The 65,175-nt window shown below is 30.9% G+C and overlaps 4 protein-coding genes across 4 annotated transcripts; 2 read left to right on the forward strand and 2 right to left on the reverse strand.

Moving 5' to 3' along the window:
* Nucleotides 1-5,314: 5,314 nt before the first annotated feature.
* LOC132735469 (protein phosphatase 1 regulatory subunit 12A-like) lies at nt 5,315-6,200 on the forward strand (the record flags this gene model as incomplete). Its single annotated transcript, XM_060722423.1, is given in 1 exon segment — nt 5,315-6,200. A coding segment is annotated over 1 exon segment (765 nt). The 3' UTR covers nt 6,080-6,200.
* Nucleotides 6,201-36,968: 30,768 nt separating this feature from the next.
* LOC132735472 (uncharacterized) lies at nt 36,969-42,854 on the reverse strand. Its single transcript, XM_060722426.1, has 2 exons — nt 42,685-42,854; nt 36,969-38,256 (listed from the first exon to the last, which is right to left on the reverse strand). Exons 1-2 carry the CDS (start codon nt 42,756-42,758, stop codon nt 36,969-36,971), a joined length of 1,362 nt encoding a protein of 453 aa, XP_060578409.1. The 5' UTR covers nt 42,759-42,854.
* Nucleotides 42,855-48,756: 5,902 nt separating this feature from the next.
* Nucleotides 48,757-51,279, forward strand: LOC132735470 (uncharacterized transmembrane protein DDB_G0289901-like). The gene is made up of 3 exons (XM_060722424.1): nt 48,757-48,834; nt 49,195-49,383; nt 49,880-51,279. The coding sequence occupies exons 1-3, from the start codon at nt 48,783-48,785 to the stop codon at nt 51,232-51,234; spliced, it is 1,596 nt and encodes a 531-aa protein (XP_060578407.1). The 5' UTR covers nt 48,757-48,782; the 3' UTR covers nt 51,235-51,279.
* A 19-nt stretch (nt 51,280-51,298) lies between these two features.
* LOC132735471 (uncharacterized) lies at nt 51,299-53,634 on the reverse strand. Its single transcript, XM_060722425.1, has 3 exons — nt 53,529-53,634; nt 52,976-53,262; nt 51,299-52,304 (listed from the first exon to the last, which is right to left on the reverse strand). Exons 1-3 carry the CDS (start codon nt 53,542-53,544, stop codon nt 52,179-52,181), a joined length of 429 nt encoding a protein of 142 aa, XP_060578408.1. The 5' UTR covers nt 53,545-53,634; the 3' UTR covers nt 51,299-52,178.
* Between the last annotated feature and the right edge of the window lie 11,541 nt (nt 53,635-65,175).

Genomic DNA, 65,175 nt, shown 5'->3' on the forward strand with positions numbered 1-65,175 from the left:
ACAATACATTATATATCATTTAAGCATGTCCGTTTAAACGCTTAACTCCAAAAGAAAGAACAAATAAATATCAAATTGAATGGTCTGCATCTTATGAAATGTAACAAATACATTAAAAACAATATTATAAGATGTTTTTTTTTTCATAATCTTTTGGTCGATTCATAAAAAAAGAAAATATTAAACATTAAATGTCTGTTTAACTGAACACATACGAGCACCGAACGTAAACAGAACAAAATAGTTTGCCGCTATTTTATATAGGACTTTATTGGTTGAGCTTTGATTGCGTTTATGCGTTAATCGTTCTTAAAAATAAACAAAAAGATCTCTTCCATAAATGCAAATTGGAAGTACTCTTTTTAAGAAATTCAAATAACACTTTTTTTCAGCATGTAACTAACTTTATGATTTTTATCCTTTAAAATAAGAAGAAGAAAAAATATTGAAACTGTTATAGACAAAAACTAATAAATAATTTACAACGAACAACAACGAACAAATTTATTTCACATAAACTTTACAGTTTCTAGTGGCTAGCCACTACATTTTACAAATTAACATATAGGTGTACATAGAACATACAATTGTGACAAATATCAATTATGTATACTAAAAGGATTAGGATATAATAATATAGAACAGAACAGAACAGATTTTATTACACATAAACTGTACAGTTTCTAGTGTTTAACAATGAATAATACATATTATATAATATTGAACGATACATATAGGATGAAAAGTGAATGAAATTATTATATATAACACAATAATGGATGAACTAATATTTTCTTAAGAAACAACATGCATACATTATATAATGAAAATCAAAAAAGCAACATGTAATTGCATATTTAAGAACAAAGAAAAAACACATGTACTTGCATTATATGATAATGTGTGAATTCAACAGATACTTAAAATGGAAAGTAGGAACTATAATATAATACCTAAACCGTTCAAAAAGGGAATCATTAAAATGTGCATATAATATTATTGTAAATGAATTACCATACTTCAAGAAGTTAAATTGGCACATTTGAAAGAATTTGATTTCTAATTTTAAAAGCCTCGAAAATATATTTGCTAAACGTAAGTAATTCTGAAAAATCTTGACTATTTAAAAGGTTTACAAATTTAAACATACTTGGTTTTTGTCTGTAAAATTTCTTTATATATTTTTGACGAATAACATTGTATTGTGGACAAACAAAAACAAAATGGTATTCATCTTCGATTACGATTAAGTTACAGATTTGACAATAACGTTGATCTCTATCTATTTGATTATTTGCGAACCTTCCAGTTTGGATACGGAGACTATGGGCTGAAATACGTATTTTTGTAAAAGCTGTCCTAAGGTTTCTTGAAGTAATCTTATCTAAATATGGTTCAAAAGCAAAGGAATCTTTAATATTTTTATAAACTAATAGAGAACTACTTCTCTCCATAACTCCTTTACAATCATGCACAAATTCATCAATCAGTCTCTGCTTAAATGTTGAAATGAAATTAGCAATATTGATATTACGAAAATTGTACCATGTCTCTAAAAATCCATATCTGGCTAACATACATTTAACATTATAAAACCAATTTGGCTTATTCATTTCAGCATCAGCAATAGAACTGTCAACGATAGTTTTTATTATCAAATTTTCGCTGTTACATATTTTATAGTAATATTTAACAATACGTATATATCTATTAATATATAGAGGGTACCTTCCTAATTCACCATAAATAGCTACATTGCAAGAAGAGCGGCGCACACCAAGTAATGTTTTACAAAATTTCAAATGTAATGTTTCTAGTTGCTTTGATTTAGTGAAGCCCCATATTTCACAACCGTATGTAATAATAGATGAAACAAAAGCATCAAATAATTGTAAGGCTAATTTTGTTTTAGTATTGTATCTTTTTAAATTTGAAACAAGAGCATTCATTGCCTTTAATCCCTTTCCATACAATGTTTGTGTATTTAAGGTAAAATTCCCAGTGTAATTTAATGTAATACCTAAATAGTTGAAATCGTTTACAACTTCTACTTCTTCATTTGCATAAAACCAAAGATAAAACCATATAAGAAATTAAATTGATCTAATATTTATGGTGATCGACAATACATGTAACCATGTTTGTTTTATATCATGTCATATATCATCATAAGTAATAAGAAACATCATGGTATCAATTCGTTTCGCTAAAATTTATAATAACATGTTTTGCGTTATAAATTATTTAATTTTAAATCAGCATAATATTAATAATACATTTTTTTCGCTTGCTTTATGCTTTTCATGCCATTTAATATTCTACCAACAATTCGATTGATGTAAAAAGATACCATATGTTTCTATTTGTTTCATATGCAAAATACAATGCCATATAAAAGTATAAGTTATAATTAAAACACTGAGCACTCGTTGGATTACTATCATATAATATGCATTTTTCGTAGTAACATTAACTTTACTTTTTTCTTCAATGAATGTAGCATTTTTGAAAATTCGCTCGATATGAGATTGCTTCACTTTCTGTTGATGTTTTTTTTTATTTTAAAATACTCATTCTAATCCATCGTTTGCTCACTTTCTTATACACATAGTTTTGATATATACAATCTTCTTTGTTTTAAATTATATATTTCTGAAAAATGCATTTAGCATGTGCTTTATACAATCTATAAATGTTTACATCTTTGTCATTAACAAGCATCATATTTACAAATGATATATTACAAACAATTAAATGTAAATCAGTTGTTGGATCGTAATAATCTACTCGTACGTATTTCTAGTGATTCATGTATAAATTTTGCTACATGACAATATTGACTTGTTTTTTAGATGACAACAATTGTGTAAATTTAAACATACTTGGCTTTGTTCTAAAAAAATTCTTGATATACTTTAGTCTAATAGAATGATATGCCGGGCAATTAAAAACAAAATGGAACTCGTCTTCTATTTCATTACCATTACATATTTGACATACTCTAAGATTTCTCTCTAATCTATCTCTCCCATATCTGCCGGTCTGGATTCTTAGACTATGTGCGGATATACGCAACTTTGTCAATCCGATCCGTAAGTTACGAGATGCGATATTGTTTAAATATGGTTCCATTTCTAATGTATCTTTTACATATTTATACAAATTTAAAACCTCCATATTGTTGATACTAGTTCGCCATTCTTGTGTAAAATCGTCTATCAAACGTTGCTTAAACATACTAAGAAACGCATAATCGATAGGAAGGTTTACATTTCTAGTGCTTATAACTTCATTTCATTTATATAAAAATCCATATTTAGACAATAGAGTTTTTACATTTGTAAACCAATTGGATTTACCATTTAAACAATCAATTAAGTCCGACTCAACTATAGCCTTTATAATAACATTTTCACTATGCATAATTTGAGCCAGTATTTAACTATACTAACATATCTATTTATGTACAAGGGATATCTCCCTAACTCTCCGTAAACAGCAGTATTACATGACGACTGTCTCACTCCCAATAATATCTTACAAAATTTAATATGTAAAGTTTCTAATTGTTTTGATTTCACAAAACCCCATATTTCACATCCATAGTTTATTGTAGACTTAACAAACGAATCAAATAGTTGTAAGGCTACTTTCGGCAACGTATCGTGTTTCTTTAAATTTGCTATGAGTGAACTCATTGCTTTAAGACCTTTACCATACAAATTTTGGGTATTTAATGAAAATTTCCTGTATAGTTAAAAGTAACACCTAAATAGTTAAAATCATTAACATTTTCAAGAATACATGCATTTTCACCGTAGAACCACTTTTCCCTATTTTTCAAGCCTCCCCGCTTTCTAAATACCATACATTTTGATTTATCTACATTTACCTGTAGTCCCCAAGTATTACAATACTCATATAATTTATTTAGTGACGATTGCAAATCAGACGGATTTGTTGCTAGAATAACCATGTCGTCAGCGAATAGTAATAATATGATACATAACTCATTTAAAGTAAGCCCACAGTTTACTCTATCTTGCAAGTATAGCTCAAGATCTTCAATAAACAAGGAGAACATAATCGGGGAAATTATCTCCCCTTGACGTAATCCGATTGCGATGTCGAAAAAATCAGAATAATTCATATTATCACATGAACGTATACACGACTTCACAGATTGATACATATTTCTAATAATGCGTAGAATTTTGCCGTTTAAACCCATATTAAAAAGCTTATACCAAAGAGAATTTCTACAAATAGAGTCAAAACAACGTTTCATATCAATAAAACAGCAATACAAACGTTTACATGTATTAACTATCAAATATTTATATTTCATATTTAAAACTTCCATTCATGTAGGTAAAACATTGTAAACAATGACAAATACAATTGAAAATGAGGCCAGTGTCCTCAGCTAGAGTAAAGTTTCTCACGGTTGATGTCACGCAGTTTAAATAAATAACGTTTTATATGTATCATAAAATGTGTACTTTATTGCGTTGTGTCTTCGTCCACGAATCTAATAATTTATTACTTATTGTTAAAAGTAAGTGTTTCAAACTTATCATTAGACTATAAGATAACATTTGTTTCATTTATTTTATTTCATCGGAATAGTGGTATTATGAAGACATTGTTTTGTCTGTATTTTTGCCAAGGTTTCAAGTTGTGTATAGTAAACAGGGATTTTATGGATTTGTTTGTATACTTAATGTAATGGATATTGTTAACGTTTTTTATCTTAACAATAATGACAGACAAGTGTGAGAACGAGGCACGTGTCCTCAACTGACTCGTTATGTTTCTATTGTATTTTTTAAAGAACGGACATTTTGTTTTGTTGACTAATGATGCAATACAATTTTTAATAATTTTCAAGATATATTGTAAAAATATAATAGATCATGTATTTTATGTGTGAGTTCTAATCGAATAAAGAAAATGTTTATATTATTTTATACGCATGAGACAAAACGACGTTCTTGTACATGTATTTTCATTATTGGTTGTTTAATTATATTTTATATTATAAAATGTGCATTTTTCTAAATGACAATCTTCAAATGGGAGAATCACGCCGTGATTCTCCCCCTGTGTCTTGTGTTAGCTGTGAGTTATTAAATAATTTAAATTTTACAGATTTTTTTAAGTTTGTTGCTAAAGTTGATAATTTAAATTACATCTTCTACTGTCAGTGTTGGTCTTTTGGATTATATTTTGATATGATTTCATTTTAAATGCTAAATACATTTTCAGATTGCTTACTAGAATATATATAATACCATTTTCAACTTTGTTGCAGATGGCTGTAAAGATGCAAACAATAACTGTGTTAAAGGCAGAAGAGCCAGTTGAAGCAGGCAATAGTGATGACGATGAGGTTATTCCAAAAATGACGTCATCACATAGCGCTAAGAGAATTTCGTTTCCAGTCGACTCAATTTTAAATGCTGTTATTCAGGACGGGGATGTGATGGAATTGTTACACATATTGCGATATCAGCGGTCAGAGTTTGATCTGAATCAAAGAAATCACACGGGTTTGACTGCATTACACTACGCTGTATTGACAAATAATCTTGATTCTGTAAAATTGCTGTTAAATCACGGCGCAAATGTGAGTTCTCAGGATGAATACGGGTTCTCGCCTTTGCACACAGCGGCAGCACTTGGATTTTTACAGGTTACTACAATGCTCATCGTTCACGGTGCTGACGTGTTTTCATTGACAAAACATTCGGAGTTACCTATAGACTTAGCTAAAGACATATCAGTTATCAGAGTTCTTTCGAATGAAATGTGTTTAAAGCTGCAAACCGAGCAATATGTAAAATCGTTGATATTTCTGGCAATCAGAACTACGTGTGCAATCATGTGTAAATACTTTATGTATATTCTCAAAGGAATTATTTTTGTTATGATGTATTTATTTCAAAAGTGTTGTGAATTAAAAACTAAAGGAAAAACTAAACCTGTCACACGGACAAAAAGAAATTCAATACAAAATGTAGGAAACAATGATATCCAAAGTAATGACAAAGAGACGATAAATAAGAAGCATAATTGATTAAACAAAAGTTTATGTAAAAAAACACAGTACATATCAAGCGTTTGTTATTTGATTTAACCAAATATTGTTTTATATTATTTTGACGTTTTAAGTTTTCAATAAATTATTTTAGTCTGTTGATTTGAGTACCATTTTAAAAAAAAATTGTAATAAATATGGTAGTCTTGGTGCATATAAAACCGTGTTTGTGCCTCCAATGCCGAGCAGTTTATTTTTTCTGACTTCGGGTCACAAGTACATTGATGCTGTGGCCTGCATGTTATCATAGGTGTTTGATTGTTTGATACAGTTCATCAAAAGTGTAATGGCTATCCAATGAGTCCTTTACTAGCAAGCTAATCATGATCACAATATTTTAACAATGTTCATCAAAATGACAACTGAAAGATGTTCTTTGCTCATCCTTAAATAAAAACTATTTTTATAACAGATATTTACTGTGATCTATGAACTTATTACTGAATATGTCTTATTGGAATTAAAATAGAATACACGATGTATGCGAAGCTGCGTTCCCTATTAGGTGACAAGTAAAGTTTGTCTTTTCTTTAAAAAAATACTGCTTTTTATGACACTGTTTTTATGACATTATGTATTCAAATACATTAGTATAACATATCTACTTCGCGTGAAGTCAAAGCATGCTTATCTCATATTTACAAAGAGACTGTGAAGCAATTATTTATTTTTTTAATATCAAACTTGAGCATTGTACATCTTTTACAAAAGTTACATTAACGTGTCTCGTAAAAACAAAAATATACATTATCAACATTTTTTATGAAAACATCTGTCTGATATCATTTAACATCTACACAATCATATAGTCAGCTAACTTACTTAATCCTCTCACCTAGTAACATGTTTCAAATAGGATACAAAATACGTATATTGACAATTAAGAAGAAAAAATAATATGCAGTATTTATAGATCTTCTTACTTCAATCACCGTTGTTCCGTAACTAAAATACATGTTGGTGGTTTATCAACATTTTTTAGAAAATAAAAAAATGAACATATTTTTATATGTCAGATTGAACAGGCAACAAAAGTTGTGTTTAAAACCCAGGATAATAAAAAGTACAACCAAAATTAAACAAACAAAAGAAAACAAAATCCTCAAACATATAATAGTCGGATTTACCAAGATCTGTGCTCCAAGTATTCTTTAATACAATTCATAGGAAAGCAGTATTTGTTTTTACTACATTATGCAGGTCTTGCATGCTTTAATATTAAGCAAATCGTGCAAAGTTGAATCACGAATAAAGATAAGAGAATCAAACGAACAGCAGACAACAAGAATACAAAATGAAACTACAAAATGTTCTGAATTCAAAGCTTATAGCAGCGTTTGTAGTGATGCAACGCAGAGAAATAATTTGAAATTTCTTTGATTGTGATTTTCCTAGATAAATATTATCTATGCACGGACATAAGCAATGAAAAGTGTATTTAATTATGTGTACACTATTGCAATTCCCGACGATATGTTTTAGTGGTAATAAATATGTCAAATAAGATATGCTTATAAAACATTTTAAAACAGAAGAATGCTTGTAAATGTATAATATATTTATTTACTGAAATTTTACATAAATAAGTCAATATATCTCGGCGATAGTCACCGTATTGGAGTACGGTGTAATACGTAAATAAAAAGAAGGTTTCAAAATGAAAAAGAATAAAATTGTTTATCTCACTCTTACGTTTATATTTACGCAAATAAAAAATGGAGCGTAATTGCGGATAATGCTTTCTGTAGAAAATTAAAACGTTATTCGATATTTTAAAGGGAAAAATGCAAGACTTTAGAACATATACATGCATTTCTAAATAAGTTTCCAAGGAAGTACACCGAAACATAAACTGTTTCAACATACCAATTCAACTTATTCAAGCAATACTTTTTGAAACATTCGAACGTTTAAAATAATTGGCGTACATTTGCAGATGACACATATATTATTGAGAAGTTAAAACAGTTTATTGTATATCATAGAACATTCTTACAAGAATACTGCTTACGATAACATCATTTGTCCCTTTTACATGATTTTAAATTTTTTTATCCAGTTATCAACATATGAGCCGCGCCATGACAAAACGAACATAATGGGTTTGCGACCAGCATGGATCCAGACCAGCCTGCGCATTCACGCAGTCTGATCAGGATCCATTCTGTTTGCTATCGGTTTCTCTATTTGTTATAGAGTTTGTAAGCGAACAGCATTGATCCTGATCAGACTGCGCGGATGCGCAGGCTGGTCTGGATCCATGCTGGTCGCAAACCCATTATGTTCGTTTTGTCATGGCGCGGCTCATATTATGACATGATGTAACTAGAATAATCGAAACACATACGCACAAAACTATAATCATAAAACATAATTTCATGGCATTTTTGTTAATATCCCGGAAAAGTTTTAAATTAATTTCCTACAAAATGTTTTTTTTTAGAACTCGTTACATTTACAAAAAAAGGAATTATTCAATCTTTACAAAGCGCTGATTAAGATCTCAAAATAAGAGAAGATATCAGAAAAAACCTAACATTATTCCGGGAGATAATTTAAATGTTGTGTAATATATAATTTAATGTCTCAAGAAAGCATTCGAAAAACTAACGTTTAACTGCATTAGATTCTATTTTAAAGCGTTTAATTTACAGCAAGTGTAGATGCAGTTAGTGATAAAAAGCTTTCAACCACTCTATTTCAGATCGGTAATCTTCGCCTAAATTTCTATTTATTGCGATGGATTTACATTGCACTATTTACGTTATTTTCTCTTGTAAGCAGCTTAACAGACAACGATTACATTTTGGTTTTATAGACAGGAAACTCACACTTAAACAACTTTTAGTGTTGAGCTTTTCAACTTTGAAAGGTTGGATTAGATCATCTGATGGTGCAGGTTTTTGGAGAATTTCATATTTATAGTATCAATACAAGCTGACGGAAGACCCTTTGGGACAATGTCATCATTCATACAAACGAAGCGGAATAAAGATGTTGTTTAAGATACCCAAAATGCATTTATGATTGTATATTATTTGTCGACGAGTATTTTTTATGCATATACTTTACATGGTGTGCATAAGATTTTTTTATATTTGCATTTATTAAAGCACTATCGTCTAGTACATGTATTTTTGCCATAATTCACTTTGCCTTATCAAGTTGATATTGTTTGTTTGACACTGTTTTAAAATAAACAAATTCAATCGCTCATTTAAACGATGTTTGCAAACTAAAATATTCATTATAAAATCCGAGTCCTGTGAATTATTTCATATAAATTGTTATCCTCGGTTTATTACTTGATACCATTACAAAAAATTTATCTTTCTGATATATGTCGTTAGTTTATGGTCGACTGAGATCATATTAGATCCAAGAACCCATAGAAATCAAAAACGAAAGGCTTGTTAACGACGCAATTAGTTTAAAGGCGAGCGACTTCAACATAACTAGTAACACATTTTATTTTCATAATGCTCTTTTTCCAATTTCACCAAAGGATAGAAAAAACATCGTCACAACATACATGTATAGCTCGTACAATTAGATTATTTGACATAAGTGTGTCAATGATCTAAGAATATGGTATATCAAATCCCGCTAAGGACCTATGATTATTGATGGCAGAATCATAAAATAGTGCACGAAGATGCATCTTTGGTATTCCTCCGCCAGGAAATTTTGAACGGTACCATGTGATCTTCAAATGACATGGCGATGCGCCTTAAAATCAAAGAACACAAATAATGGCCACAGTCCACAATATTCAATTACGGAATTTATATGATAACTTCGGATTGTCTAAGAAGGTTTCTTTCAATCTTTAACTTTAAAAGCATGATTTATACAAAAGCATGAAATTCAGATTCTCTTTTTTATCCTAAATTCTAGACAGTATGTATGATCCAGTGTAAAATGTTAAGACCGTCACAGTTACTGTATAGCTTAAGATTATCAAATAAATGAATACAGGTGTATCTTGATTATAGCAGCAAAATAGAATTTTATAAAAAAGGATGTTTTTGCACAAATGTTGATGTAAGTCTCTTTTCATGCTTTAAATTCAACACGTTTCAATTGCAAACTCAACATTAAACCAAAGATTCTGAAAAATAATTACAAACATTGGGTTTGTAAGATAACCTTTGTTGAATAGTCGAGATACGTTGAAACATCTGTTAATTCAAAACATGTATATATAAATCAGATAAGAATGATAAGAGGAATATAAATCATTGTGTATATTGTAATTCAAGTAATGGTCTATCACATGTGTTTTCAAAAATAAAACTATGAGACTAAAAAAGAAAAACACGACCAATAGGTCCGGGTGATAAACAGTTTAGTGCAACAGAATGGTAACCATCCTTTTACATCTATAAGTAAAGACGGAAATTTGTTTCAAAGAAACTGCATTATTATAAATGCTATGCTGATGTTTATTGCATAATTTAAGTCAAACATGTTGACACATTTTTTAAAGGGTGATCGTAGGTAAAATCTAAAATAAACATATATTTAGTAGTCATTAATCATGCATTGTTTACTCTAGATTTCTCATATTCGTGAGCAATCCAATATAACGAAATCTCATAACATTGTTGTCGGCAAATTGACACAGTTTTTGGTCAACAGTAAAACGGAAGCGACAGGTTAATTTATGTCCTTTAAGCTATAAGGAAAATGTGAGTAAAGTCATGGTTTACCAATCAAGTGACAGTTGGACCACCTGCTTTTAAAGTAATAATTTCTTTTTATATGCAAGAACACTGCAAACACGGATGAATGTCCGAGAGGCAAGTGAAATTTAATAATCATGTTTTTTTACCAATGGTATGTGAAAATGAACATATAAGATAAATGTAGTTATGTTCTATGTTAAGTTTAACTTAAAGATAAGTCCGATTGTAGATACACAGTAACAATTCATCTTTAATCTGTATATTACAAACTACTTTCACCTACCATTGTTATTACATTTGACCGGATAATATAATAATATAATGATATACAGTATTTTGTTGTTTTAATTACAAAATGTATATTCTTCCTCAGAAGTTAAAGTAAATGTTGAAATACAAAATCATGTCTAAATTGAAATGTATATGAGTTCCTAATGGAATTAAATGTAATTTGAATGTGAAATGTGTCTTTTTTCTAGACAAAAAAAATTTCAATGTCTGTAAATAATACAAAATGCCTGTGGGTTAATGCGATTCCATCTATTTTGTCATTATAAAGAAAACCTTTCAGAAGTTACAAGTGTTCGCTTTAAGTATTAGACAAATGTGGCTGGATTTATTTCTCAGATGCATTCAAATAATTGCCAATGGCGATTAGGTAATATCAAACTTCTTGTAAAAATGTTAGTATCATGTTTTTGTGTAATCAAAATTACTCTTTGCTAAAATCCTATTATACAGCTATACTATTATTAACAACAAAACAACAATTAATAAATGGCTGAAACGTACCTTTTAAACACGGTCCCTCTTATATTTACATTTTAGCTCAATTTGTTAAAGTTAATATAACATTGACTTTAATGGCTAGTCATTTGAATAAAAATGCGAAAAAGCAAGACAACAGCCCTCAACTAGATTAATGTTTTTTGTTGTTGTATTTTACGATTGATATCATGCATTTAAGATTAAACAAAACACGTTTTTATGTGTAACATTAAGCGTGTACTTTGGCAATAATGCCTCCTCCATGAACCTGTTACAGTAATTTAATTGATGTTTAAACATAATATGAGACAAAATTTTAATAAATTTAATAACTATTATTTTATGCATTTTAGTTTGCTCTTTGCTTTAAATTTATGCTTTGAAGATATTTTTTCTTTAGCTTAGTCCGCCGCGAAGCTGAATTGAGGGGCTGCATTGGGTTTGTAATATAAGAGTTGGTGGTTCGATTCTCGAGTGGCTAGTTACACTGAAAAGTCGGTTAGATTGACCGAGCAACGAGATATGACCTAGATTGGTAAAAGTCGTCGTAAAAATGTTATAAACGATATAATGATATAATCAAATGGTGTAGATTATGAAATGGGAGGTTTATTTAATGTAAAAACCATTATCACGGTGACATTTTGAATTAATGGTGATGTCAAACAAGGGTGAAGTTGAGGACAATGTTAAAAGACTTAAATGTATGGTTATAACGGCTATTCGTGTTTTTCACTGGTGATGCCATATATCAAAATAACGTTAATTTGTGTAATAAACTATGTGCCTTATGCGTGATTTATTCCCCTCTACAAATCCTAAAGGAATAGTTAGTAAAAAAATAATTATACAAACGTTACATAAATACAAGAGACAAGTAATATTCCATTTGTTTCATTTTGTGTATATTTAGATTACTTCATATCGCAAGAGAATTTGTTCACTGGAACAACTAATTTCCATGACAGTTTAGTTGGACAAAGATATAGCAAATTTCCCGTGGGTCAAATTTTCTTTATGTAACTATCTTACAGTTAATGAATATAGTGAATTTATAATTATCATGAATATGTATTTTTAATTTACTAGTAAATGATTTATTTTAAGAAAATGTAAAATATATCCCCGACCAATAATGCGTTATCATTTCAGTGTCGTGCATACAACTTAATTATCAACACTTTTGCAGCGGCTATGAAGAAGCAAACAATACCTTTCACAAAAATTACTTTAGCTAAAGGGCCTATTCCTCTTAAATAGCAGAACATGATCTTCGATAAAAACGTTTACAAATTACAATCAGAAAAATCATTGTATTGAACAGCAACATTTCATACCCTCAGTCCATTTGTTGTATGCCTAAATATTTAATATGCAATTGTGCGAATTTCATTGAAAAAGGAGGAAAGCAGATTTTAGAAATTCAGAAAGAAATTACATATTATTGTTTCGTGAAAAGATCTTTCGATTGCAAGCGCAGCTTACATGAACATCATTTCTAGTGATACTGTCAAAACAGTCCGTTCCTTAGATGTCGTTTATTATTGTGATTTTGTTAGGTAATATAATCATGGACAATGGCAGTGATACATTTGTAAAATGGCGTATACACTGTTACGACTGTTCATGTTTTTTATGATAATGTATCAATGCTTGCCTTTTATTAATGATGAAATTAACTTTTCAGTAGAACTTCTTGTGAAATATCTATTTTTGTTTCTTTTCTTTCTTTTTTATCTATTTAATCATTTTTTTCTAATTTTTTTTTCATGTTTTATGTCATGTTTTCCCAATACGCTATTCACATAGTGATTTTTTTATTGCGTTGTACTGGAAAGTGTAACGATATGAAATGGTTTAACGCCTTTATATTCAAGTATACACGCAGGTGATAGTGGAGGAGGAGAATAATTAATTTAAAAGCTTTCATCTGGCAATAATCCTGAGTACAGTGCCCTATCATTAAAACTAGGAATACAGCAAAACCAATAGAAAAATGTAAATGACGTCTAAAATAGCCGTACGATATTGAACAGTTCGAACAGTTTATGATTTATCGAACAAATAACTACTTCAATGTGCAGCAATTCAAAGAAGATTGCTTGTAATAGTAATTGCGTTAAGAAACATCCTAAATGTTTCAAAAAAGTATACATATGTTTTTGCTTTTAACCCAATATCAAAACACATAATTTGTGAACTGAACATCATTTATCTAGACTCATTAAAATGACGGTGGTTCTTTGGTAAATTCGCGGAAATCACGTCCTTAATTTACATTTCATTAAAGAAAATAATGAAATTTCATATAAATTACTTTTGATGTCTTCCTCTGCATAATTAGAATGAATATTACAAAAATCGTTGTCCAGTTTTCCGTCTCTATATCAACCTTATATAGGCACAAATACATAACAAAGCTCAAATCATGTCGCCTTTTATCTTACTGTCATCATATGTTTGCATGTGATATATACGCACAACGAGAATAAATCAATCTTCAACGAATCGAACAACCTTCTTTTAAGTAAAATAAATGAAAACATAGGACAACTATAAACATGTATTATATATTCAGGTTATCCCTGAGAATATTTTTTGTGAAATATAACAACACTTGTCAAGTTTAAGCATTTTCAAAAAGATATATTGCTTTACTTTCAATGTAATATAGCATTTAAATTACAACTGGAGATAATGCAGGTGCGTTTAATGTTGTAATAATTCAGACACTATTTTTTATGCTGTTCTTGGGAGTTTCTGGTTTGTTTGGTTGATTCGTAGTTACTTTACTTAAACACGAAATTCTCAGCAAAGCTTCCAACAAGACAACATAACCCACTTTATTTTATTTTGTAGAGAATGACACACTTTTAAGCCATTTTCTTCCTATATACATGTACTGGGATGTACTTTTGAGGCAATACTATGGAATTATATCACTCAATATACCTGAAATGCATTTTTGAATGTTCACTTTATGATGAATTTCGTAAAAATTAATGCAAAACATGATTTCCAATGTCAGAGCAAAGCGATATATCTTAAAGAATGATAAAAGCAGCACTTAAAGAATAATATCTACATATTATAAAACACTAAACTGTTTAAATAAAACATTCAAACCTTGTAAACAAGCCAAATAGTAACGTTTTGGAAAGTTTAACGGGCCACCAAAATTAAGAAAAGCTTTTTAGAAATAAGAATAATGGCATCCTTACCCATTACTTCATAAGCATTTTGTGAAAAATGGCTGTTTTCATTGAAAGTCTCCCGTTTCAAGTTCAAATTGCTATAAAACTATAAAAACTTCTTCAATACTAATCAAACTTTGCACAAATGTTGACTGAACCATTGCCTTTGTAACAACATGCTCAGACTTAAATTTCCTGTTACCATGGTTACCATGGCAACGAGGGGACATCTCAAAATCGCCAAAAATCACTGTTTTGCGTTGATTTTTTCCAATAAAATTGATTTCAAAGTGCTACAACTTTGAGTCAAATGCTTTTCAGCGTTGGTTACACGTTACCTTATTATGGGGTCATTTTTAGCTTCTCAAAAGTCCAAAATTTTCCTGGCGATGAGGGGGACTACCGCCCCCCTTCAAACTCCCCAAACAGAAGGGGGCACATCCATCTTCTGGCAACCCCCTGATGTATCTTTTGGTTGGGGATCCGCGTCGAAAAAGTGGTCACTTTTTTAACAACATTTCTCAAATGAAAACATGTGGTTAGGGCCCAAACAGGACATTTTTTCACTATTTGAGGCCTTAAAGAGGGGGGGGGGTCGAAAGGGTGTTGTTTCGCGTATATATGAGGTAAAGGGTTAAGGGGCATACTGGGTCTTTTATATCTTTGTTTGCAACAAAATTACTTTGCGCTTTATACATTTATATTGTTCGATCAACAATGTTTCAAAATTAAACAAATTCAACCGCTCCTTTACATTACTTGTATACAAAAATATTATGATAATAATCATTTTTCCTTTAAGGTTAGGTTTCCTGGTCTGGTGAACAATTTTTCCTCTATCACTTTTTCCCGGACTGATGAACAACTTCCATCAGCCATGATTTCACTTAGAAAATTGGTCTGGACTATATCAGGTCATAAATGTTTACAATTTAGATTGTAAAATAATTATAAAGTTTATGACAACATAAAATATATTAATGCTGCTTACTGCAAATAAAGCGTCATTAAAAAATCGTAAAAATGTTAACATGGTATCATAAGGCTTAATGATTCCATTTCAACAATGATTATAATTACAATTATGAATAATAAAGCATATTATTTTCCATTTGATATATTTTAGTGTGTGTGTATATATTCTTTAAATGGCAACTATCAAAATTAATTGCCAGAGAACAGTTATGATTGTGGCAAATTGAAATGTTTAAGGTGACTATTAATCGGTATATGGATATCATGAACTAAAAGAAATTGTTTCTTATATTCATAGTAGAATTGTAATTGATTTGAAAACAAAGTCTAATTTGAAAATTATTTCCATGTATAAAACTTGAAATAAAATCGTTTTTTTACTTGAAATATTGTTTATGTGGGCTTGTTCACATTTTCGCTCATTTCAGACCTCCCGACTACTGACTTATACTTGAAGATGCATTTAAACTGCAGGGGAAAATTTGCCATACATCTTATCTTCGGTATTTAAATTATTGAACTTTCCTTGATGCAGATGAATCATTTCTTGCTATGACTAAATACAAAATAAATAACAGTGATTAGAATCAGTCAAAATGTTGTGATTTTGTCAGAATCAAAAGGGACTGTATAAATCTTTTTAAGGTAAACAAACCAAAATGGTAAGAATTGTTGTTTAAAGATACAAAGATACAGTGGAATGTGCAAAAGATATTACAAAATGGTACTATATGTATTTAGATGGTATCAGTCAAAAGTTATGAATTGATCAAGATCTGTAAGATATCATACCATTTATTAAATCATTATTTTTTGTTATTTTGACAATAAAAAACAACAACTTTTGAAGGTTTTTTCCGCTGTCATCATCACGCCATAAAACATCAACTGAGCCCATCACTGCAATATAACCATTCCTGTATATGCACAGTTATTCGATGTTTTGTTTCTACAAACTTTAAGGCCCTTCTATCTTTTTATAAGACAATGTCTTTAAATTCTGCAAAATTACTATTTATGTGACTGCGATTATGTTTCATTATCAAATACGATTTGAATTGAATACAATACATCAGCATTGATATTGAAAGGGCTACGTAAAACACTATGAAATTTGTCATTTGAATTTATTTTCTTGTTTCAGATCGCAAATTATATCATTTTTGTTCTGTTCTTACTTGCTGTAAATGATGAAATTAAAAGTATGAGGCATTAAGAAATTAAACATTTGAAAGGTGCTTTTAATTCAACTGAATAGGTAGAAAATAAGATATTTCATCACATTAAGGTCACAAAAACAGAAGGGGAAATGAACAACATATGATTTGGAATAAATGTTAGAAATAAGTAATCGATACAAAATAGCTAGAGGTAAAATAACCTTTCTGGGATGGGCATCTTGTACATTTCCTTCTTTCAGAAATCAGATTGTTATCAAACTTTAAAGGTTTGAGCATCAACAGTAACAAATCTATGACATGTACACAGTCATAATAAGAGTTGACACGTGTCATTGTGTTCCCAGTAAGTCTTCTTTCAAGGTTAGATGTTATATATATTTATAAACTTACAAAATGTTGATTATGATAGGATTTTAATGCACTTTCTACATTCAAGGACAAAAGATAAATTTACATGAGAGTTGCCACCACACAATTTTATTCCGTGACTTTTACTTATGCATTATCTTAAAAAGATTTCAAAGGACGTAAAATTCAAAGAGTGAAAAAGCTGCCTTGTAATGTTTTAATGTGTGTATACCAAGATAAATGTTTTCTTTAAAATTAATGATGTTATTATAATAGTGTAATTAAGTAGGTTACTTTACGACATGTTAGATTTTGCGATATACAAAGAGTTTGACTTTCATTCTGTATCCCCCGAGTGCATCAACCCGATTTCAGCTTTACATGTAGGGGTGTCGGTTCTACTCAGCTACCCGTCCGTACCTAAAATCATGCCTGGAAGGGCACCTGAGGTCTTCTTCAACCAGTAAACTTAGAAAATCCCCATATGACTAATACTGTATTGTGTTGATTTTAGCCCCCCCCCCCCCTAAAAAAAATAATAACAATAACAATAAAATATAAACGCTTCACATTTCCGTGTCAGTTGTAACAACAAAAGCAAATACCACTTTGAGGTTTTGTAGACAAGTAATAGACAAATAAATTTAGTTTGTCAGCTAAACATTTGTTAAAAGTTGATCAGGTTTTCAGCTACCAAGCTCAATTAAAATATCTATTTTGATCTTTTAATTTCTTCTTCACAAAATGGACTTTTACCTGTGGCACTATCGTGAAGATATCTAAACCTAAATGTCTGTATAAAAGTATCAAATCAGTTTTCAACTCGAATATTAATGCAAAAACTTAGATCGTGTAGAATCCATACAAGTAGTGCCATTTCCGACAAGTGATAGATTTGTATCAATGAAGAGAATAACTTTATGGTGTTACAAGTGTTTGCCTGACAGATACAGCAATATTAGTGCGTTCTTATTTTCAGAGACATTTCACGTTCTCAAAGGTAATTTACTATGCGTTCGAATGGCGGATCTCCACATTGTGTGGATATATATCATTGTCTTATATACCATCAGCATGTTTGCAATCAATTCGATCATTTTAATATTATAATAATACTTTTCCAACTGCAAATGTCTGAGTGTCTATTTTTGTTTGTTTATTTGTTTGTTGTTGTTGTTTTTTTTTTTTTTTTTTTTTTTGCTTTTTTTTTTGGGGGGGGGGGGTTAGGGGGTGTTTGTTTGTTTGTTTTGTTGTTGATGTTTTTTTGGAGGGTTGTTTTTTGTGTTATTTTCTTTTGGTATTCTGCCTTGGCCTTGTAAATGTTTTATATGATAATATAAAAAATTATGTTTTAACAATGCAGTGTTACATGTTGCCGATATATCTGTTGAATAAGACTAGACCCTGAATTTTTCCTTATAAAAACCGTTCTATATGTCACTACCATTAAACCTCCAGAATATTGACAAAATACATGTATGTTTTATTTTATATTTAGAGAGATCTTAGATGATAAGCTTACAATATCTGTCTGATGTATCAATTAATATTTGCTTTGCCAATTTTTGCTATAAACAAAAGTATGTAAATATAATTATTTAAGGATAAAATGCCAGAAGAGTGTAAAAAATAAAATAAACAACAACAAATGGAGCGTGAAGATGCAGCATACAAGTGATATTTTAATGCAAAATGAAGTTATGTAGAATCCGTAGAACGTTTCCGACAAGGAAAAAATTGTTCCAATGACGAGAAAATGTTTGTGATGTAACAAGTGTTCACCTGAAATATACCACAATTATTGTCTGGTCTTATTTTCAGATACATTTCACATTTACCTTTAGATGTATTATTTGCCTGATAGTGGCTTTTCCCCTAATTTTGCTTAAACTGTATATCATCAGTAATTTACAACATTTTTTAAAAGAATAATTCTTTTCGTATTGCATTCATTCTGATGTTGTTATTCTTTTTTTTTATATCCAAGTTTTCAACTAAAAGAATATTCATTATATACTTAGTAATTATAAATAAAATATTGATGAAATAAAATGCGTATTTTCATTTCCAATATTTTCACTGTAAAATTATTATTTTTCACTGAAGTTAAACATTTGTCTCCTATTGTCTCCTATTAGTGTCTTGCCGGACTACTTTCTTATAAATAAACAATACACAAAATTAGAGTAGATGTGTTATGGTCAAAAAAAGAAAAGTAGATCTATATAATATCCAGATAATTCAAGCTTTTTTTATAATAATTATTTATATTTATCTTGTGATGTGTAAATTATCATGTTTCAGTCGTGGCTCTTGCCATTTGTACCACTCCATGAAAATAAATTCTGTATTAATTTATAGGAGAAAAAACTTGAATATCCTCTATTTATACTTTCAAGGTAGCTCGCTTTCTATTTCTGTATGCATAATAACATTATGTTTTACCAGCTGGCACACTTGCTAAAACATTTGCAGCCACTTAAACGATAAAATAATAATTATGACGAATAAAAATTAAAAGAAATGGGTTAATTTTTGTACAGCTGAGTTCTAACATTTGTCATAAGACCTAGTATTTTTCATTTAGATTTATGAAGTCACCAATGATGTCTTATGAGTTGCTCTTTTTACTTTGGTAGAAATACATGATTTTTTTCATATACTTGAGCGTCTACAGGGTCTGATTCTTACGTTTTGTCTTGTCTGGACCTCCTATGTTTAACTAAATGTTTTGTATTACATCTGACCGGAAAATATAATAATATTATTAGTTTGTTTTAATTTCAAGATATCTATTGAAATAGTTGTTGAAATGCAAAATCATGTCCGAATATAAAATTTATATAAGTTCTAAATGTAACCAAATGTCATTTAGTTGTTAGTTGTGTTTTTCTTTCTAGACAAAGCAATTTCAATGTCTGTAAATAATGCAAAATGCCTGTGGGTAAATGCAATTCCGACTATTTTGTCATTATTAAGGAAACCTTTCAGAAGTATCAAGTGTTCGATTTAAGGATTAGACAAATGAGGTCTGATTTATTTCTCAGATGCATTCAAATAATGCCAATGGCGATTAGGTTTACTTTGCAAATATCATACTTCTTGTAACAATTTTAGCATCATGTTTTGTGTAATCAAAATTATTCTTTGCTAAAACAATATTATATAGCGATACTATTATTAACAACAAAAAACCCATTAATAAATGGCTGAAACGTACCTTTTTAACACATTCACGCACATATTTATATTTTAGCTCAATTTTTATAGTTAATATAACATTGACTAGAAGGGATAGTCATTTGAATAAAAACGCGAAAAGGCGTCAACATCCATCAACTATGTTAATGTTCTTTGGGTTTTTACGGTTTATGTCATGTATTTTAGATTAAATAAAACACGTGTTTTATCATTAAGTATGTGCTTTGGCAATAATGCCTCGTCCATGTACGTAGATGTTACAGTAATTAAATTGAAATTTAAAACATAATGTGAGATAAAATCTTTAATGAATTTAATAACTTTCTGCTCCTTAGATTGTTCTTTGCTTGTTTGCTTTGAAGATATTTCTTCTTTAGCTTAGTCCGACCTCGAAGCTGAATAGCGGTGCATTTGGTTAGTAATCTAGGAGATGATGGTTCGATCCTCGATCCTCGTAATGGCTAGTTACACTGAAAAGTCGGTAAGCTTGACCGATAAACGAGATATGACCTAAATGGGCTAAAATCGGCGTTAATGACATTTATTGTACATGTTGAATACAATATAATGATATAATCAAATGGTGTAGATTATGAAATGTGAGGTTTACTTAATGTAATCATTTTCTTTTTTTTCTGTAAAAATCATTTTCAAGGTGAGATTTGTTTAGGCAACATTATATATTAATAATGATGTCAAACTAGGCTGAAGTTGAGGACAGCGTATACAACTTAATTGTATGGTTATAACGACTTTTCGTGTTTTTCACCATATATTTTCGCCATATATTAAAATAACGTTTGTTTGTGTAAGAAACTATGTGCCTTATGCTTGATTTAATCCCCTCTACAAATCCTAAAGGAATAGTTAATAAGAAAATATACAAACGTTACATAAATAGAGACAAGAGACAAGACAAGTAATATTCCATTTGTTTCATGTGTGTTTATTGCCTATTTGGATTACTTCATATCGCAAGAGTCTTGTTTTGTTCACTGTAACAACTGATTTTCGTGACAGTTTAGTTGGATAGAGATATAGCAAACTTGCCGTGGGTCTAGTATTCTTTATGTAACTATCTTACAGTTAATGCATATAGTGAAATATAATTATCATGAATATGCATTTATAATTAAATGATTATTTAATAATCTGTTTAGGATAAACAAAACAAAATGATACAAACTGTTGTTTATTCATGGTATTTGTAAATAAGATATTACAACGCCATGGAACATCAAATTGAGCTCACAATTGCAAAATAACAATTCCTGAATTAGATATTTTCATATGCACAATTATTCAATGTTTTGTTTTTACTGATATATTTGCTTTTCTTTCATTTTATAAAATAATGTCTGCAAAATTTTATTTATTTATTTTTTTTGGTGGGGGGGGGGTGTTTTTGTTTTTTGTTTTTTTTTGTAGTTGTTGTTTTTGTTTTGTTTTTCCTTTTTTCTTTTTTTTTCTTTTTTGTAATCTGACTTATCTTTTTCTTTTAAATTTTATTTCATGTTTTCCCAAAACGCCATTCAAACAGTGATTTTTTTGTTTTGCGTTGTACTGGAAAGTGTAACGATATAAAATGGTTTATCATCTTTATATTTAAGTATACACGCAAGAGATAGTGGAGGAGGAGAATAATTGCAGCTTTCATCTGGCATTAATCATAAGTATAGTATCATTAAAACTTGAATTTAAGCAACACCTTTAGGAAGATCCGCACATGTAAATGAAACGTCAAAACAAAGCCGTACGATATTGAACAGTTTGAACAGATAATAATTTATGGAACAAATAACTTCTTCAATGCGCAGCAATACAGAAAAGATTGCTTTTTATAATAGTAATTGTGGTAAGAAATATCCTAGATTTTCAAAAAGTACATTGAATTTCACTTGCTTTCATTTATTACCCAACATCAATAAACCATAATGTATTGACTGGACACCATATATCAAGATTCATCAAAAATACCATGATTATTTCGATAAAATTTTACATTTCATTACAGAAAATAATAAAATTACATATCAGTATATAAATTTTAAAACCGATGTCCAGTTTTCCGTCTCCATATCAACCATATATAGGTACTAAACCAGAAAAAAAACATAACAAAAGTCTATCTAACCATCAATTATCTTACTGTTCCCCAATCAAGTTCCTTATGACACGATATATGCATAGCGTATAAACGAATGCTTACACATTATTTGACGTCAATTATGACGTCAATAAACCAAATAACGTCAGAAAAATTATTTCTCCGCTCATTGCAGTTAAAAAAATTTCCATCATTTTTTTATTAGCATGTTAGAATGGAAATAGATAAATTTGCATTAAAGTAGAAGAATGCACGGTATATCGTTCAAATGCTTTATAATTCATCACCCAGGCCTATTGGCCATCGTATTTGAACTCGAACTGTGCATTATTCCACAAAAAAGCACTCACATTTCATATCTAACTCCTATTGTTTTAACGAACAAGCTGCTTTTTTAATAAAATAAATGAAACCATATAAAATATATTTCTTATATCTATTCACACCATCCTTGAACAAATTTGTGATACATAGCAAAACCTGTCTACTTAAAGCATTAAAAATATTTATTGCTTTACTTGACAGGAAATATTGCATTTAAATTACAACTGGAGAAAATGCAGGTGCATTTAATGTTGTAATAATTCAGACACTCTTTTTTATACTCTTCTTCAGAGTTTCTGGTTTGTTTATTTGTTTGAAAAGTTTTAAGTTACTTTACAAAAATAACTAACATAGACAACATACCCACTTTAATTTATTTTGTAGAGATCGACACACTTTTAGGCAACTTTTTTCCCTGTATAGATGTACTCATGATAATAGGCTATAGAACTACTAGTGTATCAATCAATATACGTGAAATGCATTTGTAAATGTTGAATTTATGATGAAATGCGTAAAATGCAAAACATGATATCCAGTGTCAGTGCAAAGCGGTATATCATGAAGAATGACAAGGCAAAGATATCTAAAAATTATGTAAATCTTATACAAACAAAAAATTAACTATTTAAACAAAACATACACACCTTGTAAACAGACTTATGGGTAGCGTTTTGAAAAGTGTAGCCGGATACCAAAAATAAAAAGCTTTTCGGAAATATGAATAAGGTGTCTCATGGCATACAACGGGCCTTTTATATCATTGTTTAACAAACTTTTATAAACTTTATTGCCGAACATTGATCCAAATTAACGGAATTCAACCGCTCCTTTACACGATACTTGTATACAACAAAATAATCATTATGATAATGAGCTTTCCTTTTCGGTCTGGTACACACTTTTTCCATTATCACTATTTCACAGACTGATGAATGATATTTGTGTTCCATGATCTCACTTAGAAAATTGGTCTGTACCAATATAACAACCATATAAAGGTACTAAACCAGAACAAAAATACATAACAAAAGTCTATCCATACAATCAGTTATCTTATTGTTTCCCAATCAAGTTCCTTATGACACGATATATGCATAGCATATAAACGAATGCTTACACAGTATTTGACGCCAGTTATGACGTCAATAAGCCAAATGACAGGAAAAAATATTTCTCCGGTCATTGCAGTTAAAAAGAGCTTTCCATCAATCTTTTTATTAGCATGTTAGAATAGAAATAGATTCTTTTTTGAATTATAGTAGAAAAATGCACGGTATATCGTTCAATGCTTTATAATTAATCACCCAGGCCTATTGGCCATCGTATTTGAACTCGAACCGTGCATTATTCTACAACAAAGCACTCACATTTGATATCTAATTCCTAAATTTTTAACGAACAAGCTGCTTTTTAGTAAAAGAAATGAAACCATAGTAAAAATATTTCTTATATCTATTCACACCATCCTTGAACAAATTTTTGTGATATATAGCAAAACCTGTCTACTTAAAACATTAAAACATATTTATTGCTTTACTTTCCAGGAAATATTGCATTTAAATTACAACTGGAGAAAATGCAGGTGCATTTAATGTTGTAATAATTCAGACACTCTTTTTATACTCTTCTTCAGAGTTTCTGGTTTGTTTGATGGTTTTTAGTTACTTAACAAAAATAACGAAATCCTCGACAAAGCTGCCAACAACACAACATACCCACTTTAATTTATTTTGTAGAGAGTGACCCACTTTTAAGCCACTTTTTTTCCTGTGTAGATGTAATCATGGTAATAGTCTATGGAACTACTAGTATATCAATCAATAAACCTAAAATGTATTTGTGAATGTTAATTTGTGATGAATTGGGCCTTTTATATTATTGTTTAGCAAAATTACGGTGCGTTTAATATACTTTATTGCTCAACATTGATCCAAGTTAACAGAATTCAACCGCTTCTTAACTGGATCCTTATATACAACAAAATAATCATTATGATAATGATCTTTCCTTTTCGGTCTGGTACACAATTTTTCCTTTATCACTATTGCACAGACTGATGAACGATCTTTGTGTTCCATGATCTCACTTAGAAAATTAGTCTGGACATACATGTATGCAACATAGATTGTAAAATAGTTACAACACAGTTACAACATAAAATAGATAATGACTTGATATGAAAGCTGCTTCTTTCAAATATTGCCTCATTAAAATAGTCATATAAATGTTTACATGACATCCTAAGGCTTGTGGATTATAATTATTCCATTTCCACAACCACTATAAGTACAATACATGTATAAGAATAATACAGCATTTTACTTTATATGATATATTTTAAATAAATGATCGCTTTGCAAAAGCAACTATTCTCATATTATGTATATGTATATAAAATGACAACTATCAAGACTGATTTGTCGGAGAAATATTATGATTATGGCAATTGCAATGTTAATGTTATAGATGAGTTTTAATTAGTATATATGGATATCATGAACTAGAAATTTTCTTACATTCATAGTAAAATTATTGTATTTAAAGCGAAATTTGAAAACAAATTCCAATTTGACAATTATTCACAGGTATAAAACTTACAAAATAAAAACTATCGCATTTTTACTTGAAATATTTTTTGTTCACATTTCGCTCATCAGACCACCAGACTAATGACTTATTCTGGAAGATGCATTTAAACAGCAAGGGAATATTTGCCATAAATCTTAAGTATTTTAATTAGAAAACCTTTCCCTGATGCAGACAAATCAGCTGTGGCTATGTCTTAGAACATTTTTTTTCTAGTGATCGGAATCTGTCAAAATTGTAGTAAATTTATCAGCATCAAAGTTCAATGCAAAAATTTGTTAAGGTAAATAAAACAAAATGATAAAAACTGTTGTGTAATCATGGCATGTGCAAATAAGATATTACAATTAGTATTATTTAGGCGATATGAATTGATTAATTGCTATATAAGATACTCATTTTGAAAAGATCTACTGATTAAACTGCGTGTGCCTTATAACTCTGTTTTCGGATTTTTACTAGTGCCTAATTTGAAACATATTCAACCATTTGACTAATAATTATATTTTACTTTCAAATTGACAAAAAATAAAGTTTAAAAGTTTTTTCCCGCTATCATAATCACGCCATGGATCATCACAAGAGCCCGCCATTGCAACATATCCATTTCTGTATTAGATCTTGCACATGCAATGTTATTCAATGTTTAGTTTCTACAGATAATAAGGCTTTTCTTTCTTTCTTTTTATAAGACAATGTCTGCAAATTCCTGCAATAAATACTGGAAAATTACTTTTACTTTTACTCATGTTTTTAGTCAATTACGATTTGATCTTTATAAAATACATCAGCATTGATATTGAAAAGGCTCCCTAAAATACAATACGGATCTCTTTTTATGTTTTTATGTTTCTAATCGCGAATAACATCATTTTTTGTTCCATTCTTACTTAAAATCAATGATATAAATTTAAACTAAGAGACATAAATAAATAAAACATTTGATTGGTGCTTTAAATTCAATTGAAAAGGTAGAAAATAATATATTTCGCCACATAAAGGTCACAAAACTTATCATTTGGAATAAACGTTAGAAATAAGTAATCATTTCAAAATAGCTGGAAGTAAAATAACATTTCAGGGATGAATGCCTTGTATAATCCGTTCTTTCAGAAATAAGAATAAAAACGCAAGCTTTTTAATCACACTTTTAAGGTTTAAACATCGACAGTATCAAGTCTATGGCACGTTCACAGTCATAACAAGAGATGACACGTGTCCTTGTGTTCCCAGTAAGTCTTCTTTCAAGGTTAAATGTGTTATATTTGTATATACAAAATGTTTATGATGATATTTTGATGCACTTTATACATTCAAGGACAAATGATCAATTTTACATTAGAGGTATCCCCATTAACATGTCAAAGGATATAAAATTCAAAGAATAAAACAGCTGTCGTGTGATTATCTGAGAAATGTTTTGATGTTTGTATGCCAAGATCGGAATTTTCCTTAAAAGATAGTGATATAACAACATAACTTACTTTAAAAACATGTTACATTTTGCGACATGCAAAGAGTTTGACTGTCCTTGGGTATCTTCCTAATTTATGGGTGAGTCAAATCGTGTTAAGCTTCACATAAGAGACATCCGTGGTCGAGTGGTTAAGGCAACCAAACTCAATTAAATCAAGTACGGGGTTTTAAATTTTTTTATTTTTTTATTTTGCATTGTTATTCTCTTTTTTTCTTCACAAAATGTTCTTTTACCTATGGCTTTATGGTGAAAATATCTTAACCTAAATGTCTAAATGTCATTACATCAAATCAAGTTCCAGCTTGGACGTTAATTCGAAAATTAGATCGTGTAGAAGCCATACATGTAGTGACATTTCCGACAAGTTAATAGATTTGTGCCAATGACTAGAATGTTATTGTAGAGTTACAAGTGTTTGCCTGGCATATACAGCACTATTATTCGTTCTTATTTTCACATTTCTCAAAGGGTTTCAATGGCGGATCTCCATATTTTGTGGATAGCATCAACATTTTTGCAATCAATTCAATAATTATAATATAATACTTTTCCAACTGTCAATGTGTCTTAGTGTCTATTTTTGTTTGTTTGTTTGTTTTCCTGTCGTTGTTGCTTTTTGTTGTTTTGTTGTTTTTTTGGGGGGGGGGGGGTTGGGGGGTTGGGGGGGGGGGGGCGGTTTTTTTTTTTTTTTTTTTTTTGTAGTTGATGTTTGTTTTTTGTGGGGTTTTTTATTTTTATAATCTGACTTAGCCTTGTATATGTTTTATATGGTATTTGTGAACAATGCAGTGTTATTATTTTGCCGATATACCGTATCTGTTGAATATGACCAGACCATGAATTATTGCTAATAAAATAATTGTTCTATCTTGCCAACCTTTAACCCTAGAATATTGGTAAATACATGTAGGCTTTATTTTATATTGAAAGTGATCTTAATTGATAAGCTTACAATTTCTGTATGTATGTATTAATACTCGCTTTGCCGGCATACTTGAAATAAACAAAAGTCTGTAAACATAATTATTTTAGGATAAAAGGCAAGAAAACTGTTAAAAGAAAATAAACAACATCGATACGACATACAATTTATATTTTAATGGAAAATGAAATTGTGTAGCATCCGTATAACACGAGACGTCTCCGACAAGGAAAATATTTGTGCCACAATGACGAGAAAACATTTGTGATGTTACAAGTCTTCGCCTGAAATATACCACAATTATTGTCTGGTCTTATTTAGAAACATTTCACTTTTACCTTATGATGTATTCTATGCTTATTTTTTTTTTTTTTTTTTTTTTTTTTTTTCATTTTGATTTACCATAAGTTATACCAACTTGTTTAGAAAAATCCAAATCCTTTCGTATTGTATTCATTCTGGTGTTTGATTATTTGATTTTTTTTTTGTTTTGTAGAAGTCTTAAGAATTTTAATGTCAAAAAAGAGAAAAAGTATAATAATAATAAAAAGAAAATGCAAGTTTTTCTATAAAAAATTGGATTTATTTTCCATTTGTGATAAGGCTCCCAAGTTTACAATTTTCTGTAAACGTTTACACGATTGCTAAGAACCGAAACGATACCGTTTAAACGGTGGTACTTCTATGTACTATACTACACCATGTATTCGAGTCGGCAAATGATGACATACTTTCTATTTTTAATACATATACAAATAAATAATGTCCAGGGCTCATCACGATTGTGTCGGCACACATTTTCTGCATTGCGTCCCAATTTCGCTCTTTTCAAAGATCAAAGGAAAATCAACTTTACCAAAAATGTATTATGCCACAAGCGATTATTGCACGGTGATGCTATTCGGAGGGTTGTAAACACCCATTTCCCATTTTTACTTTGGAATAAACCAATTGGAATTGATAAAAGCCGTGATTACAGGCAATGATTAAGATATTCCGTAAGACAATATGGTCATTTCGATTAAACGGTAAAAGATATCGTAAACGTTTAGGAATGAAAATCGAAACGTATCCGTTTAAACGTTTAACCGTGGGAGCCTTAATTTGTGATATGAAATATTATCATAATACACTCATGGCTACCGCCTCTCGTACCACTGCATGAAAAAAAATCCTGCATTTACAGAACAAATCTTGAATAGGCTGTTAGTTAATTTTTATGTAGCTCGCTTTCTATTTCTGTAAGCAATTTCTGTAATTTCTGTAATTATTATTAACATAATGTGTTGCCATTTGGCATAAACAATGGTGTATGTAAACATAATTATTTTAAAATAAAATGCCAGAAAACTGTAAAATGAAATATACAACATCAAATGGAACGTAATGCAGCATACAATTTATACTTAAATGCAAAATAAAGTTGTGTAGAATTCGAACAACAATAGACATTCCCGAAAGGACAAGATTTGTGCTAATGACGAGAAAATATATTTGTGATGTTACAAGGATTCGCCTGAATTATTATTATATTGTTTTATAAGATGCTGTAGTATTAGTTGGAATACAATGCAACAGAAAACAAACTTTTTATTCCAAGTCTTCAACTATTTAATGAATATACTTATTATATACTGTACTTATTATTGAATATGAAATATTGAGAAATTTTGATGAAATAAAATGCGTATTTTCATTTCCGTATTTTCACTGTAAAAATATTATTTTTCACTGCAGTAAAACATTTGTCTCCTATTTTCTGCGGTGTCTTGCCGGACTACTTTCGTCTTAATTAATCCAATACTCAGCAATAAAGTAGAAGCGTTAGAATCAAAAAAGAGAAAAGTATATAATAAACAGAAAATTCAAGTTTTTTTCCTATAAATACAGAATAAATATTCATCTTGTGATGTGCAAATTATCATATTTCACTCGTGATCCGCGTCACTCATAACACTCCATGAAAATAAATCCTGTATTTTAAAGTAATAACTTGTATATCCACAATTTATACTTGTTAGTTAATTTCAAGGTAGTTCGCGTTCTATTTCTGAATGCATATATCACTTATTAATAACATAATGTGTTGCCAGCTGGCATACTTGCTATAAACAATAGTATGTTAATTATTTTAAGATAAAATGCCAGGAAACTGTAAAATATAAAAACACTTGTAGCCACTTTAACGTGAAAATATTCATTATGAAGGATTAAAGCATTGTATTGGTTGATTTTTATTGAATTTTTTATTTTTATTTTTGAAGTCATCCAAGATTTATGTTCAGCTGCGATAGAGATCCATTATTTTATTATATATATGAGCATGTGCATGATAATATTCTTGCGTTCTGTCTTGTCTGTAAATAAGCATTTTAAATAACGTCCTATGTGTAAATTGGATATTAATATTCATATAAATGAGACTGAACAAAAGCCTGAGGAATTATATAAGAATCTAGAAAAGGATCAAGTTGTATTTGTTGTCACTAAACATTATACAATACAATATAGTTTTATTTGCTTTAAACATTATATAACGTTTCTTAACCATGCATTGCAATTTGACATTGTCTCGACAACGGCTCGCGATCGAACACAATAAATCTTAATCTTTATTAAAAGAAAAAAAACGAGAAAAAAACAAGGATTCTAACAAAAAACAACGGAGATAAAATTCTCATTATTTCAATTTAATTTCTGTTTCATGGTTTAATGTATCGTATTGTTTGTTTTGGCGATAGTTTCACGCGACAGCTTTTAGATTTGTTGTGTTTTATAAATTACAGATGTTTACACTTTTATGATTTATTGAATCTTTCGAATATTAAGAATGTCAAATGTAAAAGTTTGTGCACGCAGATTTATTTTAATTGTTTAAGTAACCAGACTTAATTATAAGTGTACGAGAATTTGTGTATGAAATGAACATTGATAGTATAAGGTCTAATACAGAGATTTACTTCTCTTACAATTAACAAAGATGATGAAAAGAAATATAATAAATGCACAAGTCAATTAAAACCTTAGTTTAATGTTGTTTTGATTTGGTTCTTTACCACAGACATAAATGATTATGAGTGATTCAAATCAAATTTGAATCACTACAAATGTATATGTAACCACTAAAAATAGTTTTTTTATATCCATGAGTATAGTCAATATGTCGTAGTCTTTGATTGTTGCTGAAGGACTACCTGATAAAGCAAATATTATCGTAGTCTCATTAAATTACGGTAATATTCGCTGAACAGATCCACGATCTCTTATCAGGGGAGATAAATCGTGAAGGAATATTGGTTCATACTGATAAGTGTTCAGTGATGGGCATTTCTTGAAAAGAGAATAACAGCTTTAACACAGATGATTTAGTTTGTCGTTAATTCTAAACCTTAGATCAGCAATTCGTTTTGAGAACATTCATCAATAACGTCCATTGTTGCGTAGGACATTCACAAGAATTCAAGTAAAGCAGTAATTTTGACTTTTTAGTTAGACCTTATATGAAATATATGACGGAAATGAATGAGGTACATATGAACAAATCTAGCAATTCTCGAAAACTAGTTATGCTCGAAAACTGGCAATGAACAAAAACTGGCAATAAACAAATACTGGCACTGAATAAAACTGTCAAAGAACAAATTAAAACTGGATATGAACGAAATCAAGTAAGAAGTCACCACCTTGTTTTTACATATAAAAATGGCATGTCTGTCTTTTACTATCTGTTTCTTAAACAAGTAAAATGTTGATTCCTAAAAGTTAAGTATTATCTAAAAGAGAGGCATTCTTTATAAAACTGTTATAATGATAAAAAGATATGAGAAACGATTTGTTCTGTGGACATTTGGTAATATAGATGTGTCATATTCTTTCTTTTCTATAATCATTGTTACAAAAATCAAGAAAAAGTAATTTCTACCATAAACATAAAATTTCAGGGAAGATTTATCAAAAGTATGCCCATGTTTTAAAAGTAATGTACGCATTAATTTTGTGAAATACAAAGCAGTTGTTTACCCAAGTTACATAATATCAATATGCGTCTGTTTGAAGTTAAAATAAATAAAACGATTTTTTTTCTTTTTTATAATAAAACTGTTATTCAGGACCCGTCCTGCAAACGTGCAACGTTCAAGCGCCGTCTGAAATGATACTGATATCCATTGTATAGAAGTATAATTAAAATGAAGTATTATCTCCCCTAAGGTGGACTGGATAGAAAAGCACATGCAAGGGTAACCTATAACTTTCGAAAGATTAAATCAAAGGTGGGATTTATTCGCCTTTGTGTAGAATGCGACCTCATGTTATCTATATCTTGTTTACATTTTCCTTTTATCTTAAAAGTCCAGCTTTTATGTTGGATAGAAACACATAGATAGAAACACATAAGTGCCATTAAAGTTCAGTGTTTATTTTCACTAGGAGAGCGAGATCATAGCATACGCCCTATTTGATAAAATGTTTTTACCGTAATCAAATTACTTTGTTGTTTTTTGTTTGTTCTGTCTGTTTGTTTTTGTTTGTTTTTGTTTTTTTTTGTTGGTATTTTTGTTGTTGTTGTCTTTTTTTCTTTCTTTTTTTAAATTACATTTGTGTTTTGTAACAGGACACTAGACGTTGGATGAGAAGTTGTTCAGTAATGGTATGAATTGTTCCATTCAATGTTCCAGTAGAGATTCGACAGTATTATACATAATGATTATGTTTCACTGTTTAAAAATGATTTTGATATTCACTTAAAGATTTATACAACTAATTTTGAAGTGTCCTCTGTTGGCAAGCGCTTAAAGAAACTGTAACACTGCTGCGGTTTTAAATCCAGACTTGGACATTGACCTATTCAAATGAGGAAGCTATCCATATATCCATAGTGGTGTCAGACCTCCGCCAATGAAGCTGGAATGTCGCAATAATTATGGTCTTTTAAGGTGATTCTATGTGGCCGTGGTGTCTAATTAAATAACAAAATGAATGTACGATGGCCATAATACTCCACCATACAATGGGTTTCAAACTGTCGATAGGGCATCTGACCTATTTCTACAGTTTTACTGTTGTATAGTATCTGACACACATTCACAATCATCTGAAGGAGTCAAACAAGTTCCTATCGATGTTCAAATAAAAAACGTGTAGCATATAATCGGCGAATAGGAAACTCCAGCTTTAACCGCAAAAAAGCATTTTTAAAATGACATTCTGCCGTTATCGCAACAGGAAAGAACATATTAAAATTTAAGTATTTTTTAATGTTAACTTTTAGCATGTTTGTAAAAAGTAGTTTACTAATGTCCGCTAATGGGCAGTTATTATGTTGTTTTCTTTGATTCAAGTCAAGGACGACAACATCAATAATTACAGTATATACCATTTTTATATAAGTGTACCTTCACAACAGTATATCTATATATAAGTGGAGATTTCATAGTATATCTATATATTAGTGAACATTTTATAGTATATCTATATATTAGTGTACATTTTAAAGTATATATATATATTAGTGTACATTTCATATTATATCTATATAATAGTGTTCATTTTAAAGTTACTGTATATCTACACAGAAGTATACATTTACTGTATATCTATATATTAGTGTACATTTTACAGTATATCTAAAAAAGTGTATACTAGTGTACATTTTATAGTATATCTAAAAAAGTGTATATTAGTGTACATTTTATAGTATATCTATATAAAAGTGTACATTTTATAGTAAATCTATATAATAGTGTACTTTTATAGTAGATCTATAGTGTACTTTTATAGTAAATCTATATAATAGTGTATATATTTACAGTGTATCTATATAATAGTGTTGTTCTAAACATAGCAAGTATATATTTAACAAGTAAACAAGCAACCTGACATGCCTGAATTGATTGTTTACTTTAAAATATATATTTGCAAAACATATGTTTATTTGTGTTAACATGTCATAAGTCTCCCATATACATAAATAATTTTAATGTTTTTCAGTCTCCCTTTTCTGAAACAGATTAAATACTTGTTAATTTGATATTCCGCCATTATCCACTATATTTATTATAAAATGATGCTTATTTTGTTTACTCGATGTAAACCTCAAATGTTAAAATTGAGGACAAGAAAGAGATTCAATTTGTGGTGGAGTCTTTCTTAGGGAGGAATTGAAACTTTTGTTTTAACTTTTGTTTTAAAGAGGCGATGCTCTAAAAAGGGTAAATTTACATGAGAAAAACAATGCAGTACATTAGAAAACATACAGTCATTTAAAATGACATAATGTCGTTATTGCAACTGGAAATAACGCAATAAACATTAGACAGTCATGCATTATAGAACAGAACAGAACAGAACATATATTTTATTTTGAATTAAGCATACAGCTCATCTTCATATACAACAAATCTATACATGCATGAATATGAAAAATGGTAAACGCATATCAATAAATGAAAACAATGCATTATATAAGGAAACAATGTTTTGCATTAGAAAACAAAATATTAACACATTTAATAAATCTATTTTAAATTGCCCTCCTAAAACTGAGATGAATGTTTAATCAAGTGACAGTTGTTTTCATATTTTGACATCCCCGAACAGCGCATGCCCAACAGGATCTTCCTGTTTGAAATACCATGTTTCTTATAGCAACAATATTAATATGCTTATCAAAGATACTCACTGAAAATAAATTTGTGTTCTTCTTAAGACTGCCATGTTACAAGCAAACCGTTTGTTTTTCTTTGGGCACTCAAATATTTTTCATATTCTGCAAACTATCATACCAATCTTAACAATCTTATCTGAATATATAAATATTTTCTTTTATTCCAAATCAATATGTTGATAATATAATCAATTGTGTGGTGGTTTTCAGGGTTTTTATGACAAACAAGATGAAGTTTAATCAATTTTGTGAAACTTTTTGTTTGTACGTAAGACAAATACATGTATTTCCTGTTCAGTACAGATTTGAGTGGTTTCATGATACATATATAAACTCTTTCACCAGATGAAATTGTTGACACACATACATGCAACAACGAAACAATAATTTGTTTGTACCTTCCCTATTACAAAAACATATACCACTCATACATATACAACAAATTTTGTTTTCGTTTTTTTTTTCAAAAGGAACATTTACAACTGATTCTTTCAAATGGTTTCATCATTCAATTGATTCCTTTTGTTCTTGATTTTGACATTTTTCATTTATTTTAACACTTAATCACATAAACCATCTTAACAGATTTTAAATTATAAAACAAAAAATAATCTTAACTGTTGTTTATTACTGATTGCTAAATCCCGCAAATGACCTTGGATTCTTTGTGTGAGAAAGCTAGAGATGTCACGGTCAGCAAAAATGATAAAACTTGTAAACGTGTTAAATGTAATCCGACTGTAGAAATAAAGATTTTCAACATTAACTTTGTTTCTTCAAGACAAGATATGACATCGTATTCTTATTTGTTGTATTTAACAATGATTACAATAGAAGTCCGATTTTAAAGTAACTATTGTCCGTTAGGACAGTACCGTACACGATCAGATAGCATGCAATCGGAGAAAACAGGAAATACAATTAGAATGTTATAATTATATTGTTATTAAAAACTAAGATAATGTTTAAATTTAATAACTTTAAAATAACGGCACTTTGTCTAATACTAAACTCGGTTACCGGTTATTGAGTTTTCAACCAGTTTTAGCTAAAGAAACAAACAAAAAAAAACAGCTGTACCTGTTTAAATGGATAAACGTGACATCCCTATCGGTGGTTCTGCTCAAGTACCCCCACTCAAGCTTGAAATAATGAACGGAAGGAAACCTGAGTTTTTCCCTTACCCTTTAACTGCATATCAGTTAAATTTATTTTTACCACTCATCACTTGAAAAGATTACACTAAAATACCACTTCACCAATTTTGTTCTTCCAAAATAAAATATCTCAGAAGCATGATCAAATCGCCATTTTATTAAATATGTACGCGCGTGATATAATACTTACAATTAAACATGTTAAAAAATGCCGAATCATAATTATATACTATTAGATTATAAGACAAGTTTTGTTTCGCTTGACAATATGGCACTCACTAAATGTCATGTAATATCACATATAACTTCGGTTAGTTTCGGAAATTTCCGTATCTTTCAATTGTCAGAATTTTACTTGACAATATAGTATTAAGAACCAATATTACATGTTCACAATATTTCTTTTGTTCTTAGTCAAGCCGACGCTTATCAGATCATCGTAATGGACTACTAGTTTATCTATCTTTCAGGAGTTGGTAAAAAGTTATATTTAAATTTTATTTCTATAGCTTTAGTTTTTAAGTTAACGTGTAAAAATGTTCATATTTGATGTATTTTAATCCTGTTCATATAGAGACTCATCCGGACCTTACTCTCACTATACACGGAAAGAGCCGGAGTATGCCGAACCTGCACGCACCAATTCAATGAAGCGACTGATTTTTAAGCCGACAGTTCATGAGACTTAGTGTGGATTTTTATCTTTTTTTCAAAAGAAATATCATTTTCCTTTTATGAAATGTATCAATATATGTATAATATCATTTTGAACAAAAAATAAATAAACAAATAAACAAAATACGTACACTTGTTTGTTAATCCAACGGATTTGAATGTCACATGTTTATTTATTTTCTTTTAAAAGTGGTATATACATGTACTTCCACACTTCAAATCACTAAATTTCAAAACAAATGAGGTTTCCAAACGGAACTCGTATACAATAATAAAAAAACTCAGATGTAATGTTACTTTTATGCAAACTGTGTTTCATATGGCACTTATTTGAAAGTAAAAAACAAGACAGACAAATATCTATTATTTCAATAGAAACTTGCTACAAATAAATAAGAACTAATATGAGCATTAAATCTTAAATTGGACGGTAATTAATTCCCATAATAGTGTTTTACCGATGATATACGAACAGTAATCGTCCTTATTTCGTTTCTTGAAGACCCAGGATATATCCAAATGAAATGAATAAATATGACGTTAATACTCACAAAAATAATCCATTTGTCAGTTTGAACAAAATTTATCTTTGAGTTAACTAATGAATACTGCATATAAAGTGTGTTCTTGCCCGAACAGCAAACTTTTCTATTACACTTAAAGGCACATATGTGTAATGATTTGCATATTCATTTCTTTTGTCATCATTTTTCCAATATTCATGATTTATATTCCTCCACCTAGCTAGAGAATTAAAGAACATTTTAATTTCCCAAAAATTCGGAAACATTTCTAGCACCATTGCGTGTTTTGGCAAGAAGAATGTCTGAGAAAGAACACATCCATGCATCCCAATCAAAATATCCGTTTTTGACGTCATACTCAGCTGTTCCGGAAGTGACATGTCTTCTGCAATTAACGTCTGCACCGTGTGACCCGGAAATTCTGATTTTAGCTTTGCTATCAATTCGTCCTCATTTTTAAACTTTCTTTCCGCGATTCTTTTTTCATTACTGACACCTGGATGCATGAAATAATCGTGCCTTAGAATTAGCGTTATAGTTAAATTCTTACAATTGTATGTTTCTTTGCTCTTTAATTTAAAATTTTTCAGAAAATACTGTGAAAATTCTTCAACGAATGGAAGATGGGTGAGATTAAAATAATACATTGGACTTTCGTGTCCGGGTATATTAAATATAGCTTCCCTGAGATATATTGAAGAAGTTAGATTCTCCGACTTTCTAACTTCTTGAAACAATAATTTCCATTGTTCATCTATATGAACCACTGGACCATGGTCGAGTAAAAGTATATTGACCTTTTTCATATCGAACTTAAAAAGTCGAGATAAAACGTAGATATTATACCATTGAGTCATTGCATGATAGAAATTATGCGGATACTCTCTGTTGACAACAATTGTAATATTATTATCTTTTAAAGTGTTATGTAGGTCGTGACCTTTTGACCTTACAAAGGTCAAAGATTCGGAATACTTTGGCGGGGCGTAATTTCCATTAAACCAATAAGTTGAAGGTTTTTTAAACCACATCCATTCGTCACATTGTATCGTGAAGAAGTCTTTCTTAGGGTCGTATACGGCTGACCTCAACTTGAAGAACGTGTGACCGTATGCCGTATAATGACCTTTACAAAAAGAAGTCGTGTCGTTAAGCCATGCGTAGACATCAAGTTCTGTTGACGTAAAACGCAACTTTGAATCGCTGAACTTGAACTTTCCTGAAATGTTGCTCAGGGAAAACAATAAAGTCAGCAGAAATCCGCCACATACGACAACGCCCAGCTTTTTTATACGCCTTGTCCAGTACCGATGTGGCCAATCCATTTTCCTACACAACTTCCAGTATGTCGCTGAACGCTCACTGAAAAAGAAAGGTAACTGGACGTTATATTTTCGAATGCATGGTGTTATAAACATAGTAATTTTATTTACTTGTGGACGTAGAAAAAAATGTACTAAATGTTTTACACCCTCTTGCTCGTATAGCCGGGATAGTCATTCAAGGACCCGTATAACGTATATATAGAGGACCAATTAAACTGGTATATTTATTTTCGTTCCTCTAGCACTTATATTGCTGGATGAAGTTTATATCGAAAGGGAAATATTTTAAATTAGTACAGAACTGATAAATGACCATTTTAATACATATCTTTTGGTATTCTGTTGTGAAAAAAGAGGATGTTAGCATTATGAAATGTGATCAGGTAAAACAAGATATGATACCAGGTTATAAGTTTTAAAGAAATAGTCCTTTAAAAGCAAATATCAAACAATCGAGCCAATATAATTTATATCACAAGCTTAGTAATCGGTTACAAAGACTATTAAAATGTTAATGTTGCAAACAATAATGCTTGTTTACTACACTTTACATTGCTAAATCTATTTACATAGGGCCAAATAGTTCCGTTGAGCATAGTTAAATGTGTAGTCAACTAAAATGCAATCATGTCGCTTGAAAGCTGTAAAAGTAAACATTGATTATTTCATGTTACAGGCCAACAATTTGGGAAATACCTGCGCACAGACGTCTAAGAAGGCTTCAACCTCGTAAACACAAGTTCATAATTTTCATGCTTTTTACTGCTCGCATTTTATGTTTCAAAGTTCATTTCAGAGTTTAGTTTCAATTACATTAACTTATACGTACAGTAAGTACACAGATGCACGCGCGCACGCATTCCCATAAAAACTACACAAGAACACACGCTATCTAGCACGTACATAAAACAATACATTTGATAATGTGATATTTAAAATTTAAGATTTAAGAAAAGAAACACAATTTTAAGGGCTATATTAGGCTTAATTTCGAATACATAACGGTATTCTTTTAGCTTTACCTTAAAATTATAAATGTGTATTCTATGTTATTGTCATGGATTATAATGGATATGCAAAATGATATTATCTTTGATTTCTTTATAATTCATCTAGAATTATTGTGCTGTTTTTGGTATTGTTATTTCAAAATGATACAGTGTGAGCATATGGCGACTTTCCAACTTTTATGGTGGAAGAAGACCTCAAATGCTTCTACATGCATTATCTTAGACAGAAGCTTGCACGAGCGAACTTTCGTAACCTTGCTAGATAGCTTCCTCACATAAAATAATACCAAGGCCTAGGATTCGAAACCCCTTTTGTTGTAAGGCAAGTGGTTCAAAGTGAGTAACCTTCTCGGCCATGGAGCTTAAATCTAGATATTCATTTAGAAGATTTAAGAATTCTAGAGTTAGCTTTGTATATTGATATAAATAATATATATAATCGTAAATTGTGCTTTTATACAACATTATTTAAATTGGTCATAAAAGCTCATAATAAGATCATAAAATGGCACTGTATTGTATATACTTTTTGTCGACTTTAAATGTAAATTTTCGTATCGCTTCATACCCACATTGAACATTACAAACTGTATGTAACGCATTTTTACCTAACATTTTAAGTATGAAAACAAAGTCATAACAAACTTGTCCTTTACAATGTTTGTACAGTCTGCATACTTGACTTTTATATCATTTTGATAATGAAATTTATGATGTCTTGTTATCTAAATGAGCATAACATTTCAAATTGCAAATAATTGATTTCATTCTTAATCTACTGGCGGCAAATAAATTATTTCATGCGACCAGTGTACACCTATATCAGTCACTTCATATTTTGAAACTCACATATAACCTAATGAGAAAAAAGAAACTTTACTAGTCTGCATAGTTACGAAAAGCAGCCGACAATTACAAGAAAACGACATTACTAAAAGCACAGGCGACAATTACAAAGAGCACAGCCGAAAATTACAAAAAGCAGATGATTGTTACAAAAATAGCCGACAATTACAAAAAGCAGCCGACATTACTAAAAGAAGAGCCGACAATTACAAAAAAAAGTTGAACCGACATTACTAAAAGAAGAGCCGACAATTACAAAAAGCAACCGACAGTTACAAAAAGCAACCGACAATTATAAAAAGCAACCGACAGTTACAAAAAGCAACCGACAATTACAAATGCAACCGACAATTACAAAAAGCAACCGACAGTTACAAAAAGCAACCGACAATTACAAATGCAACCGACAATTACAAAAAGCAACCGACAGTTACAAAAAGCAACCGACAGTTACAAAAAGCAACCGACAATTACAAATGCAACCGACAATTACAAAAAGCAACCGACAGTTACAAAAAGCAACCGACAATTACAAATGCAACCGACAATTATAAAAAGCAACCGACAGTTACAAAAAGCAACCGACAATTACAAAAGCAACCGACAATTACAAAAAGCAACCGACAGTTACAAAAAGCAACCGACAGTTACAAAAAAGTAGCCTACAGTTAGAAATAGCAGTCGACAGTTACAAAAGCAGCCAGCAATTTAAAAAACAGCCGACATTACAAAAAAGCAGACAACAGTTACAATAAAACATCCGACAATAACAAAAAGCGCAGCCAACAATTACAAAAAAAAACCACAGCCGACAATTTTAAAATAATAGACGACAATTACAAAATCTATCCGCACTATAATTTATATAACATTGTATATGTTCAAAGAACCTCTACTAACATTGTATTTATTACTAACCACATTTATTCATGTTAACATTAAATGTGTGTAATAAAGGAAATTTGACTTGACTTGACAATTTAGAATCAAGTCGGACTGACTTTACTTAATATTGGTGGCAAATGCAAGTCATAAACACCTTTATTGCTGAAAGAGTTAATGCTACATATAACATTTAATTGCTATTTTACTATGTATTATCTGAACGGCCTATTAAAGAGGACAACATTCACATGTTATCACATTAAGTAAATGCCAGATCCCACACATTTAAGCGTTATAAATGAAGTGTTTGCTTGCCCATATGGTTCTTTTCCGGTGGCGAGAATAAACACATGTTGTCATATAAAACAGTACTCTTCGTTCAGTTCCAGATTCAATCCAGGACGCGTCCATTCCATAAATGTATATGACCGAACTAAACAAGAATGCATTGATCGACGCCTGTTGTCTGTTGTAGGTTATCGTCCGTGTGTAGGTATTTGCAGAAAGGAATGACACAATTGATGATAAAAAGTAATTGCATTGTTACTACAATTATTCGCAAGGCATATCCTTTTGATTAAAAGATATATACAGTATTAATGCTGATGCAATTTAGTAATTAATGGGACTAACAAGTGATGACGATTAATGTGGACATATCCGAAGTATCACGATCGACAATACAAGTTTTATCACAAGAAATAATCAATAGCGCTAAGGTGTCTAAAACCTTTTTTTTTACTTTGAGATATTTCATCGGTACAGACGTGGGGTTGGGGAGGCGGGCGATGTCGTGGGAGGTTAGACACTGGACTTTATAAAAGTATAAAAGGCTTCCAGTGTACAATGTATATTCAAGTGCATGTTATAAAATACATTTTATACCATTTTTCCTTCAAAATTTCCGGACTTTACAGTTTAAACATGTACAGAAGGGTTAACTGAATAAGATATTTTCCTTAGCGATTTTCATTCATTTGTGTAATGAAATAGCAACATAGTTATGCGTGTGACCACCGATTATACATAGACTTGACCTAGATTAAAATTGTCATTCGAATTCATGTTGTACAACAGCAACAAACAAAAAATGTTTTGATTATATTTGTGGAATACTATGATCTGTGAATTTACAACATTGTGTATTAATATTGTTAATGTTTTTATTCTTTTATTATTATTATTTATTTGTTTATTGTTTGTTTTGTTGTTTCTTTCTTTCTTTCTTTCTTTCTTTCTTTCTTTCTTTCATAACTCAAAGGTGTATAATATTATACTTTTTTGTCATTGTTATTTTTTTGAGTAATCAAAATTGAATTCTTATTGTGAACTACTTAGTCAGTCTCGACTTTTACAGTTTTACAAATTATAATAACCTAAAAACGTAATGATTGCAACTTGAAATGATTAAACAGTAAACGATGATATAAACTATTAATTTAAAACTAAATGTGTAATGATTCGAAAATACGAATATAAGAAACCACGATATTTCAATTTTTATTTCATAAATGTATGGAATCGAGAACAAATGTTCAATATTCCCCGTCCGAACCAAAAATAATGTATATTATTATAAAACATTTCCAATCCTTATCCCACCCTTTTCGAACTTACGTAACTTGACTGTATTAAACGTTAATTAAGAAATAGCGAATACATATTTAAAAGAAGGTCATATTATTTGAAGAGAAAAAATGAAAAATAAAACCAAGGAAACTTACTTGACAATAAAGTATACTTTTATCCAAACAAGAATAACAAAACAACACAATGTTGTCCCACGTCTCCGCGACATACAACACAATTTATCATATCACCCGATTAAACCTACCCTGTCACCGTATGGACATTTCAATCTAAAGTCAATTGACAAAGTTTGCAGTGACGTAGAAGTGTAAATAGAACAAACCGATGTAAGAGATTAGAGATTATGTTTCATTTATGGATTTATTGATCATCATTGTTTACTGATAGATGACTAACTACGGAATGCCGTTAGGGCCATCGCCTATAAATGTGTTGATCTAAAACGCGATAGTCGATAGTACGATGGTGAAAACGCGAAATCACGAAACTACGATGGTGACAAAAAAGTAGCCTACAGTTAGAAATAGCAGCCGACAGTTACAAAAGCAGCCAGCAATTTAAAAAAACAGCCGACATTACAAAAAAGCAGACAACAGTTACAATAAAACATCCGACAATAACAAAAAGCGCAGCCAACAATTACAAAAAAACACAGCCGACAGTTACAAAAAAATAGACGACAATTACAAAATCTATCCGGTCTTATGATTGAAAACTTGTGTTTTCATCTTTATTTTTATACAAAGTTTGCGCGTATACGCAAAAGTAAAGATAGTGTGTGTAAAGTATTGAATCCTTGCTATATATATATAGAAACAAGTTATAAGAAATAAATAAAAAAAATTAAAAAGTAAAAAATAATAAAACAAAAACAAAAAAACACACACACACCCATACTTGCATATGGTGTAAAATAAGGACACAGTTTTGTTTTTGAAGTTCAGTGAGGAAAAAAATAAAAATAAAGAAATATATTTAGATCAATATTTCAACATATAACCTTAATGCCTGAATTATTGATTATATACTCTTATATTATCAAGATTTATATGATGACATGGCATATACACTGTCACCCTTGGTTTAAGGGGAAAAAGATAAAAATATATAGATTATAGATATACAGATTAAAGTGACATTATGCTCATTTTTTTCATTGTCAAATTGACTTTAATTGACTATATATTTCAATAAATTGGTCGTTATAATGGTGATTGACAAACACATGATATTTGAAAATGTTAAGGGTAAAAAATAAATCTGCCTAAATATATAAAAAGACTGCCCCACTCTTTTTATAAATTGAACGTTACAGATACCTTCTGACGGATAATTACACACATATGAGCCGTGTCACGACAAAACCAACATAATTCTTTTGCGACCAGCATGGATCCAGACCAGCCTGCGCATCCGCGCACTCTGATCAGGATCCATGCTGTTCGCTTACAGACCATATAACAAGTAAAGAAACTGATAGCGAACATCATGGATCCTGATCAGACTGCGCGGATGCGCAGGCTGGTCTGGATCCATGGTGGTCGCTAACCCATTATGTTGGTTTTGTCGTGACACAGCTCATTTCACAGCGCCTCGTGAGTTATTTATGTTCATGTGAAGTAAATTATAAAATTGAAAGGAATTATGAGGAAATGTTAACTTATTTTGACTTTCACCTTTTCACTATATCTACCCATGGATGGGCATAATGTCACTTATAACGTAATACAATTTTCTAAAGAATGAAAATATTCTGATTTTTTTATAAAAGTTAACGCTGTCAAAATAGCTTAAATGCTAATTCTTCTTATTCATTTCATAAAATCAAAAATTAAATAAAGTTGAAAAAAAAATGAATACACTAAATTATTGTTATGTCTGCGTGCACTACTATTTTTGAAACAATAAAAGATTTCAGATTTTTTGGATGTGTACTAACAGTATTCTGAATAAAAGTATTAAACTGATCCCATTTGGACAAAATGTCGAAGCCTTTTGTTTGAATTTTTGTAAACAAGTGTACACGAATTAGATAAATTTAAATTCATTTTGAATGCAAATTAAAATATAACTTATCGTATGCAAATATAAAAGTTATTTAGAAAGACCTCTAATCTTTGTTACGTCAATAGGTCAAGACAATAGTAAATAAATAAAACAGAAATTGAATTGTTTAATCGCACCATTCGTGATATTTTAACAAGATTATTTCCTCTTATACATTTACATGTATTTAGCTTTATAAGTCATACAAATCATCTATTTATTTATTTTAATTTGTTTATTTTTTTATTTTTTCTTTAGTTATTAATAACTGATACACACATTCTTTTTTAAGAGGAATGCATGGGATTCACGTATTAAAGAGAGAAAAAAAAATACATCGGTTCTTTGAAGAAAATAGCTAACACAGGATATTAAATCTCTATATTGTACTCAAAATTAATTTCTAATGCACTTGATTGTATTATGATTTAATAAAAAAACAACAAACAGATAACAACACCAACAACAAAATAAAATAAAGCACACAAACACGCGCGCGCGTGTTTAGTATTGACCACTGGTATAGAGCCGGGCCAGTCTGCACACCCATGCATTCTGATCATGCTCTTATATGTGAATAATTTTGATAAATTACATTGCAATGTTCAGTGGCTGTAAGCCTGTATAAAAAAGACTCCCTTTTTTAGCCTTTTTAAAGCAGTAACACTTTATGTCAGGGGAAATAACTTGAGTGTTAAACATATAAATGTTATTGGTGAACAGTTTGTTCCCTTTTCTCTGACTAGAAATTCCCGTGCAGAAATAGTGGCGAGTTGAAGAGTGATTGAAAGCTTAAGTTTTTAATTATCGTTGATTGCATGTAAAGGTAAAGATATGATGTAATCCACATACAACAGGCAATGTCTACCGTTAAAGTGAATTGGTCTACAATTAAAGGATTTTTATACAAGCTATAAAATAGTTTTGTAGATGACATTTAGTGTCATTAATGACAACAAACCATGGAAGAATCATAATTATATGAAATGTGTTTGTAAGTATGTGATACATGTTCTTATATCACATATCTTTATGTAATAGAATATCAATTGTTCTGGACCAAAATATTATTATTATCATATAAATTCCCATATTAAACCACTGTGAAATATATCAACATTTTTTATTCAGACATATTTTATATATAAATCCAAATGTTACATTTTAATTATTTAATCTTTATTCTAAAAATGTGCCAAATGTAGACCAATCCACTTTTTAATTAAAGCAGAATATCTCTTAATTCAGGCTCTCGTAATAAAATATTACATAAGTGTTTAATGTCGTAAAATAATATCAAATAAACACTTTTTCTGTTTGTAACAGATTACTGATCTTGTGATAAAATGACAAATTCGGTACAAAGCATGTAAAAGCATTACATACAGCTTGAAACTTTATTATAACGAAGTTGACAGTAATTTATGTGTAATGACTGACATTAAAAATAGTAACACGTGGATCAGACTGAATTTGAAATAATCGTATAGAACTGTATTTGATAGGCAATAAAACGAAATACACTTTTCATATGCACAATTTACTGTATTTAATTCGCATTAAACATGTGTCTCTTCAACAAATCAGTCTTCTGTTTCATTATTTAATGCTTCCACGGTTATGAACGCCTCACCCTGGTCATGTTTACTGGTCACTCCCTTCATACCAGTTGATATTTCAACTATAGTTTTCTCCCCTGTATGTTCCTCTTTCCCATCGCCGTCTGCTTTTACATTTGTCGGCTTGCCACTGTTTGTCGTCTGCTGTGAATGTTCGGATGGGTTGAGCAGAGGGTGGAATTGTCCAAATTGGTTGTCTGTCTCTTTTTCTGAGAAAAGATGATTTGATTCATCCGGAATTTTATTGTTTTGGAGTTTCATAAAGTGTAGAAGGTGGAAAGGTGTACCAAATACATTTAAAGGTTTCGACTGTTGTGGCATATAATCTGGTTTAACTGACCCAAGAGTGGGAAGATCAACTACATCCACCGTAGACTTCTCTGCATCAAGAGACGCTATTATGCGCTTCAAAAATGACAACTTTGCATCAAGAATATCCGGTTTGGCTCCATTTTGTATTCCTACGCTAGGACCTATTTTGTTATCATACTTCTCGGTATTTCCATTGTTAATGTAAATATTCTCAGCAAACACTGTTATTCTTGGTTCCTCGTAATTCAAAGCTGGATTTGAATGGTGATAGTAATAGTCCTGGCCATGCCCCAAAAATGTAGTTCCTGACAAGAGGCCGAGTCTGTGTGGTAAGTAGTGCGGACCATGCGGCGTTGAAATTACGGACAACGGTCGTGTGAGATAATGATGGTCGACCATTTGTTCTCCTTGGTTGAATGGCTGTCTATTTAAATACGGAACATGTTCTGCATTTTGGCCGGAAATAGGTTCTAATGGCCTCACACCGTTTGGCTTGTAGTAAGTACTCTGGGGCTGTGAAGCAGGACCCGGGATTGTTTCGGGAAACTTCATATATGTTGTAAGTTGGCTATGCTGTTGAGGAACGGCATATTGTTCTGGTCGATTGAAATTTTCACTCAAACTCTGAAATTTCGAATTCACATTCTGATTGAATCCATTTTGCTTCCCGTTGTATTCCAAAGCACCACAAACTGGAAATAATACTGTAATAGTAAATTAAATGATACTAAAATTCACCTTAAACAAAATAATGAATAAGTTTCGCTTAATCTTAAAAGAGAAAACATCAAAAATAGAAACAATAAACAGAACAATGTTGATTTACAGTGCACTCGTATATTTCAACATGAGAAAAAGCACAATGCAAGTCTGGTGACGAAATATAAATAATTGACATAGTTGATAATATGCTGAAAACCATGATACTTAACCATCCTGTATTTTAACTCAAAGTAAATTCGCTTAAAAAGCAACAACAAAAGAATGAAATAAAAATAAAGTAATTGAAATGTCAATAAACATAAAATAAATGAAATCTAAAAAAAACATGAAGTAAAGTATATACTCACGACATGGTAGCAAAAGATGATACATAAAGCGCATTTTAGACACAGTGTGCATATTTTATATGTACAATTTGTAAAGCAACTTTAGAACAAACTAGCTAGTGAAATTTCACGTAATTTTCAACACTTTACTGATACAACACTGACCACTGACGTCAAATATACACTGCGTAGATAGCACATGATATCATATCCGGGCATCCGACAGGTGCGTGTGTAAGCAATTTGATTATTTTCGATTGGATCATGAACAGTAAAAACATAGAATAGGACATAGTCGCTACTTTTCCATCCGATACCCACATCAGATTAGGGTCAGTAACTATTATACCTTTATCTATAATCTATATGCCCGTAACCTTTAATATTCACGTTAATTTAATTTTGAACAGACCAAATCCTGTGACATTTTCAATGAATTGCTTTCAAATTGTCAAACACGAATACGTCACAATGTAATATACCCCTATAGTAGTTACCACAAACAACAAAATTCCAAGAAAGGTATTTCCGGGCATTTAATGCGCAAAAACAACCGACATCTACAAAAATTAAAATGGTTGTCCAGGAGGCATGTTTTTACGGTCATATTTATATATGCTTGAATATTCAGAAAGGAAAATGATATGGAAAGTCTTGAGTTAATAAATAAGTAAAGTCAGAGGTCGAATCCAGTCGCAAAACTATCTACATGTAACATGAATAAAGGTCGAAGAGTTCCGATAGCATTAAAATAGAAACAAATTCACACAACTGTGACCCACCATATAAGAAAGGTAAGTGTCTTTGCTAGTGGAGAATTGCCTTGTTTTTTGAAATGTACACCGGCTTTGACATGAGTGTACTAAAAGTAATTGCGCATAGGTTCCGCTGGTGAAAAGTCCATTGTCCACGCTGTATTCTTAGAAATTAATAAAAGAATTACGAAAAGCAATGGAACGCCCTCGGTTTAGTTGACGAAATATGAACCTCATGAGCAGATGTTAGATAGATGTACATTGTAATTATCGTTTGTCCATTGTGAATGAAATTATTATCAATATGTTAATTTTCTTATCATAGTACAGCTGCCCACTTGTGTCATTGAAAAATGTGTATTAAGGTCACCTTAAGGTCTTCTAATCTTTGACATTGGCATTTTTTCTACTGACCACCAATTAGTCCTTCTCCAACCTCGACTTCGTTAATATGTTGGTAACCAATTATTTCGTAATTTTCGGTTTTCTGTGTGTGTCCAACGGTAATTATTTTAATTTTCCAATTTCACTTATAAATTGTATTTTTTATTTAATTCTTTTTGTAATCTTTATGCCTTTTTTCTTTTTATTTGCTTGTCAAAGAGTAATTTCAGCTTTGCTTTAGGATGTTTTGACTTCTGTGTCATTCTGGTCGCGACTGTTACATTCTTCTCATATTATATTGAGTTTTGGTAGCTGTGTTAGTCGATATTTTAATAATATAATATTATCTATCATTTGTTATTCTTTCATATATCGATCTTTTCAACAATATGATTTGGATAATGTTAATACATTGTATTTAACTTTAATAATTATGTTAATAATGCCTTACTATTGTCCTTACTATATTTATTGCGCAGGTTTTGTTGTACGGCGGCAATTTGACCCAAATGCATTATATCAGCAACAATCACAGACCGCCCAGAACTACATGAAAAATGGCGGCGGCTCACAGTCACCACCCGGAAGTAGTTCGTCTTCCGGCACCGCAGCTAATTTTGATCCCAGTTCAGTGAATACCGCTTCACAGACAGGAGCAGGTGGTACCGGTAAGTTTAGAAAGCGTATTTAAGTAACAGCAACTTACGGATATGTTCAATTCTGAATATTCATAGACTGTAAGAAACAACCAAAGTTCTGGTTCAATCGTTATTGAAAGACACTATTTATTTTTAAACACGATATCGATATATAACATACATAATATTCGAAATAACAGGAAAGCTGATTTATAATTTGGTAAAAATTAATGACCACAACAAAAACCTAATAATACCGTTATTAAATTAAATTATATTAAAATGTGGAGGTGTGGAGGTTTCCTTATGAAAATGGCCACTCTTTGTATAACCACAATGCAATTTTCATTACACATAAATTAGGAATATAATTTCACTAGCATTTTATCGGACATTGCATATCCACGTAACGTTAATATTTTGCACGTGTACGTCTATGTTAAAAAGTTTTCTTTCAAATAACTGAACAAGTTATTAATACTTGACTTTTTTATGAAGACACTTCCCTACCTTTTCACCTTTTCAGGCTCGAGCGGATCTCAATCAAGTTTTGATCCTAATAAAGTAAATCAACAAATAACGCAAAGTCCGCCACCTGGAGGAAACTCTCCTTCTCAGAGTATGTCGGCATCCGGAACCGGAAGTGGAAGCTCTTCGAGCGGAAGTAGTTCCAGCGGGTCACAAAGTATGATGCCATCAATGACAGGGATGACAAGCAGCGGAAGCAGTGGCAGTAGCAGCAGTGGATCATCAGGTAACAGCATGCCGTTATTTTCTATGGGAAGTTCTTCCGGTGGTTCTACAGGTGGCTCATCAGGTGGAATGTCAAATCCCTTTGGGATGGGAAGTTCTTCCGGTGGATCTTCAAGTGGAACTGGAAGTAGTTCTACCGGATCACAAAGTATGATGCCTTCAATGTCGGGAATGAGCAGTGGTGGAAGTAGTGGTGGTGGAAGTAGCAGCAGCTCTTCGGGAAGCTCTTCCGGGAGTTCCTCCGGTGGAAGTGGGGGATCAGGTGGAAGTTTTGATCCAAATTCAATAAATTCTTTGAGTAATAACATGGGTAACCCTGCCAAGTTTTTAAGTAACATGGGTTCCAGTGCAGGGGCCTCGCAACAAGGTATGACTTCAGGAAGCGGTGGATCTGGTGCTAGCAGTAGTGGAGGGTCTAGCGGGGGCACTGGAGGAAGCAGCAGTGGCGGTGCAAGCCAAAGCATGTCGCCATCAGGCTCGGGCCAAAGTATGTCACCTTCAGGAAGTGGTCAAAGTATATCTCCTTCGGGAAGCGGCCAAAGTATGTCACCTTCGGGAAGCGGCCAAAGTATGTCACCTTCAGGAAGCGGACAAAGTATGTCACCTTCGGGAAGCGGAAGTAGCAGTGGGAGCTCCTCCGGGTCTGGATCTGGATCGAGTGGAAGTTTTGATCCAAACGCCTTTAACCAACAAATGATGTCGTCAAACTCAATGACCAATCCGTCCCAGTTTCAGAGTGGCACAAGTAATGGTGGTAGTCCTCCGATGGGAAGCACGTCAGGTGGAAGCTCTAGTGGCAGTGGTACTAGCAGCGGAAGTTCAAGCAGTGGGGGAAGTGGTGGCTCAAGCCAAAGCATGTCACCGTCTAGCTCTGGACAAAGTATGTCACCCTCAAGTGGTTCCAGCACCGGTGGAAGTGGTAGCAGTAGCGGCGGAAGTAGTAGTGGTTCAGGTAGCGGATCCGGAAGTAACAACCCACCAAGTCAGATGACAAACCCGATGGCAATGATGGGAAGTGGTATGGGAGGGTCTGGAGCTGGGAATATGGGTAACTTCGATCCTAATGCAATCAATAAGCAGCTGATAAACACAAATTTCTTTAATCCGCAGATGATGGGCAGACGATAGAAACGATATATTTTTTGTTAGACTTAATAGTCAATATCAGTGTCTATATAACATGTATAATTTGGTGATTCAATGTTTGGACTTAAAAATTATAAAGACGAAATTTAATTTAACTCTTTTATTGCATAAATAAATAGGTCGCTTCATAAATGTCCAGTAATATTGTATGAGGATAATAATGAATTATAATATATGAGTTTCATTATAATGTATGAGAAATCATGTACTAGTGAGTAAGTTGATAAGATCTCTTCTTTAATTATGTACTGTGTTTAGGACTCTTGATCGTTTTCTAAAGTAGTACTTCCCTAAAAAATATGAAAATTAAAAGATGACAAATCACAATTCTTCAGGTTTTTTCTGTTCTTTTTATTTTTTTTAACGATCTGTAGACGAGTTTGGAAAAGTCTATTATATTTTAAATAAGAACACAGAAACATGAAACTAACGCACATGCCCCATTCATAAAACAGAATTATTTATAATTCTCTAAGACTATCTAAATTTAAGAAACATATCTAATTCTAGAAACATATCTTTTTGCTAGAAACATTTCTAAATGCTCCAAACATAAATAATTGTTCATATGTAGAAATATATTTAGAAATATTTTTGATTGCTAAAAACATATCTAATTGTTAAAAAAGATCATATCTAATTGCCAAAAACATATCTTATTTCTAGAAACATATCTGATCACAATTTCTAGCAGGTTTAATGATGCCTTCGTGCATGCGTCACCGACAAATTTGAAGATTTATAATCATTAGTCCTTCAATTTGTAGGTACACACGTACAACACGTAAATAAATACCAAAATATATATATTTATTTGTATTACAAATAACCAAAGTAGCTTTATTTATTATCATTCAAATCAAGCATTCTTTCTCAAAGTTTTAATGTTGTTATCATATTTATATGAATTGATACGTCATCAGTTTTTAAGATTTGCCCTTCGCCTTTTCTTGTTCCATGAATCTGTCAACGTGTTTGTTCATGTGCACTATCTCCCATTTCTTCATCCAAGGGCCTTGGATAGTTGTATCAAACTCCTCCTCTTCCAGGTCCTAAAATGAAATCACAAAAAGCACGTGACGACACGAAATAGTTGTATTATCTTTATAGACATTCATATTCGTGTAAAGGTATTCAAGAAATAAAGCTTTGCTACATAAAATCCATCAGCAGCCAATGAAATCTTTGATATTGCGATCAATCAAAAAGTCTTACAGCAGTTTGTGCTTCATACAGTAAGTTCTTTTTAGCCTCGCATACTACTAGCATTTGGACATGCTAATTTAAAAACAGTATTTTACTTAATATCCCCGTTATTAAGTTCATTATTTATTACTATTTCTTTTTTCATTTGTTAAATTGTTTGTATGTTCCGTTGGCTATATGGAAGGTGACAGGGTATTTTCGAAGTATGATTATTTGCGGAAAGGAATTACGTGCTTTGAACTTGGATATGTTCATCGTTAGCTCATGCGATTTCAATCTCAGAATCTCAGAATCTCTACTATTATACTTTTGTTTAATTATTCAAATTATATCGTTGCTGCTAATAATATCGTTGTCGGGTACAGGCGGTATATATTCCGTACATACTAGTTGGCTGTATTAAAGCTTCTGCAAGACGACAACGACGTCGCAACGATCATAATAGCTCGATTATTTCTTCGAATCAAACACGGAATATATATAACGTGGGTAAACGACAATGTAATAATGAGCTTACCGCTTTCCCGCCTTTTATATACTCGGTCTGTACGATGTGTCTGTTGACTGCATCAAAAGACGTCCAGTCTAACTTAAAATTTGGATCTTTAGAATTTCTCATAACGACTCCATCTTTCATGCCCCATAATCCGCCGGGGTCACTTGCTCGCTGCCATCTGAAATCCACACTCCATCGGATTCCTTCGGAAACATTCGGTAAACTCCGGTGGGGAATCATATTGTTGAAAAGAATGAGTCCACCACATTTGACCGGCAATATACGGCTATCACGCTCCAGGTCAACCCCTGAAATCAATGAAAACCCTTTATTATCATTTGCGATCTATCAAGCGATTCGTTAACTTTGCCTTGGCATTTATTTATAAATAATTGTCTAGCTAATGCACTTAATACAGTAAAACAACCTAAAACACATCAAATCTACATTTTTCAATTATGAAATGCTTAATACATGTTCATACATTTGCTATTGATATACTTTTTTTATAAACACATTTTCTCATGTTTGCTGTATTTCTTTTTTTTCAAGCCATGATTTTGTAAAAGTTCACCTAACGTTTTCTTCATTTCGTCCTCTTCCAAGATAGTATAATAGGTATCACCCCAGCAGCATTGGTGCGTTGCTATTCGTCCGCTTCGATGTCCTTTATCTGCAATCTAGAGAAAGTATATTGAACATTGTATGGAAGTACGATTTGATTAACTCAATATTCGGATATTTCGGACATTTTTCACGGAAAGTTCTATTATTTTATAGCGACATTTCTCGTTTGGCAGGACAAAGATTCAGGCGCTGCTATGTGCATAATTTCAGACACGAGCGGGCACCTAGATAGAACAGCCATCATACCGTAAGCTGGCTGAATTGCCTCAAACTAAGAAATAATCAAAAGTCTCCATTGGGACTCGAATCCACAATGGTTAGAGACGAGTAATTCAAAGTCTGTGACATTCGACGTACCAGAAAAGCCATTAAAATATAACTTTTTTATAATAAATGAATTTCAGGTATCATTATTTAATCAATCTCTATTGTGTAAAATATAAAGGCGGAAATGTGTTCATCATATACAGTAGGGTGAACGTGTCAGTTTACACGCAAAACGCACGTTACACGCTATACGAACGCACGATACACGCTATACGGACGCACGTTATACGCACGCAAAACGAAACGAAATACGCAGACGCACGCAAAACGATATACGCTAAACGAAATACGCTAAACGATATACGCACGCTAAAACGCACGCAAAATGAAAACGTTTCTAAACCTTTATTAAAATATCGTAATCATTTTAAGTTTTTAACAACTTTAATAGCTACATGAAGAATTTTGATTATCATATATATGGTAGCTAGAAATGTATATTTTAAACGAGTTTATGTAAGAACTGAAATGCACTCAACCTAGCACCGAAATTAATTTTTGTCACAGCCTCAACAAATGATTTTTAGAAATATTTATAAGCTATCATGCGCTAATATCGAAAGTAAAATAGTTAGGGTAACGTGTTCCTTTTTATGCGCAATCGGATAAAGAACTATCCCTTGCATGGGACGGTATACTTTGCAGACGACTTTGCAGACAAGTTAAACATAGAGGGATTTTGCAGACAAGTTAAATAAAGAAGGATTTTAGACTTTGCAGACAATATAGATTATATAGGGGATGTTTAATCCCTTGTCAACTGGTCAAAAGGTGTGAATGGGCAATTATGCTGTTGATCAGTTGGTAAGCTGTGTAATAAAAAAGGAATAACAATGTGAAGTTTAATAGCATTTTATTAAATGTATCATATTTATCAAATAATGTGATTCTTATATAAGTAAAACAATATTCATGAAAATTTTTATAAAAGGTATTAGCAAAATGGTTATATTTCATCTTTCTTAATAAGTATATGAACATAATTACACAATGATAATTATAGATATATCTATAATAATTATTGAAAACAAGAAAAAACAAACAATAACAATAATATTCAATATAAAGAAAAATATTTAAAAAATAATCCAAACCCTATTTTATATAATACACAATAAATTAAAACATGTACTCGGACATAAATGTTTCAAATTTGAAAGTATTTAAATTAAAACATTTTAATAATTCCTCAGTGAAAAGATATGTGTGTATATATATCTACATTTATATAATAGATACAGGCAGACTTTGCAGACAAGTTAAACATAGAGGGATTTTGCAGACAAGTTAAGTAAAGAAGGATTTTAGACTTTGCAGACAATATAGATTATATAGGGGATGTTTAATCCCTTGTCAACTGGTCAAAAGGTGAGAATGGGCAATTATGCTGTTGATCAGTTGTAAAACAGAATTTGCAGACAATATACAGATAGATAGATAGATATCTAATATTACTATAAATATCATTGTCATTAAAGATGTTTTACCAAGATATCACAAAGATAAACAAATTGAAAATACAACATGTATTGACACTTTGAAATAACAATAAACAAGGTACAGATCATTTATTACTAATTGGTTCACACCTTTTAATCATAATGAATGTCATTAACAATACCAGGGACAAAAGGTCATACCAATAAATGAATTAGCTATAATAAATTTAAAGGAAAGAAAATAATTATTGATTAATTACATTGATTTTGCCTTATAATCCCCTATCATTTTATATTTTGTTCTATATCTAACTTGTCTGCAAAATCCTTCTTAGTTTAACTTGTCTGCAAAATTCAACATAAGTTCTGTCTGCAAAATACAGATTTTGCCTTATAATCCCCTATCATTTTATATTTTGTTCTCTATCTAACTTGTCTGCAAAATCCTTCTTATTTTAACTTGTCTGCAAAATTCAACATTAATTCTGTCTGCAAATTACAGATTTTGCCTTATAATCCCCTATCATTTTATATTTAGTTCTATATCTAACTTGTCTGCAAAGTTTATCATTAATTGTGTCTGCAAAATGCAGATTTTTCTAATAGTCACCTCAAATTTCATATTTTGTTCTATATCTAACTTGTCTGCAAAATTCAACATTAATTCTGTCTGCAAAATACAGATTTTGCCTTATAATCCCCTATCATTTCATATTTTGTTCTATATCTAGCTTGTCTGCAAAATCCTTCTTATTTTAACTTGTCTGCAAAATTCAACCTTAATTCTGTCTGCAAAATACAGATTTTGCCTTATAATCCCCTATCATTTTATATTTTGTTCTATATCTAACTTGTCTGCAAAATCCTTCTTAGTTTAACTTGTCTGCAAAATTCAACATTAATTCTGTCTGCAAAATACAGATTTTGCCTTATAATCCCGTATCATTTTATATTTTGTTCTATATCTAACTTGTCTGCAACAAATCCTTCTTATTTTAAAACTTGTCTGCAAAATTCAACCTTAATTCTGTCTGCAAAATACAGATTTTGCCTTATAATCCCCTATCATTTTATATTTAGTTCTATATCTAACTTGTCTGCAAAGTTCATCATTAATTGTGTCTGCAAAATGCAGTTTTTTCTAATAGTCACCTCAAATTTCATATTTTGTTCTATATCTAACTTGTCTGCAAAATTCAACATTAATTCTGTCTGCAAAATACAGATTTTGCCTTATAATCCCCTATCATTTCATATTTTGTTCTATATCTAACTTGTCTGCAAAATCCTTCTTATTTTAACTTGTCTGCAAAATTCAACCTTAATTCTGTCTGCAAAATACAGATTTTGCCTTATAATCCCCTATCATTTTATATTTTGTTCTATATCTAACTTGTCTGCAAAATCCTTTTTAGTTTAACTTGTCTGCAAAATTCAACATTAATTCTGTCTGCAAAATACAGATTTTGCCTTATAATCCCCTATCATTTTATATTTTGTTCTATATCTAACTTGTCTGCAAAATCCTTCTTATTTTAACTTGTCTGCAAAATTCAACCTTAATTCTGTCTGCAAAATACAGATTTTGCCTTATAATCCCCTATCATTTTATATTTTGTTCTATATCTAACTTGTCTGCAAAGTTCATCATTAATTGTGTCTGCAAAATGCAGATTTTTCTAATAGTCACCTCAAATTTCATATTTTGTTCTATATCTAACTTGTCTGCAAAATTCAACCTTAATTCTGTCTGCAAAATACAGATTTTGCCTTATAATCCCCAATCATTTTATATTTTGTTCTATATCTAACTTGTCTGTGCAAATTCCTTCTTAGTTTAACTTGTCTGCAAAATTCAACATAAATTCTGTCTGCAAAATACAGATTTTGCCTTATAATCCCCTATCATTTCATATTTTGTTCTTTATCTAACTTGTCTGCAAAATCCTTCTTAGTTTAACTTGTCTGCAAAATTCAACCTTAATTCTGTCTGCAAAATACAGATTTTGCCTTATAATCCCCTATCATTTTATATTTAGTTCTATATCTAACTTGTCTGCAAAGTTCATCATTAATTGTGTCTGCAAAATGCAGATTTTTCTAATAGTCACCTTAAATTTCATATTTTGTTCTATATCTAACTTGTCTGCAAAATTCAACATTAATTCTGTCTGCAAAATACAGATTTTGCCTTATAATCCCCTATCATTTCATATTTTGTTCTATATCTAACTTGTCTGCAAAATCCTTCTTATTTTAAACTTGTCTGCAAAAATTCAACCTTAATTCTGTCTGCAAAATACAGATTTTGCCTTTATAATCCCCTATCATTTTATATTTTGTTCTATATCTAACTTGTCTGCAAAATCCTTTTTAGTTTAACTTGTCTGCAAAATTCAACATTAATTCTGTCTGCAAAATACAGATTTTGCCTTATAATCCCCTATCATTTTATATTTTGTTTCTATATCTAACTTGTCTGCAAAATCCTTCTTTTTTTTAACTTGTCTGCAAAATTCAACCTTAATTCTGTCTGCAAAATACAGATTTTGCCTTATAATCCCCTATCATTTTATATTTTGTTCTATATCTAACTTGTCTTGCAAAGTTCATCATTAATTGTGTCTGCAAAATGCAGATTTTTCTAATAGTCACCTCAAAATTTCATATTTTTGTTCTATATCTAACTTGTCTGCAAAAATTCAACCTTAATTCTGTCTGCAAAATACAGATTTTGCCTAATAATCCCTTATCATTTTATATTTTGTTCTATATCTAACTTGTCTGCAAAATCCTTCTTAGTTTAACTTGTCTGCAAAATTCAACAAAATTCTGTCTGCAAAATACAGATTTTGCCTTATAATCCCCTATCATTTTATATTTTGTTCTATATCTAACTTGTCTGCAAAATCCTTCTTATTTTAACTTGTCTGCAAAATTCAACCTTAATTCTGTCTGCAAAATACAGATTTTGCCTTATAATCCCCTATCATTTTATATTTTGTTCTATATCTAACTTGTCTGCAAACTCCTTCTTAGTTTAACTTGTCTGCAAAATTCAACCTTAATTCTGTCTGCAAAATACAGATTTTGCCTTATAATCCCCTATCATTTTATATTTTGTTCTATATCTAACTTGTCTGCAAAATCCTTCTTATTTTAACTTGTCTGCAAAATTCAACCTTAATTCTGTCTGCAAAATACAGATTTTGCCTTATAATCCCCTATCATTTTATATTTAGTTCTATATCTAACTTGTCTGCAAAATTCATCATTAATTGTGTCTGCAAAATGCAGATTTTTCTTATAGTCACCTCAAATTTCATATTTTGTTCTATATCTAACTTGTCTTCAAAATCCTTCTTAGCTTAACTTGTCTGCAAAATTCAACCTTAATTCTGTCTGCAAAATACAGATTTTACCTTATAATCCCCTATCATTTTATAGTTTGTTCTATATCTAATTTGTCAGCAAAATCCTTCTTACTTTAACTTGTCTGCAAAATTCAACATTAATTCTGTCTGCAAAAGTTCAACAATATTTTTGTCTGCAAAATACAGATTTTGCCTTATATTTCCCTATAATATATATATTGTGTTCTATAGATTCTATTTACTTTTATCTTACAAAATTCAACATTTTCTTATATTCAGGAACAGGAATTATTTGTCACACAAGCATATTGCCCTTCATTACTATGTTTTGTTTATGTTACAATTATCTATATCATTGATTTACTTTAATTTTAAAAGCTTTTACTCTTTATTTGGATACAATTTATATTGTCTGTTATAATCATTATATACTGTCTCATGCAATTATTATTTTTTTAATTTGTTACGAGCCAGGCGTAACGAGAAAGAAAAGCCAGCAACAAACTTGTAACAATAACAAATTTATTACAGAAAAATTATTAAAGAAAAATAAAATAACAAATTATATTTACAAATACCTGAAGTCCAAATAAAAATTACAAATGTCTAGTCTGATCCTGGAATGATCCTTTTTCAATAGCACAGTTAAATCCAAGTTAAATCCAAGAACACTTTAGAATAAATTCCCACAATAAAATCCACAAGAATAATTAATAATCCAAGCTCCAATAAATCACTTAATTTCCAAGTTGAATAATACTCCAAATATATTGATGACTTAAAAGATCACTGATGACTAAAAGGTAACTGATGACTTAAAGATAAGAGTAATGAAAAATGTCTCCTAATATATATTAACTAAGAAGTTTCTAGAATAGTCTATTATGTTCTCAAGTAATCATAATCTAGCAACTTCAACAATAAAGATCATTCCAGAAGTTTCTATCTAAATATAATGCATGAGTTTTCTACAACAGTTAAGAACCTTCTAGTACATACATGTAGTTTATGTTCTAAAAATAGAACAATGATAATATTGGAAATACCAACTGGTCAGATATAAATTATATACATGTAATATGTTGCATACATAACAAATTATATTCCTTTTTTTTTATATGAAAGCATAAATTAAAAAAAACATCAAATTGAAACTATATTTTTTTTTAAATTAAATAAAGTTTTGCAAATTAATTATACTTTCTAAATGGCGTTACTTCAATGTAATTTGCCATTCACACCTTTTTACCAGTTGACAAGGGATTAAACATCCCCTATATAATCTATATTGTCTGCAAAGTCTAAAATCCTTCTTTATTTAACTTGTCTGCAAAATCCCTCTATGTTTAACTTGTCTGCAAAGTCGTCTGCAAAGTATACCGTCCCCCCTTGCATTCACTACGTAATCTCTACGTAATAGTCCAACATGGCCGACATTGAAAATGCATTGCAATTTTTCATAAATATACAGTGCTAACAATTAAATTCAGATGGATTTATGAGGCAAATCTATATTTTAAGTGAGGATGCATCATATACAATCGAACTATATAATCTTGAGTGTAAAATAGAGGAATGAACTATTTTGACAGAAGTCACGAAAACAGATTAAAAACACAGGATTCTACCACGGATAACATTCAGGGAAATGGATAACATTAAAGGGAAAAGCTTCCAGAATCAAGAATGATTTAATTGCTGGCACAATACGTAGATTTAAGTTGATTTCCTGTATGTTTCATTGGGACGTCGCAATATTTACTGTGTTGTCGCCAGTAAAAGCTTCTCAAAACGAAAGTGAAAGTAGAAATAAACAATACTGAAATCCAGTGAAATCACTAAAAAAGGTAAAATTTCTAGGGCATTACAATATATGAGTATATATAATATTAAGAACATAATTTTATTTTAGGTCTGAAACTGTAATTGAGAGGAAAAAAATGAGGAAAATAAGGAAACTGGTTGTGATGTGAAGTTATTTGATTTACAAAGACAGCACAACAGAAAATATTTTTCATATCACTTAAAATTGAAATTTATTGACATGCGCTTAATATGTATTAATATGCTTTATCACAGACACACACCGGTGGCCGTGCCGATTTTGCCACTCAGTAAATATGGTATTGCACATCCGTGCATATAATTTGACGTGACGTCATTAGCGTTATACAAACATTGTGTAAAGACGCGCTAAATGTTAGCGTTATACTATAGGCGCGTAAATGAAAAACTACTCTTATTTCTCTTTTAACGGTCTTTATTTTGTGTATGTGATACAGTAGGGTGAATGTTCCAGTTTACATGCAAAACGCACATTCCGGAAAAAACACACGCACATTACATGCTATACGAACGCATGTACCACGCATGCTTTATGAAACGAAATACGCAGACGCACGCAAAATGAAATACGCTAAACAATATACGCACGCTAAAACGCACGCAAAATAGAAAACGTTTCTAAACGTTAATAAAATATCCTTATCATATAAATTTTTTAACAACTTTAGCAAGATCGTTTAGTGATTTGATTAAATAATAGCTAGCCATTCATGTATTTTAAACGGGTTTATGTTAACTAACTTATCTTATGTCCCAGGTTAGAGCTGTAATGATATCAATCCGCGAATGCACTCAAGCTGGCACAATATTATTTTTTGTCGGGCAGCCTAAACAAATGATTATTGAAATTATAAGCCATCAAGCGCTAAAACATGCATTAAAAATGATTTAACAGGGTCGTCTTTACGCACATTTCTGAAAAAAATACTTTGCTTTATACCAGGAATCTCTTAGATAGATAATAATTACTTCGACACCGCTTCTGGCGTAAACAAAATAAAACGAATGGTAGTAACTTTAGCAAGTCAGCGATAAAATTATCAAATCATTTACATACAGGTGAACAAAATTAATACATGACCTTTTTAAATAAAAGAAAACATACATTGCAGACCGGTAGCCGAACATTTTTTCCAGACAAGGGCTAAATCTATATGTTTCAGGACTTTGCACCTCCTGGACGTTTCGGCCCTGAAAGTTTCAAGCTCAATTTTTAACCACCTTTTGTTCAATTTGATAAATATATATAATAAATACCATGCATTATGGGTTATAATATATTCTAACATGACCGGCATTTACCCTATTGAACATAGAAGAACAGAAAGTGTGTGTTATTATGCAACAGATGCAATGTTTGACATTCTATATTTAGACATGTGACGTAATCATTATACACGTGAGGTAACCACTAAAAATCTGACACGCTGAAAATAAGTACGGAAACAAATCAGGCGCAAATGCTTTTGTTCGAATGTGCATCATTATATCACTCGGGCTACACCCTCATGATATAATTCCTCACATCCGAACTCCAAACAGTGATGTTATTGAGCGATAAAATCACTGTTTGGGATATATTATTTTTTATTAATATAATTATCATATAAAACATACTTGCAAACATCATTGATATAAAAAAGATTTCCGGTGATATAATGTATAATGAAATTTCCCTGGGAAAATAAATATTAATTAAGTAATAATATATCCCAAATAGTGATTTTATCACTCAAAAAAACATCACTGTTTGGCATACATGCCATAATTTTTGGACGGCTTTCCGGGACACTTTTCATCGCGGCAATAATGGATGTGTAGGCAGTTGTGGAAAAGGGGGGGGGGGGGTCAATCGTATAACGTTATTAAATTAGGACGACTTTCTCCTGAATTTTAATGATAAACAGTGTTAACTTACTAGTTTTATAAGTTGTCTTTTAGGTCGACATATTTATCATTTTAAAAGTATTTCTTTATTTAATTTATTATTTCCTAAAAGCAAGTAAGTTGTAAGTTATAAACCCGGTGAATGGGCGCAGCCATGTTGTTCACCCGTTATATCTTAAAGTCATGATAATTACTACATGTCACGTAATGCAATTCTTCCAGTCATAAAAACAAACACAGCAAGGTGATTTATTTGACACCTTTAATTTTTTTTATTTGATAGATATATTTACATTGTTTGTAATAATTAGACTTTCGGCAAGTTAGCGATTGATCTAAAAATTAATGATTATCGGGGATTAACGATAATTGTTTAGGGCCGTAAACAATTAATTAACCCGACCATTAAACGCTGCCGAATTCAACAGAGAATGTTAATTGCCGGTGCACAAAGAATCTATTGCCGAGGGGAATCGACAGTCGATAATTGGGGGGCTGTATATTGTAAACTTGTAAGTGTCAACGTTCCTGTGTATTATGTGTACCAGGTTAGATTATGTTTTACGATCTAGAGGTGAAATGTGCGAGATTTGATTTAAGAAAATTTATGAAAATTTTGCAAAATATCATGATTTTTTTTCCGGGATCAAATCGATGCCCGGGACATCTCCGGGACAGACATCCGATTTCCGGGACAATCCCGGGCATCTGGGACGTTATGGCATGTATGCTGTTTGGAGTTCGGATGCGAGGAATTATATCACGAGGGCGTAGCCCAAGTGATATAATGATGCGCATCCGAACGACAAACATTGATGTTATCAAGCGATAAAATCACCGATTTGGATATATAATTTCAATTCTAACACGACATCAACAAATAAATGTTGCCGTACTTGATAGATAAGCAATATTGAGCCTTATTTGCTTCCGTACTTATTTTCCGGGCGTCAGATTTTTAGTGGTTTCATCACGTGTTAAATGATTACGTCACATGTCTAAATATAGAATGTCAATGTGCATCTGTTGCATAATAACACACACTTTCTGTTCTTCTTTGTTCAATAGGGAAAAATGTGGGTTGTGTTAGAATTTGAGTTTTATATGAGTTCTGAAAAAATTATCAGCTGTAAAACTACATGCATATGTTTATTTTATTTTTTTTTTTTTTTCAAAAAATTAAATTCCATAAAAAGATATTGATAAAATATGTTTTAATATAACAGATAAGAATGATTATAGAATTATGAAATGCCTAATGAAATTTAATGAATTAAAGTGTTATATTAAGAATAAACTTCTATTTTGGGCCCGAAACTGTAAGCAATAAAAAATGAGGAAAATGGAGAAACTTGTCAGCCTCATGCACCTCGATCCATAAGTGCCAGGAGGGGAGGAGTGTTGGACTCCAATAATTTGTGAATCATGTGTAAACCGTAAAGTATATGGATTTACCAAAAGAGCAGCGCATCAGAAAATAAAATTATGTTTCATAGCATTGAAATTTATTGACATTTTATGCACTATAATTATGTTATGATATGCTATATTATTATTAAGGAACATTAAATGCCTAATACCTTCCTTTTTTGTTACTGTCACAAGTTAAAAAAGAAAGGTGCAGCCTCACCAGGACTTTAACCCGGGACCGTTGGAATACTGTTCTGCCACTCAACCGACTGAACTATATTGTATTAGGCTGCATACGCATCATCTCCCTATATAGTGAACAGTTCGGAACCATTACATATTCCCCTGCTTTATTGAAATTCGTCCTTGAATGGGTACAGTGAACAATGTGAAATAGGACTTTGAGTTTTATACCATCCATCACAGTTCCCTTTGGAATAGGTGATGGTATGAAACTTCAAGGCCAATTTCACATTATTTTATTACTAACTGTTGGTAGTCAAATGTCAAAGGGTGAGAAAAATATGCAGCCTAACTGGGACTTGAGCCAGGGACCCCTTGAATACAGTGTCGAAGCTGACTACCGGCTAAGCTATCAGTCTGCTTGCACATCTTCTCCCCTTAATAGTAAACAGTTCTGAGCTGTAAAAATGAAAAAATCAGTTTAACAGTATCTTTTTTATGATTCCATATACCATGCCAGTAATGGTCCCCTGACGGGGAAGGGAACACTTCCTTACTGATAGTGGATCTGAACCCCTCTGCCTGCATTATAAGACATTTGCCTTACCTTTTTTTATCTTTCAATGAAATTTGGTGGATTTTTTTCCATATCAATCAAACAGATGTAATTGTAACTCAATATTATAGTAATATGTTGCCTTACTAACTTGGTTTCATTTCCTAGGAGGTTATAATAAGGTAAAATTTTTAAAGATGTAATGTATTTGCTTCATCATAGAAAATTTGCCCTATCTTTCTTCATTGTCAATATAATTCAATGGGGTTTTCTTATTTTAGTCAATTAGATGTAGTAGTTACTTGATAGTATAACATTATTTGGCTTTACTTACTTTGTTTCAGTGACCAGAAGGTTATAAGTTGGTAAACTTACCCAAATTTTAAATGATTTAGTGTGGTAAAGTTATTAATAAGGCATTATAGAAAATTAGCCATTATTTCTTAATTTTCAATGAAATTTGTTGGGATTTTCTTATATAAGTCAATTTGATGTAGGTATAACTTAATATAATAATACTATGTTGCTTATATATCTTTGATTCATTTACCATGAGGTTTATAATCAATTTTT

Source organism: Ruditapes philippinarum, unplaced genomic scaffold, assembly GCF_026571515.1.
Source record: "Ruditapes philippinarum isolate M1 unplaced genomic scaffold, ASM2657151v2 ctg12165_1_1_1_1, whole genome shotgun sequence".
NCBI lineage: Eukaryota > Metazoa > Mollusca > Bivalvia > Venerida > Veneridae > Ruditapes > Ruditapes philippinarum.

What these genes read in the sequence shown, in the direction of transcription:
- LOC132735470 (XM_060722424.1), top strand. Translation starts at nt 48,783, where the DNA reads ATGTTGGTAACCAATTATTTCGTAATTTTCGGTTTTCTGTGTGTGTCC. An exon ending in TTTTCTGTGTGTGTCCAACG is followed by an intron (nt 48,835 to 49,194) that starts GTAATTATTTTA and finishes TTTATTGCGCAG; the next exon opens with GTTTTGTTGTACGGCGGCAA. An exon ending in GACAGGAGCAGGTGGTACCG is followed by an intron (nt 49,384 to 49,879) that starts GTAAGTTTAGAA and finishes TCACCTTTTCAG; the next exon opens with GCTCGAGCGGATCTCAATCA.
- LOC132735471 (XM_060722425.1), bottom strand. An exon ending in ATATAAAAGGCGGGAAAGCG is followed by an intron (nt 52,305 to 52,975) that starts GTAAGCTCATTA and finishes ATTTCATTTTAG; the next exon opens with GACCTGGAAGAGGAGGAGTT.
- LOC132735472 (XM_060722426.1), bottom strand. Translation starts at nt 42,758, where the DNA reads ATGTCGCGGAGACGTGGGACAACATTGTGTTGTTTTGTTATTCTTGTT. An exon ending in AAAGTATACTTTATTGTCAA is followed by an intron (nt 38,257 to 42,684) that starts GTAAGTTTCCTT and finishes TTTCTTTTTCAG; the next exon opens with TGAGCGTTCAGCGACATACT.